The sequence below is a fragment of the Petaurus breviceps genome, unplaced genomic scaffold (genome assembly GCF_028583685.1).
Source record: "Petaurus breviceps papuanus isolate PSGF00001 unplaced genomic scaffold, PetGlider_PUasm1.0 151, whole genome shotgun sequence".
NCBI classification, from domain to species: Eukaryota; Metazoa; Chordata; class Mammalia; order Diprotodontia; family Petauridae; genus Petaurus; species Petaurus breviceps.
Window position 1 is genome coordinate 23,166,423 of NW_027185712.1, and position 61,183 is coordinate 23,227,605.

Sequence of the window (61,183 nt, forward strand, 5' to 3'; positions counted from 1 at the left end):
GGGGAGAAGCGGATTAGAAGAAAAAGACAGAAAGAAAGACGGACAGAGAGAGTGGAAGAAAGGGGGGAAAGGAGAAAGAGCCCCCGGAATCAGGAAAGTGGCTGCGGCTGCGGCTGCGGCTGCTGCTGCTGCATATGGAGCTCTTTCTCAGCCACAACCAGCTCCCCCAGCGCCTGCAAGTCTGTATTTTGGGGGAAGTATAGAGAGTCTGAACTGAAGAGTTGAGGGAAGGAGCGCTCGAGTTTCTGAGGGACATTGGAAAACGGAGCTGTCCGTCACGGCGGCTTATCTGCATATTCAGACGGGCCCGCCCCCCTCCTCCTCCTCTCGCCTTCGCCTCTCACAGACAGGGGAGGGAGGGAAGAGCAGGCTTTTGTAATGCAAGCCACCCTCTCTGTCTGCCAGGGAACACACTGCTGAAGCCAAGGGATGATACTGCTGATCTGCCACTCCGGACTCCTGCGCTCTGTTGCGCGCGCACGCTCTCTCTCTCTCTCTCTCTCTCCCTCTCCCTCCCTCCCTTTCTCGGCGCGCGCGGCCTTATATTGTCACAGTTTAGGATAAAGGGGGGAACAGGGAGTAACTCGGCCTGTCCCTGTGTGTTGACGAAACAGTCAGGGGACTTGTCTTCCCTTTCTCTCCTTTCTCACAGCAGCGGCAGCCCAACTTTCTAATACACTTTAAGGTACAACTGCTGTCCAAACCCCATTCAAATATGGAAGGATTTTCTTAATTAGTCATAAGGAATTCTAGTTTTAAGATTTTTTATTCAGGGCACTTCCGAGTTTATTTGTAGAGCTTTGAAAGGAGGCCCAGGTGACTTGAGAAGTAATTCTGTTTCAGGGAAGATAAATTAAAATATTTAGCACATAATTATTCTTTTACCTGGGGAAAAGGAAAGAGGATAGAAAGGCAAAGAATCTCTGTGTTCTTGACGAACTGTGGTTCGGACATCCCTAGGTTCTAATGTAGAGTAACCTCATAGAGGAGAACTCACGTGTGGGAGTAGGCTGCTGAGAGGAGCTACTTAATTAGGTTTGGACCAGTACTTTATTTTTTTTTTCTGGCTTTGCTTAACATGTGAGATTGACTTCCAGTGTTTTAAATTTAACTTCTCCAGATTGCAGCAAATGCCCCCCACTTTTTCTTTTCACGCTGTGCTCCCACTTCTGACTTTCCGTTTTCCTTTTATTTGAATATTAACCTGATGAATATTAAATGTATTTCTTTCAAAGTTTTACTGTGGTGAAGAATGCATAGCTATGCATTCCACCCTTGCATGGACAAGGCATGGATGTATCTCCGGTTCTCTTCTCTCTTCTTCACACTCCCAAGCCTTCCCTCCTTGTAATGTATTCACCGTTTTCATGGAGGCCCCTAATTTATCACTCTAGGTTCTAAATCCCTAGTTACTGTTCCCAAGTATTTATTTAAACTCTAAGGTTTTAATGAACTGTTTAAGAGTTTTCAAAAAAAAAAAAAAACAAGTAGTCTCATTGCATTTATGCAGAAAATTAAAGTCTGAAATTTGTCCCATGTGTTATTTTAAGTTAGCATTTGCCATGTGTGTTGTTTTTAATGAATCAATAAGTCTCTTCGCTTCTTTGGCTAGGGAGTCTTTTTCTGTATTTTACTGAGCAAAATGTCGTTTAAAAAATAGTGTCCAAACAACATAGGTTTTTGTCTATTTGTGAAAAATACTCTGGATAATTATGATTAGCTTGACAAAAAAATCCTCACAATAAATCAAATCAAGGAACTTTGGGGAATTTATTAGGAGCCGGCAGGAAGTTATGATGGAAACATCTGACAAATTTGTTAGTTAGCAAAGGTAGTTTATTTTTAATCCATTATACACAACTCTAATAAAACGATGCCGGTGGAATGGCAGGGTTTAATGACCTTCCTAATAGAGGGTGTTACTGTTTTAGAACTGGGAGATGTTACAGTTAACCAGATGAGTCTCCACCTAGGTTCAGTTATGGACACGATTGTAGCCCAAATTGATTTTTCTTCTTCATAGAACCACATCCTTCCTCCGCCTATTCCGACCCCACTCCCATATCTTCCTCTCTCCAATCACTTTTCTCAGCAATGGTAAAGAAAGAAATCTGGCTACCAGACAGAGAGTTCATTACTATACAGATCTATCAGATGGCCTGTAGGGGATGCAGTCCTTAGAGGAGGGGTGAGGGTCTCACACCAACAGGTATTCTTTTTCATTTATTCCAAACCTAGATTCTTAAAGGACTCACATATGAAAGTAGGACTAAATGAACGGTCAACACATCCTAGTGGTTTGCAGAAAAAAAGACTTATGCTTTCTTCCTTCATTTTCCCTCTTCCCCTCCCTCACCTCACAATTTGGCTACTCATAGAGATATGTATGTATATTCTGAATGCACAAGAAAACAGGACCCATAAACCCCAGAGCTTTTATAATGCACATTCATATTTAAATAGTAATATGAAATAATCGATATCAGGCAATTGCATCTGAATAGAACATTGCTTTGCTTCTCATACTGACTTTTATGCGTTTTGGTGGTGTGCTTTACAGCTGCAGAAGCTGGGGGTTGGGGAATGCAATATTAATTATCACATCATAAAGTCAGACTTGATTTTTCCCCCTAAGTCAGATTGAACAAGTTGCAAACTGCAGTTTTGCTTTCGCATTCTTTTTTTTTTTTAATTTGGGAAAGGACGTCCTTTTTTTCCCCCCAGCATAGGTGATGTAGGTAAGTATTTGTCTAGGAGAATGGATTGCTTTTAGTGCCTCCTGTTTAATAATTAGTGGTGCAATTCAGTTTGGGAATACAGCGGTCGTTTTGTTTACATTATAACAGGGGATTAATACTATTAAATGAATGCTACAGTTATGACCCGGGGAGAGCGCTTTAAACAAATACCGGGATCCCATGCTTATACGCTGTAATTGAGTTCAGAGAAGACACTTGGGGTAAATTATTACAGATGGAAGGAAAGCATGCCCTGTTTGTCATATACAGCTCACAATTAAAGGGATTTATTCCTTTTTTTTTTTTTTTCATTTTTTGGGGGGGGGGCCAATGACAAAAAGCTGAAAATTAAAAAAAAAAACAGAATGCTTAACAAATGATAGATGAGATTTGTAGCATGTTTTGGTTCATTTCCAAAAATAATACTTTAGGTGCAAAAAAAGGGGGGAGGGGTAATTTTTGCCATAGGAGATTAATGGAGTATGATATTTCCATTTCAAAAGACAAGTTCCTGCTTTGGTTTGATTTGCATGTTTTGTATGGCTTCAGAAAGGCATGATCTCTGCCATTGGAAGAAGAGAGAACCCTGAATTATTATAGAAACACTTCCCGTTTGAATTAAGAGAATATGCTCTGGAAAATAAAAACTGCTCTGACGTCAATTAAAAGTAACAGGACGATTTCACTGGCTCAATACTATTTCTCACTTTAGATTAGAATTTATCTTTATATATCCCTCTTAATTCTCCCTAGTTCGCTGCTTCTGGATTTGAAGATGTTTGCGGGGCATTTCCCCCCCCCCCCCGCAATGTTGCTCCCTCATTGAAATCTAAATTTTCCGTAGTGCTGCTTGTTAATAATAAAAATCGTCTACCTTGCACTATTAAACAGTAGAATAGTACTACATGCACTTTTTATTGGTAATAACTGTAGCAAATTAAAATGCCTACACACAGACATTAAAACTTACATACTGCATTGTTATCTGAATATATAATCACTATTTCAGGACACTACCCCTCGATTAAAGTAGTATTTGCTTTTGAATATTTTTCTTAACCTCAAGTTAACTCTGACTGCAATTAATAATACATCAGATGAAAATAAGATTTAGACTTTTAACCTCATGCCCATTAAGGGTTTGGAAGACAGGTTTTTTACTTGTTTGTTTGTTTGTTCTTTGGGGGGGGGAGGGTAAAAATGCAATTTCTAAGTTGCTAAGTAAGACTTCACATCATGAGAGGAAAAAGTTTGAAGGGAAACAAAGTTAGAAGTCAGATTTGATCTTTCTAGTACTACAAGAATAGGGTACTAATGGGCTGCAATCTGAATTTCTTACTGGCTATGTAAGTGAAATCTGTATAGGCATTTGCATATACACATTTATCGCTCTGAGGATATATAGACATTTTCTTTCAGTTAGATTTCATCAATTCTGAGTCTGAGTCAAACATAATGTACTGTGGTGCAGAGTAGGGATATTTAGTAATTTTTTTTTAAACTATGTCGTTTGAAAGGAAAAAAAAACACGTGGATTTTGAGGTTTTCCTCCTTATTTGCTATGCATTTTTCCTTCTCCTGTTTGAAATACATTAAAAAAAAAAACTAGGGACACTATCATATATTTGAGTTAGTTGTCAAAACACTGGGCAATTCATTTTAAATAACAATGCAAACTTCTCAATTTAAAGTAGCGATCCATCCATCTGCAGCAAAGGTTCTCAGAAACACTTGTAAAACTCACTTGATTGAAGAACCTCTACACCAGAAAGGGGGTGGGGGTGGGGGAAAGTGTTCTGGGTGAAGAAAGTCTAGACTGATTACTTATACCTAGAGGTTTTCTGGGTCATGTGGACGCATAAAGGGGAAACGAGCAACTATCCGAGGAACTATCCACTTCCTCCCCATCTTCTGGATAAAATGTTAGTTCAGTCTGAATGTGGGAGGGGGCGCTGTGGCAATGACTTTTCCCCTAAGCTCTTCAACAGTCGCAGCGTAATTGTTTATGTAAGTCTCTTCCCTTGGGTTCTTTATCATATTTTAGTCATTATTTCTAATAACAATACTACCTAGCGGTAGCCCCTGACATATACATTTAAAAAGAGGATTATTGGACCGAGTTAGAGGCACTCAGCTCCTGGGTCGGTGCTAATTTATTTTTTTAATCCCATTTTAATTCAGTAAAGAAGAAAAACAATATTTTAATACAACAGGACAACACATTACAATTATTTTAAATTTTATTTAAATATCCAAGAGAATTGTTAGATATTAAAGGCTTCTGTGAAACACGACTTTTCATTTTTTGTGGATGAATTCTTTGTGTGTATGTGTATTAATTTAGAAAGAAATGTAGCTATTTGGGCTATATACTTTTGAATGTAGAATATATTCTTTTAAGTGACAACATTGTTTTTTCATATATCATATTTTACTTGAACTTTTTCCCTTATCTGTGTTAGAAAAAGACAAAGAAATGGTCAAAGAAATATTTTAGAAAGCCTAAAATGGAATTTCTATAATTTATGCTATGTTTCGCACAAATTGAATAGTATTTTTTATTTCCTTTCTTACCTTAATGTGTGTACGCATGTATGTGTATACATAAAACACCACATAAGCATTTAAGTTATCTATTGATGCTTAAAATTTTCCACTAAAAATTATGTATGTATATATGCATATATAATAGAATTTGTTCAAAGATAGAAGAATATTTTTTTTTATTAACTTTGAATGCTAAATGAATTTGTAAGTTGTAATTTTTAAAGTGTGATTCAGGAGTCCCAGCAACATTTTAAAATACATATTCTAGGGGAAATTTTCATTTCCTCACAAAATAGCAATGTTTCTATAAGACACATGTAAAGGTACTCTCACACTTCAAAGCCATGCAATTCTGGCTTGCAAAGATGCATGCTTGGCTGTGTTGTGATGTGTGTGCAAACAAGATCAATTTGAACTTTGGTTTTGAATTGTAGGCAGGAGATTGTAAAACTGGATTGACTTGAGGGATTTTGATTGATTGAAGGATTGACTAGCTTATGCCTTCGAAACTCTTAAATGTGCATTCAAAAATTTCCTCTTCAAACCTTCTCATATTCTCAATTTTAATTCATTATACTGAACTCTCTTTTCTGCCAAATAACCTCTAAATGTTTTCTTTAACGGGGGTGGGGGGTGGGAATAAACCTTTCAACACTCCATGGAAAGGTTATAGTAAAACAGCAGTTAATGAAAGTGGCCGCTGCTTTTCCATTTTTGTTCAAGTTTCTTCTAAGATACAGTATATCTCTCTCTCTCTCTCTCTCTCTCTCTCTCTCTCTCTCTCTCTCTCTCTCTCTCTCTCTCTCTCTCTCTCCATTTCCCACCAGACAACTTCCATTCCCCTCATTACTCCCTCCCATTATTGGATCTCTGTGGCCAAGAGACAAATTCCTCTCTCTTTCCCTTTCTCCCTTCCCTGGCTCCCTTCCTCTAATAATGTCTCCTGTTTTTGCTCTCCTCCCCCACTGTGAGCGCCTCTGGAACTAGTCAGTCAATGCCATTTCCTCGCCTCTGGACTGTGTACTCAACCAACATGTATTGGAAAGAACGTTTCATAGTTAGTATGAGATCTAATCCCTTCAGCGCCTGGTAAACTTTGAAAGTGGATGATAGACAGAGTAAAGGAAAAGTGGGCAATTTAATTGAAATGGGCAGTCCTGTTTTATTTTAAGGGATCAGAGTTAAAGGGAGACGCTTCTCAGGAGCAGGCAAAAACTGAACTGCCTTAGTTCTTCATCAAACTTTTCTTTTTAAAGCAGAATCCTTGAAACACTTTAGTTACCATCACCTTTAAACATACACACACACACACACACACACACACACACACACACACACACCTCTCCTTTAGGATAATCGCTTTTCCTCTGTAGCTCTACTGGGCAAGTGCAAACAGATGATTTGTTGTCAGATTTGGAGGGAAAAAGTATTTCTGCAAGACATTTTTGAAAGAACTTAGCCTGTTGCCCCTCCCATTCTCCCTACAGCAGCTGCTACCAACACGTTTTATTCATAGCTTTAAACACTAGAGAGCACCTGTTTTGTTGTGTATTTCAATGTGTATATGTTTGCATGAATTTACGTATTAATGTTCTTGAGCTTCAGGCTCAGTGCCTGTAGGGTTAAGTGTCCCAAGAGATTGAAAGGAAAGGTGGGCAGGTATATTGCAAGGGACTCCAGCTCAGGAAAGGAAATATTGTAGAAAGAAATCAAATCAAAATTATCAGTGCTTCTGTTTGCATCTTTGGGAGAGAGGGAAGACATGAAGAGGGGAGAAGGAAGAGATGGGGAGAAACAAAGAGGGGGAGAGAGAGAGAGAGAGAGAGAGAGAGAGAGAGAGAGAGAGAGAGAGAGAGAGAGAGAGAGAGAGAGAGAGAGAATGAGAAATTCATTTTGTCTATTATTTAAGTCATTTTATAATACTCATAATTTAATTCTGTATGTTCAAGTTGAAATAAAACCATCTATTAACTCTCCATCAGTTATAGATATTATGGTAGACAATTGTTTATACATGGGAACTTAAGAAAAAAAACACTTTTAAACAATTTTACACATCTGAAAATATGATATACATTGGAATAGTGTTGAGTTAAATAGATGTTCCTGCATATAAGAAACTACATTGCCATTCAATTTTCTTAGAATAAATCTTTCCCTTCCACTTTCCTTCTTTCTCCCCCCTGACCTTCCCTTCTTCCCTTCCTCTTCACTCTCTCCTCTTCTCTCACAGAATTGTGGGAAAAATGGTTTGGCATTTTTATTTACAGAACTATGCTGTTTATATGAAGGACAAATCAGGTCATTTCACATCTTTCTATATGACAAAGTTTGTTGTGAGCAGAGAAAATTATTTTAAATTAAGGGCCATTGACTATTCATGTAAGTTTCATTGTTTATAATCAATCAGAACTCTGTTGTGGTTATGCCTACTTCTAGGGGTGGGAAGGAGTGGAAGAGAGAGGGTGGGTGCCTATAGGATGAAGTAGCATTACATTTTAAGGTTTTATGTGGCTACTTGAGTACAATGTTCCTAAGAGCTTGCATAATTTTGTTGATAGTCACTGTTTATTTGTAAATTGACCACATTTCTCTTCAGCCTAAGCACACTGGGGATAGAAAAGAGAGGGGAGGAAAGCAGAAGGGAAAGAGACAAAGTAATGAATGAAAGAAGGGTAAATGAAAGAGAGAAGGGGCAAGTGGAGATCCTCTCTACTGTGTAACTAGTAGTCAGCCTTCCAGCTGAGCCTTCCCCTCCTCTTCTATCTACTCCTCCTCCATTTTCTCCTCCTCCTTTTTCTCATTCTCTTCTTCCTCCATCCCCTTCTTCTCCTAGTCCTCATCTTCCATCCCCTCTTCCTCCTCCTCCTCCTCTGCTATATATATCCCTTGCCATGCATAATATAAAAATTCTGGTCACTATCTTCCTTTTATATCCTTACCTAATTCCTTTGTAAAGTCTATACTTTTACTTGCAAGGAAGGAAAGAACAACAACATGACAAATAGACTTTAGGATCTTCATGACATTGGCTGCCTTGAGTTGTTTTCCTGAAACATAAGCCCTCTTCTGTTCATTTTCCCTTTCTTATAAATAACCCACACCGTACCCTTAATTCTACTTATATAGAAATTGGTATTATGAATAGCCAAGGTTCATTATTCCTCAGTATGTCCCAGTAGGGACATTCTGAAGTTAAATGAATTGTCTTTAAGTTCTTAAAAAAGAACTTTAAAAGCTCTCGAAATCCAAGAAGAATGTGTATTTTTATATTTGGCTTATTTATGTCTGTACTCTAGTCTCCTGCTCCTGAAAATTCATCTGTGACCCCTGGTATTCTGAGCTTTGACTGGTGTGATCACACTTTATCTTGCAGAGACACAGATTCATTTTGTCATTCCTGATGATCTTCACGCCTCACTCCACCACTTTAGGGTCATCTGCAGATCTCTCTCTGTCATACCTTTCTGAGAACAGAAATCAACATCACCATTTTTAGGAAGGATGTGTTTTCAATTGATGTGACTCTTGATCAACAATTCCCTATTTACGTTGTCTTCGCTATTGTGACTGAAGTCCCATGAGGGCAGAGATAGTCTTGTTTGCTTGCGCATGTATCAATAGCTCTTAATACAGTGCCTTGCATATAAATACTTAATAAACATTTTTTCATCCATTCACTTACTCACCTAGATTGTTAACTGCTTGAATGTCTCATTCAACTTTCTCTGCCACTCTCACACTTTACAAATTGCCTAATATCTTACAGCTAAATAAGTTTTTGTTTTTTGTTTTTACTTTTTTGCTTTTCCAAAGCCAATCAATTTACAATTTTTAATTTGCAACAGCATCGACTTAGAACTCTCTCTTCAATATTAACCCAGTGGATAGTATTGAAGAAGTAAAGCATGATTTAATGTAAAAAGCATTGTATTTGAAATCAAAGGAGAACTGACTTTTGTTATCTCTGCCATTTACTAGATATGGGTCCCAGAATGTTTATGCCTCAATTTCCTCATCTGTAGGTTAGCAGTGCTATATTTATAGTGCTTCTACTACAAAGCTGTTGGGAAGATCAGATAAGATAATGTATTTTTTATAAGTTGCTTTATAGCACTTAGAAAAATCTTAAAGTGCTGGATAAACATTACAAAGATTCTTCCTAATACCATGTATGGTAGTGGGATGCCCAATCCTTCCTTCATCACAAGGGCCTGTCTTTTCTTGAACTGCTAAGAACTATGGAAATAAAGACTTGTAGAACTGTAAGGTATAGAGTAGAATCCACCTTGGAAATTACATTAGAGTTTTTGATCAAGCAGTCACATTCTGTAGAGACCACCTCACCCAAGAGGGGAGAGTTGTAGGCCCCTTTTTCCATTGGTTTCTAACTCCATTCATAAAAGGAAGGTAATTAAACAATGTTGAAGGGGTCTCATAACCTTTAGGATACTAAGAAAACTTGCAAAAATAACTCACTTAACTACTGAGGTCATAGTATTTGTAACATAAACTTCTGGGAAAAGAGATTCTACCACAGGCTCTTATTGATTATAAACATGCACAGATAAGAGCACCGGCTCCAGTGTTGAGAAGACCTGGAGATCGAATCCCGGGCTCAGACACTTAGCACCCACCCAGAAACACCTGGCCGTGTAACCTTGAGCAAGTTACTTAACCCCACTTGCTTAGGGGCGGCCAGGTGGCTCAGCGAGTAAGAGCACCGGCTCCAGTGTTGGGATGACCTGGAGATCGAATCCCGGGCTCAGACACTCAGCACCACACCCAGAAATAACTGGCCGTGTAACCTTGAGCAAGTTACTTAACCCCGATTGCTTAAAAAAAAATAAATAAATAAACATGCACAGAGTCATGTATCATCACTGTACTACAATATGGGACATTCTCCAGTACTGTTAGTTGCTGGTAGAAATCTTAAATTACTATTTCATGCCTTCTATCTACTGGCATAGAGTTCCCTGAACACAATGCCTGCTACCTTAGCCATAGAAGAACACCATGGTATCACTTTGCTTGGCCCCTCAGGTGACTAGCTTCAAGTACAAAAAAGACAAGAGGAAGATGACTGAAGACACTGTTTTGATACAGACAACTGTGATGCATCATAGTAACTAGAATACTGGAAGGAGCTGTGGGCTATATCTTATTCTTTAATCTTTGTCAATTCAATGAAATATTTATTGAACACCTACTATGTGCAAGTCACTGGAGTAGTCTCTTGGGAGGGAGATGAAAATTAAATAAGTCATAGTCTCTGTGCTTGTAGGGTTTACAGATTAATGGGGGCAGTATGGGATAATGGAAAGAGACCTGGATTTGTAGGCAAAAGGCCGGGTTCCAAATCGTGCCTCTCTTCCTTTCTATCTATGGTCTTCAGATTCTTCATCCATAAAATGATCAGATGATCTCAAGAACATTTTCACCTCTAAATCTTTTGGTTCTACATTTATACGAGGGAGTACTATATATGTATTTGAATGACTGTTACAATAAAAATAATTCTGGGTAAATTATGAAAAAAAACATGCCAGCAAAGGGCTTTGTGAGATTGCAAGTGTTATGTTTGGAGAGGAGGGAGGTCTGTGATTAATTTAAGGGCATCAGTAAATGCTTCTTGGAGGAAGAAGTATTTCAATTGGACCTTAGGTTGATAAGTATTTAATTATTATGGGAGGCATAGGGGAAGACATGACGCAGAAGTGATTGAGGGCATTGCATGAGCAAAGACACAGAAAGGTGGGACACACACAGGGGTGTGCAAGCAAATGTTTACTGAGTGGCCCTATGGGGGAAAAATGTACATATGATACACTCTTAAGTTTCATTTCCTTTGTTAACATTTTCTCCATTTTCTTTAGTCTAGTCATCAATAAATCAGTAAACCAAACTCTGATCTAGAGCATTTACTGATTTCTCAACTATAAAACTAACAATGAAAATTTTACTATTGGTTCTTGAAAGTTAGTCTGAGCTGTTTTCAGCACATCCCTGGCATACCACGGGAGTATATGGGGCATGTACAGGGAATAGTGACTAATTCCATTTGGATCATAGATTAAAATACAGTAGTAAAAGTAGGGTAGAATAAGGTTGTGAAGGGCTTTGATTGCTAGGTTGAAGAGCAGTGAAAAGAAAGAATAGAGAATAGAATAGTTTTAGGAGAACTGAGTTTGAATCCCAGGTTTGATGCTACTTAGGTATGTGACATTGAACAAGTTGGTTAATCTCTCTGTGCCTCAGTTTCCTCATCTGTCAAAAAAAAGGTTTATACTGTATTAAATGAGACCTAAGGGTTTTTAGCTCTAACAAAATCCTATTTGAATTATTAGTGACAAGAGCGGAACATAGTTTTTAGTCTATCTTAAATGTAAGCGTAATAGGAAACAAACCAAACAAGTCAGCTCTAATTGACTAAGATACTTTCCTTTAAACTACAAAAAGCAATTGACAACTGAAGGATAGCAATCCAGTCTATCGCCTTCTGGGCCAAACTGGTATGCACAATGAAGAAAATTCTAGGTTTCAAAATAAATCTCTTAAAGCCTAAACTTGCTTTTTTTGGTATATATTGAGAAATAAACATTTTTAAAATAGTTTTAAAGTGATAAAATATTATTGAAATAACTTCTTGAGAACTTAATAGAATATGATGGAACAGAGAAAACAAAAGTATGTGAGAACAGTTTAGTTGAGGTCTATAGACTCTCATTAGAACCTTTAGGAGATATTTTTGTTTTGTTTTTGTTTTGGCAGAAGGTAAAGGATTGATGGAACTATCTCTCCCAGGCTGGATATGCAGCCTTGAGTCCCTCACAACTCAATCCCAATACTGATCAACTCAAAAGCTTTAATCTGCTCTAGTTTTCCATCCTGGGTTGGTTCACCCTTGTGCAGGTTGGTGGTGGCCCTATGCTCCTCAGGGGATGATTATATCGATAACAATGTGGAGACCAATTTGAGTTTAACCCTATTTCAACTCTGAACTCCCTAATTCAAGAGATCAGCCAACCTCAGTCACCCCAGAAGCACCAAGCCACCATGGCTGTCAGAAGGAATTTTCAAAGAAAAAAAGTAAATTATTTTTAACTGTACACAGAAACACTTACTCAGTTTGCTACTGGAATCAGATGGTTCTGGAGGAGCGAGTGAGGCTGGTGACTTTACACAGCCCTCCCTCACTCCAATCAAATTCAACTGAAAGTCATGTCATCATCTCCCTGATCTCTTTGTCCTCTTCAAGAATGAAGGACAGGGGCGGCCAGATAGCACAGTGAGTAAGAGCACTGGCCCCAGTGTTGGGATGACCTGGGGGATCGCATCTGGGCTCAGATGCTTAGCACCACACCCAGAAATAACTGGCCGTATAACCTTGAGCAAGTTACTTAACCCAAATTGCTTTAAAAAAAAAAAAAGAATGAAGGACAAACTACACACACAACCTGGACTTCGAAGAAGGCCCGTGTTTCAAAACTTTCTGAACCTTAGTTTCTACATTTGTACAATGAGGATAGTAACAGCTCCTTTGTTCTTGGAGTGTTGGGAGGACACAATGAGCCAATGTATGTAAAATGTTTTGCAAACCTTGAGGTATTATGCAAATATCAGTGATTCCCATTTTCTTTTTCCTCTCTGTTCTCCACTGATCACCCAGATGCACAAGAAAATACAGTAGAATTTACTTCAGCTCCACTTATAGCCACAATTCAATGATATGTCAGTCAATGAATATTTACTAAGTTCCAGGGAAAGAGTTAGCTAAGTGCTAGGGATATATAAAGAGGTAAAAGATAGTCCCTGCCCTCAAGGAAATCACAATCTAATGTGGGGAGACAAGAAACCAATATGTACAAGAAAAACTACTTAAGGATAAATGAAAATGAATTAAAAGAGGGAAGGCCCTAGAATTTAGAGGGGTTAGGAAAGGTATCTTACAGAATATGGGATTTTAGTTGGGGCTTGAAGGAAGCCAAGTAATCCAGTCAACAGAGATGAAAAGGGAGAGTATTTCAGGCCAAGGACAGTCAGAAAAATGCCCGGGGAAGGGGTGGGGAACCTGCAGCCTTGAGGCTCAGTGTGGCCTTCTAGATCCCTTAAGTATAGCCTTTTGACCAAATCCACCCCTGTCCCAGAGCCAAGAGATGAAGTATCTTGTTCCTGTAGCAGCAAGAAGGCCCTGGTTCCTGGACTGAAGAGTAGGGGGAGGGGATTAAGGTCTAAGAAGACTGGAAAGGGGTGGGGAGTGGCATGGAGAGAGAGGTTATGAAGGGCTTTGAACACCAGATGGAAGAAAATTTTGTATTTGATCCTGAAGGCGATAGGGAGCTGCTAGAGGTTTTTGTTTTGTTTTGATTTGATTTGTTGTTTTTTTGTTGAGGGAGCATAAGTGTATGTGACACAGTCAGACCCATTCTTTAGGGGGAAATGTTTGCAGATCAGAGAAAGAGAAGCTTGGGATGAAACTAAGGCTTAGTTATCACCACCTATCAAGGCTTATTTTTATAAAGTCATTCCTACCTCTGTTTTAAAACAGCTTTTAGATGTGTGATTTCATTTTTTAAGATGAAAACCTGAAATACAAAAAAAAAATAGCAGTAGCAAGATATCAATAGGTCATCAACCTATTCTTTGTCATAATATACAAGACTTCCCATTGGCTGATAATATAAAAGGCATTATTTAGGAAAGATAGTTAACTTTATTGTTTTATGATTGCATTCATTCATAAGTATTTACATATTTATTTGCATTGTACATATACTTCTTTTTGGTAACTGCCATTTTCATATATCAAAAAATGGTTTCCAGGGTAGGTTAGGTGGTGCAGTTAATAGAGCACCATCCCTGGAGTCAGGAGGACCTGAGTTCAAATCCAGTCTCAGACACTTAACACTTTTGACCTTGGGCAAGTCACTTAACCCCAATTGCCCTGCCTTCCCCCCTCCAACAAGCCAAAAAAAAAAATGGTTTCCAGTATGAGTTTTTATTCATAGACTAATCTAGCTGATTTTGGAGAGGTTTGTAAGAATGGTATAGTGGATATAACATTGGTCAGGAAGACCTAGCTTTATATCCTACTTTGATGATTACTAGCTATGTGATTCTGGACAAATAACCATAGTATCAGTTTCCTTATATGTAAAATAGTATCTATGTTATTTTGAGGGTCAAATTATATATGTATTAGATATTATATCACATTTATACATACACATATATAAGAGCACTAGGATATTTTTTTCTGGAGGATGGAAGGCAAGGAAATGGGTGTTAAGTGACTTGGCCAAGGCTACACAGCTAGTAAGTGTGTCAAGTGTTTGAGGCCAAATTTGAACTCAGGTCCTCCTGACTCCAGGGACAGTGCTCTATTCACTGCACCACTGCCCCTACCTGTATTTACCTATTCTCTCACCCTCCCCTCTAAAGATCCCTCCCCCTGTTGTCTCCCCGCTCCCTATGCCCCTACCACTTTATTTCTTCTGAATTTAGAAGACTTCTATGCACTTTAAAATATATATTTGACTGATTAAAGTAAGCTTGTTAACCTATTTTGAATTTCTTTCCTTTAACAAAGCAGATCCAAGAACCTGTGTTGGCAGCCACCCTGGGATGCTTGGGGTGCTTGCTGTTGCACCAACCCTCCTCCCCCATCTAATTCCTATGTATCAGTTCTTCCTCTTTCATCTCACTTATATAAAATAATTACTCTTTTTGGTTGTTCCTAAATGTTTTTTTTAATTCATATCATGCCCAGGTTTTGCCCAATCTTTCTTATGAACTACCCAGTTATTAATAAGAATCTTAGACATAAATTTTACACATATAAACAGTAAACTGTCCTTATGGATCCCTTATAATCCATCTTTGTTATGTACCATTGTAGCAGCAAGCACCCCAAGCGTCCTCAGGGTTTGCTGCCACCACAGGTTCTTGGATCTGCTTTGATAAAGGAAAGCAACTCAAAATGGGTTAACAAGCTTACTTTAATCAGTCAGACATATATCATTTACCTTGTTCAGGGGAAAAAGGTCAGCACCCCGAACTTCAAAGCATACAGGCAGAATTATCAAGACAGAAACAGATCAAGTAGACAGATTTCCAAACTGTGCAACCATTACATCCATACCCAGTCAACATCTGGGTTTCCACATCTGGGTTTTTCAAAGCCGGGGGACTCTCAACAACGGCTTCCCAGAATTCAGATCAAATCACAGAACACTTCTCAAAGTGAGTCCCAAAACAAAGCTACACATCAGGGCTTATATAGCCTTCTCCTGGCTCAGAGAATGTAACAACCTTATTGACCCACTGGCCAATCAAAAAGTATCTACTGAAAAACAAGCCTCCCTCCCCAGGCTTCTGGTGCACTTTAGCCTAGGGGCAGGGAAGATCTTCCAAATTTTCATTCCCATTACAACCATATATATATTATTGGTTCTTGTATGTTGAATCATCTATAAAGTTCAGGGTTTTTTTTTTTTTTAATACAGTCTTAAAAATCAGAGAGTTTATCAAATATCCATTTTTTTCCATTCAAGACAATAGTTAAGTTTGTAGGGTATGATATTTTTGGCCAGATCCCCAGTTCTTTTGCTCTTTAATACATTGTGTTCCAAGATCTGCAGTTCTTTAATATTTCTATTACTAGGTCTTGTGTAATTCTATGTGGCACCATCATATTTACATTGTTTTAATATTTATGCTTTCACTAGTTTTTCCTTGAGATGGGGATTTCAGAATTTGACTATGATATTCCTATGAGTTTCCCCCTCTATTTTATTTTTATTGTTGTTAATTTATCTTATTAATTATTACTTTTATTATTAATTAACATTATTTTCCTACTACGTTATTATCATCACTAAAAAGTTGTTGATTTAGGGGTTTGTTTGTTTGTTTGTTTGCACGGGAATATAGAAACTCATACTTTTTTTTGAAGATCCATCCAAGGTGTAGGTGGTAGAGGCAGGGGTAGTGGTGGTGGTGGTGGTGGTGTGTTCTGCATCAGGGAAGGGAGTACACAGAGATTTTTTTAAATGGATCTTCAAAATAAATATCTCACATTTTAAAATTTTGTTTCTCATTCCTTGATTGAAGTTGACTTAGAAATTACAGGGTGGGATAATTCTTATTTCTTCTTCTAGTCCTGTATCCATATAGCCTTACTTCCAGACATCACTATTCACTCTTCTAGTTTCCTATTGACCCCAATTCCCTAGATATCCCATTCTGTTAATATCTTACTCCCAGTTAGCTACCATTATCTCTGGTAGGCAATGTGAACTTATTCATTACTTACTAAGTCTGAGTATGTTTGCCTAAAAGGCTATAAAACCATGCACACCCTTTGATCAAGAAATGTTTTTGTATCTGAAAGAGATACAAAAAAGTGAAAAGAACTTGTTTTTACAAAAATATTTGTAGCAGCTTTTTTTGTGGTGGCAAAGAATTGGAAATTGAGAGGGTGCCCATCAATTGGAGAATGGTTAAAGAAGTTCTGGAATATGATTGTAATGGAATATCATTGTGCTATATGAAATGATGAGCAGGGTGATTTTAGAAAAAGCCTGGAAAGACTTACATGAACTGATGCAAAGTGAAGTGAGCAGAACCAAGAGAACATTGTACACAGTAAGACTATCTCAACAATAACAAAGTTCCCAGACAATCCCATTGGACTCATGATGAAAAATACTCTCCACATCCAGAGAAAGAACTTATGTCATGTGAATACAAATCAAAACTTATTATTTTTCACCTTCTTCCTTCCTTCCTTCCTTCCTTCCTTCTTTCCTTCCTTCCTTCCTTCCTTCCTTCCTTCCTTCCTTTCTTCTTTCCTTCCTTCCTTCTTTCCTTCCTTCCTTCCTTCCTTCCTTCCTTCCTTCCTTCCTTCCTTCCTTCCTTCCTTCCTTCCTTCCTTCCTTCCTTCCTTCCTTCTTTCCTTCCTTCCTTCCTTCCTTCCTTCCTTCCTTCCTTCTTCCTTCCTTCCTTCTTCCTTCCTTTGAGTTTTTTGTACATAATGACTAATATGGAAATGTTTAAATGATTGCACATGTATAACCTATATCATATACTTTATCATTCTGAGGGGGAGGGGAGGAAAGGGAGGGAGAAATAGAATCTGTAACTCAAAACTTAAAAAGATGCAAATGTTAAAAATTATTTTTATATGTAATTGTGGAAGAATAAAATATTGTTTAAAAATTAAAATTAAAAAATAAATTTGAATACAAAAAGGAAATTCTAGGAAACTAGCTCATTTTTCTGTTCCTGAAATTCATAAAGTTATCACCAAGTCAACGGTGGTACCTTTGGTTATGGTAGTATAGATCAAAGAGTCTGCTTAATTATGCTTGTTTGTAAAAGCAGAATTTTTAACTAAATTGGTGAATATATTATGTAACTATTCACCAGCTAGTAACACTAGCATAATGGATTTAAGATTGTCTTTTTTTTTTTTGCTTTCTTAACTCAATTGTTATCAAATGCTGTGTAACAAAGTTCTGCTATTCCTTCCAAGACAAAAATAAGGCACATGTTTATTCCTTGGGTTAGAAGTCTTCTGAGATTATTGTATGTATGTATGCACATATGAATGTGTGTGTATCATGTGTACATGCATATATGTATGCATACACACATACATGTGTATGAATATATGCTATATTATATTTATACACGTATGTAAGATCACTATATTGTTATCATCACTAGAAAGTTGCTGTTTTTAAATGGGAACACAGCAATTCTTGAAGACTGGATATCAAGGTGTAGGAGTGGTGGTCTTCTAGCTTTACAAGCACTCCCAAATTTATGCTTTTGGAAGCCTCAGAGGTATAGATTATTCATACTCACCCTTCCGTCATCAAAAACCTTTAATTAGTAACCTATAGCTTAGCAGAGCATAGATATCAACAATCTCTGTGATATTTCATTTATCTCTAGGTGATTCTTGTTCTACTTATCTTTCTTTTACACAGAGAAAATTTTTGAATCATAGCATTTCTTTAGATGGAAGGGACTTTAGAGACCCTTTCCCTCACTATATTGTAAATGCTATGAGATAAGGAATATGTGTATGTCTTAAGAAAATTTTCTACCATTAACTTTGCTTCTCTGTATCCCCAGTGTCTTGCACTTGAATGAAGCCAAAAGGTTTCATAACATGTGAAGAAAAACATATGTATATGTATATATGTGTATTTATATATGTGTCCAATGTTCCATTGTTGGCAGAGGTGCACCCTTTTAGTTTAATATAATTCTAAGGGTCTACTTTAAATTTATTTTTTTGAATACAGCCTATTCATTAAATTAAAGGAATAATTTTACTTTTGTGTATGAAATATAAAAGGTTCAAAATTATTTTATCTTGAATAAAAAATTTACTATAATATTCAACACAAACATAATCAGTGATTAGATAGAATCTAATTTAACTATCTCTGACTGACTTTGGAACCATAAAACTTGTACTCGATAGGGATTCTTGATGTCCTCGTATTTCCTGCTCCTCAATCATAATTGGACAAAGGAAATTATTATTATATACAACTGAAAATTCTTATTTACCAGATTATCATTTATATTGAGCATCTTTTATGTACAAAGCAATGTTGTTCAATTTAGTTGTTTGTTGAGCTTTAAGAGAGTCAAATAAGGTCAGATTCTTGCTATCCCAATTTATAGGTTGTTTGACCTGGGATAAGTCACTTCATTTATCTAAGTCTGTAATGCCAAGCAAAAGCAACTTCCCAACATTCAAAATACCAGCATAGGTGTTCTCCATTTTATTCAGTGAAAAATTAAGAACAGAGAAGATCAAAATATGACATGATTCAAAATACAGCATTTACCAAGTGTGATTTAATCAAGTACTACCCCACCCCTGGACATTACATTCATTTAATCAATCACAAAGTCCCTCTTCTAAATACTACCCCAACCCTAGGCTATACATTCATTTAGTCCATCACAAAGCCCCTCTTCTCAAATGGAGATTAGTTTCCATTTATAAGTAAAGTACATTCATTTGTTCAATCACAGAGCACAAAAAGGTCAAAAGTTCCCCACCCTTGGATCACAATTGAATCTACCCCAGAGTTACAACAAGCTTAAGCACAGCATTTAATACACAAATGGAGGTCTTTTCTTCATTTTGACAAGAGGCAAGTTCTCAGCAATCTTTGTTCCTGGGGAGACAAAGCTTAGCAAGGCCACAAGATACATTGCCAGTCTCTTCATTAATTCATTCTCTGTCTGCAGAACAGTCCTAGGACCCCTGAAAACATTAACAAAACCCCCTTCCAGGATTTCTGTAAACATACAACAAGAAAATCCTTCTTCAGGGCTTCTGAACCAATAGCAAGGTTCCAAGTCCTCTGTAACAGGACTGTCTTTCACCAGTGGACAAATCTGGCAAAACAACATCAAAACAGATGGACAAAGTACCAGCATAACAGCCATGTCTCCTCAGTCCTTGGCAGCTCTGGGTGGCAGCTCTCAAAAGTCCTGGGCAATTCAAAGTGGCCCTCAGCAATCCTCTCAGTCTCTCTCTGCCTCCAAGGGCATTGCTTCCAAAAAGTTCTTCTGCCTCTCTCCTTTCTTGTGTCTCTCTAAATTTCTGTCACCAGCTCCTCCCAGTTCAGTGCTCTCTTTTCATGTCAACAAGTCCACCCCACAAGTGGGATTCACAAGCTCTGGGTTTTAACACAATCAAACCAAAAACCAAGCCAATACAGGGGGGTCTTTAAATTTCATTAGTATTACAAAGCTTCAGTGTCTTCATCTGAGAAACTGGGGCAGCAAAATTTACAACACTCACCTCACATGGTTTTTGTGAGCAAATCTAAAAGTACTATATTAACTTTTACTATTGAATATAATCTCTTTGTCTCATCTTTTTCTTTTGATGGAGTTCAGATATAAATGGTCTTGAGTGAATTGAGCACATTGTTTCAGCTATTGAATTAACACCTTGTTTCAGTTCAAGTTTCTTTTGAACCTTATATCAAGTCTGTTAAGAAACAGAATCTGTGAACCCTAGAACTCATGAACTTCTGCAACAGGAAGGCAAGGAGGTAATGACCATATATAAGAAGAGGCCCAGGCTAAAGACAACAGAACTGAGAAGAGGACTCTTGTGGTGGCAGAATCAAGAAGGAGAAAACTTGTGGTATCCTGGCACTTTATTTGTCTCCTCTGTCTGTGTTGATATTTGTTTGTGATACTTTGTACAGAAGCCCTGAAACATTACTGGAAGCTCTGAAAGAGGATTTTCTGGTTGTATGTTTACAGATGTCCTGGAGGAGGGTTTTGGAGGTTCTGGGACTTTACTGATGATTTGTGCTGACCTCTTGGACCTTGTTTGTGGGTCTGTGTTGATTTCACAGGCAGATAGTGAATTGATGATGGTGCCAGCAATGTGAATGAATATTATTGTGGCTTTGTCAAGTTTTGTCCTCCCAGAAACAGGAACTGTGAGTTGGACTGGACACTGTGAACTTCAATATAAAATGGGAACTGGATGAAGAACTGGACAAGGAGCTGGACAAGGTACTGGGAGCTTCCTGTCTTTGAACCCAGGTGACAGTTGGAGCAGGGACCATTAAAGAGGAACCATGGAAGCTGGGAGCCAGCCTCCAGTCAAGCTGAAAGAAGACTTTACTTGGATACTATGTACAGACTGAGAAGATTATAATTTATTGTGAGCTGGGGTGGAGAACTTTGACTTTTGCACTTTGTGATTGAATTAAGGATTTTGTAATGGACTTAATGAATGTACTTTGTTTAAAACTATGTGACCACTTTGGTGAAAACTATGTGGCCGTTTTAGTGAAAAGTTGTTGAGTTGTGACATGGTAAATGCTGTATTTTTATTTTCTGTGATAAGTTGTAACATTTTGAATGCTGTATTTTGATTTTCTATAAATGTTTTGCTCTGATTTGTTATTTAATAAATAGAGAGCTCACTATATTATGTCATCAGAACCTTGAAAGCTGTTCACAGAAACAGTAGTCCTCTGGAAAGCTGCTCCTGCATGGCTTCACAATGATAGAGATATGTCTATGTCTATATCCATATTTATATACATATCCATATCTATGTCTATATCTATATCTATAAAATATTTGACAAACTATTACACAGGCAGATAAAATAACTGCTTCTTGTAGTTAAATAAAAGTTCATTTTCTGCAAGTTCATCAAGAGCATCTTTTAAGATAAATCCAGTAGCCAATAAGACAGCAGGAATCATATGGAAATTATCAGGTGCCCTCATGCTTTGGCTATTTTTGTAATTATTATTGATTATTGTTTTTATAATAGCAAGAATTAGCATGATCCTATGCTTGTTTGGACTAGGAGGTAAAACAGAAACTACCACTCTAATAAAGTTACTTTTAACCATTTGACACCAGTTATTCCTACCTAGGTCCACATCATGAAAATCAAATGTGGTTAATTTGATTTGACTTCTTCTGAAGTTCTCCTCAACAAGTAAAGAAAAAAGAGCCTAGCTGTCAGCATTCTTAGGACACTCCATTGGCATTAGGTCACAAAGGCTGGACTCAAATGTCAATTGTCCCCAGCCAAAGTGAATGAATGAATAAACTAATAGGAACAAAGAAAAGAATTATTTAGATTATAGATTGTCAAGCTCAGTGATAAGTACTGGGAATACAAATACTAAAATAATAACAGCCTTTCCATCCAAGGGCCTTCCTTTATAATGGAGGCAGCACACATAAGGAATCGATAATTGTTTCCTGGAGGCATAAACCTAAGTTGTAGGATGCTGCCTGAGAAGTGAGGAAAAATAGCCCCCACTTATAAGTTCCATTTCCTCCCTCCCTCCCTCCCTCCTTTCTTTCTTTCTTTCTTTCTTTCTTTCTTTCTTTCTTTCTTTCTTTCTTTCTTTCTTTCTTTCTTTCTTTCTTTCTTTCTTTCTTTCTTTCTTTCTTTCTTTCTTTCTTTCTTTCTTTCTTCCTTTCTTTCTTGTCAAAAGATGATTAGTTTACCTGAGAAAAAGAAAAAGGAAACCCAGGGTAAAAGAATGAAATGAGAAATGTGACACACTAAGTATTTTTATAGCTCACTTTGGTTTTGTAGAGCTCTTGAGAGTTCTGACTTTTCAGTGGCTTCTTGTGATTGTATCTGAGATAAATATTTGGGATGACCTTTGTCCCCTAGAATAGTCTATAAAGGGATTTGGCCATATACCTCAGGGGGCAAAACTTAACCCAGTGTGTCAGCTTGTGGGACACCCTTTTCTAGATGGTGATAGGATTAAGTTACTCATTCTTTTTTGTCAAGAATTTTTCAATTCACTCATCATCTCTCTATTCCTCTTCACTCTTGCCTCATTTAATCTCTGTGTATTTGAAAGAGAGCATGGGTATAACTTTCTGGGCCCACATCTTTAGTGGTTTTAATAGCTGTACACTATATTTGATTTTTTCCAATGTGGCAGAGAATAAATGTTGCCAGAGTATGGCTGGGAGATGAGTTCTTGTCTTCTTTAGTCTTTACATGAGCTGATATCTGGGACAGAAAAATAATTCTAAACATTGCATCAGGGCTGGTTCCTGTGCTCTCCTGCCCTGCTTTTGGGAGGCCAGTATTAGGACCTGGTAAGGTTATATAGGAGCCATGACTGAAACTTTGCTGTATTAGGGAATGGTGTGGGGGCCAATATGTAGAAAGGAAATGAATAGAGCATTGGACTTGGATTAAGGAAAATCTGGGATTAAATCTTACCCCAAACATTTAATAGTTGTGTCACCTTGGGCAAGTCATTTTATTTCTCTGTGCATCATTTTCCTCATATGCAGAATGTAGGGGAGTCAGATTCAACAGATTCAATAACCTCTAAGGTCCCTTGCAGCTCTAATTCTGTGACCCTATGGGTTTGTAAACAGTATATTCATGTTCAGGCAATGAAGTGGGAAAGGTATCAAATTGTTTGAGGAAGCAGAAGGTGGTGGTCAATGTCATGATATCTGAAACTGAAAGTGTTGCCTATGATAGTATGAATCTGAAATGGAAGACAAGGATAGTGTCTAGATTTATTGTTTGAGAAGTATCTGAAATTGAATTCAAATCCAAATTAGGAGCACAGGAAGTCCTAGAGAGTTTCCACAAAGTGAAGTCTGAGGACCCAGGCTTATACTTGTATGGTCCAGGATAAGTCCCATGACACTGACATAAAAAAGGAATATTCTTTGTTGCTATTCTGTGAGTAAATGTCAGTCTTCAAGCCCACATACATGAAGCTGGGTTTCTGAATTCCCTTCAACTAGAAAGTTGTCACCACCACTGTTGCTCTCACTTTTTTCTATGGCAATCATGTATATACTCTACCCTGGAGCTGACATTTTACCTCCTTAGTCATGCTCTTTTATTCCATTTGGTCACCATTCTCCCTGAAGTGTTCTCATGCTAAGCAATGACTTAGTCATAGTGCCTTTTCTTCTGACCAATGCTCACCTTCTTTTTCTCTATAAATATCTAGCTATTGCATTGGAAAGGATAGATGAACCAAATCACACAAATACATGAATGACTATTGTGGCCCTTGAGGGCAGCCCTTTAACTGACAAAGTGTGCCTCCTAGACATGGCTTCTTTAAGTTAAAAATACTCTGTGTATCCATATCCTCACAAAAATATAACTCATGAGACTGACTGATGTATTTTAACTTTGTTAGTCAGCTAGAGAATGAAATTACTTCAAAGCAAACACATCTAGTGAGATAGTATAGTAAAAAAAAAAATAGCAATAAAACATTTTCCCCTATAAACCTGGAGTATATTCTCCTACAAATACATGTACCATCAGTAGGAAGACTACACCTGTAGAGAGCATGTGTGATGAGTGAATGCAGGTGAAAGGACACACATGTGAAGAAAACATGTGGCCAGTGTACATTTATAGCGGAGCATGGATGAAGGGAATGTGAGCAGCTGCACACATGTGGAGGGGCAGTTCATTCTTCTAACATTGTAGGGCTGGTGATTCTTCTGGTGATATCATTGTATTGCTTCCTTGCTGTTTACTGATGTTCTCTACCAGATGGGTTGTCTCTGATGGACACTTTGTGCTAGATGGCAGGCCATTTGTTGTATTGTCATTCTTGAATGTCACTCTGTTGTATTTTTTTTTCCCTGACAACTTGCCAGTCACGGCTCCACTGGGAATGTGGTTGTAGAGTTTCTCTTTGGTTCCAGCTTCCACTTCAGTTAGAATTTTTGCTATTTTGCTAGCTCTTCTTTATGAGAAGACTGGGTTCTGCCATGCTTTCTAGTTTAAAGTCCTAAAGCAATTTGCTATTTTTCCCAAATAGCCATCTTCAGAAATTTGGACAACCCTAAGGGAGAAAAAAAGAGTCTTCTTGGTTTTCTTTAATCAACAAGTGATTTATCTGTTCTTTCAGAGTTTTGGGGTAGAACAGGTTTTTTATTTCCAGAAAATTATTGTTTCCCCCAATCTCTTTAGAAAATAGAGTGGAGGGGCAGCTAGGTGGTGTAGTGAATAGAGCACCAGCCCTGGAGTCAAGAGGACCTGAGTTTAAATCCAGCCTCAGACACTTAAGATTTACTAGCTGTGTGACCTTGGGCAAGTCACTTAACGCCAATTGCCCAGCCTTCCCCCTTCCAAAAAAAAAAAAATAAGAAAAGAAAACATAGTGGAGTTACTCCTAGTTAAGTAGCTAGTGTTTTAAGGGTGAGATTTACTTTTGAAGTCACCATTTTGGTCATCAGACTTTGGTTCTCTCTGATATTTCACTATAACTTAGAGTTAGCACTCACTATGCCATCCTATTTTTCTGCATATTACATGTAATAAGACTTTGTTCATGCAGTTGCCCTCAGCAAATTGTAACTTTTTTTTCTGGGTCTCCCAGTTTCTAAATTTCAAAACCCCTTCTCTTCCTTGATGATGAGTGGGCAAAGAAGAGGTACTTGTCTTCACACTCCTGTCTAATCCAAGGGGCAATGTGTTCACCTTGCCTAGCCACATTCCTGTTTTTACTATGTTCATGAAGCCAACAAGGTCAGAAAAAAAACTTTGAGTTTCTCTTATATTAAAGTGAAATAAAAATCCTTACTTTTTCACTCATCTCAGGGATATTTGCATTTTAACAAGGACAAGAAGCTCCTGGGTGGATAAATCTGTGATTTCAATGTTGCAGGAGCACTTTCTACTTGTCCAGAATATGTCTGTTTTCTTAATTTGTGAGATGCTTGTCCCTAGCTCTTTCAATTAATCCTACATAGAGGATCTACCCACTGTGCCAGAATTTTCTACATATCATCCAGTCAAATTTTCTCCTACTCTTCTATTCTGGGTACAAGTCATTGGTCTTTGCTAGCACCTGTTTATGATATATGTAACGAGGTTCCAAGACACTGGACAACTGTATGCCATAACCTGTGTGCAACATCCCTTTTGTTGTTGTTCAGTTGTTTCAGTTGTGTCTGACTCTTCATGACCCCATTTGGGGGTATTCTTCTCAAAGATACTGGACTGATTTGCCATTTCCTTCTCTGGCTCATTTTGCAGATGATGAAACTGAGGCAAACAGGGTTAAGTGGATTGCCCAGGGTCCCACAGTTAGCATCTGAGCCCAGAACTAAATTCACAAAGAGGAATCTTCCTGACTCCAGCCCCAGCACTCCATCCACTGCACCACCTAACTACCCCAACATCCCCTTTACTTTGGAGGCAAGAGGGGACAAAGACATTGCCTACTCAGATAAAGCCTGCTCTGGTGTTGTAGCTACTATACTGTGATGAGCTTAGTGGTGGCCTTGTGGGCTTGGGCAAGGGAAAAAAAAAAACAGTTCACACAAGCAACAATGGAGCTGGAATGGTCTGGAGGTGTAGCCAGAGCAGAGAAGAGAGCATCAAGAAAATGTATCAGAGGAAGAGTCAGATCTAAATTTAGGTTGCTAGTGGCTACCCTTTTCGAGGTTCAGTCACTTTGGTCCCTTGGTTTTCCAGCCAACTTGACTATAACCTCTGATATTCCATCAAAGGAAAAGTTCTGGAGACATTAGCTACATACAATGATTTGGGATGCTTGAAGCTCTTTGTGGGACTGTTTAGCCTGGATATCTGAACTATGTTGGAAAACTCTGGTGTTTGGGGTGTGCCTATAGATTGACTGTGGGTGGCTTTCATTCCAAAGTTATTGTGACATGTCTTATGTTATGAGTAAGACTATTTACAACTAATACATGCTTTTGGAAGGCTCTGTTATACCATATTCTCATGATTAGGGTTTATCAAAATAAAACAGACCAAGGAAGAGAGAAGGGTTATTTTAGTGCATTGGGACTTAGACCAAAATTCAAATACATGCCAACCAGAGCATCTAGATTAATGAGGGGAACAGATTCCACTCAGCAAATATAGACCTGGGAAATAGAGGTAACACCTCTTTTGGAACCACAGAGAGAATGGCATTATCCCTGATCATCCTTTCATATTGGGTGGAGGGCACAACTTTCACATTAAGTGTGGGATTTTGATTGTCAGCACTTCATTGAAAATGATAATCTAACTAGGTAGCAATGCTCTTTGGTGGTTAAATATGGGGGCTCATTAAGATTGATTTTTTTTAACATTGAGATTGATTTTTTTTAAAGAAATCTACAGATTTGCTGCTTTGCTCTAGTCATATCCACTCTCCCTTGCCACCTCAACCTCAGTGGCTTCCTCATCAGTTTTCTTTGGGAAAAATATATGCCCATGCTTGCCATTTTTACCTTTTTTCCATTTTTTTTTTTTACCATTTTTACCAGATCATTTCTACCTTTTTTCCAATTTTAAAAATACTATCTCTCCATTATGAGTATGCTCTCTCCTTGCAAAGCTTTATGAGTGGAGTTGACTTAAAATATTGCACCTGTTTTGGAGCCTGGGTAATACTGCTAGCAGTGGCAACTTCCCACCAATCTTGAGGTCTATTTGCTTTACAAACCTGTAGAGACTAGAGAGAAGACATTAGCATTTATGGTGCTCTTAGACCTCTTCCTTCCTCCCCTCCTTTCCCTGCTTTTCTTTCCCCTGCCCCAAGAAATGCTCTATCCACAATCTGCATTTTAAACCAGTTTTTTTGCTTTTGTTCATCTCTTTTGAGTGATATGGATTTCATTGAATTAGACTTTGTAGTATTTCTGGGCTCAATGCAATTAGTACAACAATGAGCATTTCGAAGACTTTGCCATGTGTATGAAGTGCACTTCTATTTTGACTCTGCCCAGAATGTCCTCCCTGAGACTGACAAACACCCTAAGTGAGCATATGTCTCCCTGTTTTATGCCTTTCTCGATATTCCCTTTCATTGTTTTTTTTTTTAATCTGTTACCTCCATGGCTACATCTGTCAACAAATCTTATCTTTGAACTAACTCGTGGGAGATAGGTCATTGGAGGAAAGCCCTTAAGGCTACATTTTGTCCTACTGAGTCAGTTAAAAAAAAATAAACAAGGAAGAATGAACACAACTGGATCTTGTATTCTCCATATCTCTTGGTCACTTGTGTGACTGTGAACATGTAGCCAGCTATTGCTTGTGCTAGCTTTCCTGTCCCCTTCATGTTTTCATCAATATATCCAAGGTGTGCATTTCATTGTCATAAAGATTTCTATGGGGGCAGCTAGGTGGCAAGTGAGTAGAACAGCACCCCTGAAGTCGAGAACCTCAGTTCAAATCTGGCCTCACACACTTGACACTTAGCTAACTGTGTGACCTTGAGCAAGTCACTTAACCCCAATTGCCTTGCCTTCCCCTCTCCAAAAACAAAAACAAACAAACAAACAAACAAACAAAAAGATTTCTATGATGATGGAGATGTAGGCACACAGTTGTGTAGCTGCTGATGTCTTCTCAGTTGTCTTGTGCATCCTTCCTTAGGCTGAAAGTTCCCTGAGGGCAGGGATTGTCTTTTGCCTCTTTGGCTAATCCCAGAATTTAGCACCATGCCTGGCACATTAGTCAGGGCCTAATAAATGTTTATTTATTTACTGATTGATCTTTAGAAGTTTCACCCTAAAGTGGATATGAAGTGGTTACTGTAAGTCAGGTCTCCCAAGTAGAATACTCCCATTTGGTTGCAGTAAGCAAGGGGAATGCTGAGTTTTGCAGCTGCTTGCAGGATCTGAGTAGGAGACATCCCATGAAATGATTTTGTTGTTATTGTTGCCTTTAAGTGTCAGATGAAACCAACTCTGCCAACTCTTTTCCTTTTTTTTAATCTCTCAGGAAAATCTGCAATCCATCCTTCCATTTAGCTGCAAGTTATTTATGTCTTCTGGTTTCATTTATATTAAGAATGTCAATAGGGATGTGGTTCAGTTCCTCCAGTAATCTATCAACTTACTAGTGGTTATACAATGATTGAACATTAAAAGTAGCAAGAGTGAAACTAATATTTGGAAATTGTCTAATAACCCTCAGTCCTCGTTTCTACTACTCTCTCTGCATCATTACAGAAAAGGAAGGGAGTCATATGAGACTAAGAGGTGCTTGGTTCCCTTTATTTTTCTCTCTAGTGACTTGGCAGGAAAGCAATGGGAAGAGAGCTAGCCTCAGAGGCAGAGAGTCCTGCTTCTCATAGGTACTGACTGAGTGACCATGAACAAGTCATTTGGCTTGTAAGTCATCTAGGCAATTCTCTCTATCAATTGCAGAAAAGGTACCAAACAAAATTGGTTGAGAGAGTTTCTTCACTCTTAGTTCCATTATTTAAAAAATTAAATCTTATTTATTTTATTCTGAAGTTAAGAAATAAAGCATGCATTTCTGTAACATAGTAGAATTAAAAAAAAAAGATGATTGCACATGAAACTGCAAATCTATTATATACAACTTACTATTCCTTTTAAATATATACTAAAGTTTTCAAGTATATTTCTTTTTTCCCCTTTTCTTCCCTCCCCCACCACCCTAGAGATGACTACCATTAGATACAAATATGTATATGTACATAAATGTGTGTGTGTAAAACCATTATATATATATACATATATATACATACATACATACATATATATATATATACTTCTTTCTATTCATCAGTTCTTTCTCTGGATTCAGATAGCATCTTCCTTCACATATCCTTAGCAGTTGAAATCATAATTCTAGTAACTATCTTTATCACTTCCATCAGTTGCTATAAAAAAATGCTTTGGCTAGTGGCCAGCCTTTTCATGAGAGGCCTTACTATACTTTGGCTGTTTTTCTAGTAGATGTAGCCTCAAACCCTTTCAGCCTTGGTTGAGTATTCTTGAGTTTGTTCTCTCCTGTTATAGCCCTTAAAAACCTAGGGTCATCTCCATCCTATGAGCGAGCATCCAAGTGGGATTTTTGTGGAGAAATGAAAGCCTAATAATGGAAATGTAAACATCAGTGACACTCCACTTAAGGATATATTTTGAGATACGTGAGGAGAATGTGTTTTCCTGCCACATCTCAGTCAAGCCTCCTTCTAGTCTACTCTAGCTGCATATTAGAAATAACTTTCTAATAGCTGTTACTATTCTTAATAGATAATACCTATTTAAGGCCCTGCCAGGAAGCTCATTTACTTAGTAAAAAGTCTTAGATGGAAAGCCTGTTATTTTTTTTCCCCTGAATAATGTGAGAGTGAATAAGCAAGTATTTTCCTTTTTTCATCTCTCTTTTTCTCTCAGGAAAGCATTCTGTATCTGGAATCAGAAGACCTGGCTTCAGCTCTCACCTCTGTGCTTACCTCCTGTGTGATTTTGGATAAGTCACTTAACTTCCCTAGGCCACAGCTATTTCATCTGTAATATGAAGAGGTTAGACTAAATGACCCCTGAGTTCTCTTGATAAGTTTCCCTCCATGGATTTCTATATATACATAAATGTTCATTAAAACACAGAAAGTAGGTGGCAGACATATCTCTTTAATGGCTATTGAGTTATCAAGAAGGCAGAAACTAGGGCCTCTTTCCAACTAATCTTATGGACTCCATGGCTTTGGAAAACTCCTGTAACTCCCATCTGTAAATTGGGATTAATAATACTTTTCCCTACATATTTTTGGCAGCATTATAGGTAGGAATTGCCCAGTATCTATCTATTTTGTGACCTCTTCTGAGAAAGAATTCTGTACAAAATATTTGTTTTATAGCAAGTTCTACTGCAGTCAAAGAAGAGAAGATTCCATTTTGAATTCATTTGAGAATGATCACCTTGGTCCATTTGCAGTGAGAATGAGTAGCCTCAGAGCCACTTTTTTCGGGAGAATAATTTTTTCCTCCTTTCTCTACAACCAAAATCCTTCTTGCTCACTGTTGATGAAAAACCACCAGACCCTCCAGTTGTGGAGCAGATGCATGGCTGGATGTGTGTCACCACTAAGCCATGCAGAATATGTGCTTCATGCCAGCTGGGTTATTTATGGAGAATAATTCAGAGAGAACTACTAGAAAAAGTTCATAGAGCTGTTGGGTAATGACTTATCTTTTAAACTGTTCCTTTTTATATAACTCCTAATTAACAGGGCAGAATCACAGAATTTCCAAGATGGAAGGGGCCATCAGAAGCAGTCATCTGGTCCAACCCATCTATAAAATAAATCCTCTTGATAACATCTCCAACAGGCCTCCATTTAGCCTTTGCTCAAAGACATTCAGTGAGGGGAATACTCTCTACCTCCTGATGCATCCTATTCTACTTTTAGATATCAGTAATGGTTGGGAATTCTTTTTTCCTGATACCAGGTTTAAATTCCCCCCAATCCCCATCCCATTTGCAACTTTTATCCATTGCTCCTATTTCTTTCCGCTGTAACTCACAGAACAGGTCCAGTCCATTTCACTTAACAGTCTCTTCAGGTCTTTGAAGACATGAAGCTATCATGTCCACTCTAAATATTCTTTTCTACAGGCTAAATATCCTTAGTTCTTTCAACTGATTGGTGTGTGGTATAAACTGGAGGCTCATTTATATTGTGCTCCTCTAGACATTTCCAGTTTATCAGCCTCTTTCTTAGATTATGTTTCCTAGAACTGAACGCTATGATACTGCAGATATGATTTGACAAGGATAGGGTATCATGAGACCATCATTCAAGGGTATTCTGGAGCCAGTGTGTATGGGCTGGTGAGAGTTGATTGTTAAGTTTTCAGTGTGACTTTTTATTCCTTGGAAATTGGCAAATGCTAAAAATTGGGCAGCTAGGTGGTACAGTGGGTAGAGTACAGGGCTAGGAATCAGGAAGTTGCATCTTCCTGAATTCAAATATGATCTCAGACACTTACTAGCTGTGTGACCCTGGACAAGTCATTTAACCCTGTTTGTACAATTTCTTCAACTGTAAAATGAACTAGAGAAGGAAGTTCCAAAGCACTCCAGCATCTCCACCAAGAAAACCCCAAATGGGGTCGTAAACAATCAGAAACAACTGAAAATGACAGAACAACAACAACAAATTAGGGTTTGATTTCTTATTTTGTTAGTTGTCTTGATTTAAGAAAGTGATGAAAAAGTGTTAATAATAAAAATTAAGCTTAAAAGTATGTCATGGGTATGTGTCTTTTTGAAGAGTTGGTTTTTAAACATTTGTCAGCATGTCACTGCTATTACATTCATATTCCAAGAAGCTATCCCTCTCAGTGAACCACAAGAATGCATTAGAACCTTTTCTAAACAAACTGCCATCCATTCATGCCTCCCCTATCTTGTACTTATGGAGTTGATTAAAACTAAAAACAAAAAAAAATATATGTATCCCTATCAAATTCCATATTATTACCTTCAATCCCATGGTTTTAGAATAAAGCAGCATCAAAGAAAAGTTTAAACAAAGCTTAGTAAACTTGGTTAATGTGATAATGAAGTGTTGCTGACCTGTTTCAATTTTTTAGGAAAGTTCTCTGGACATCTCTTGCCTGACTTAGCACCTGTGGTGTTTGGTGGGAAGGGAGAACACTGAATTATTATAAACAGAACAAATTTTCCTTTAACTATATCTACTTTATATTCATAAGGGCCTTAACATGACTTCTGATTCAAATATAAATTATAATATTTTTGGAAGATGTCTTTTTGACTAGACAGACAGAAACTTGTGGTTACTGGTTGGAAATAGCAATGGGCTTTGGGACCATTATGGAAAGATTAAATTTAGGATGAGTATGAAGACAAATTGATAAGTTTATCTATCCCCATTTCCTTCCCTCTCAATCTATTGTCCAAGGGAGAGAGAATTAAGAACATGTGAAAATTAAAAGGAATTATGAGGGGCAGTCAGGTGGCTCACTAGGGGCAGCCAGGGGCTCAGTGAGCAAGAGCACCGGCCCCAGAGTTGTGATGACCTGGGATTGAATCTGGGCTCTGATACTTAGCACCACACCCAGAAATTACTGGCCATGTAACCTTGAGCAAGTTACTTAACCCTAATTGCTTTAAAAAAAAAAAAGGAATTATTAATTAATTATAAGAACAATTGGTTAGATCAGGTAGAGAATTAAAGGAAATTTGCCAAATACTTCAATGAAATTTTGACAGGGTAGTATCAAAGAAAAGTTTAAGTAAAATTTAGAATTCTGACTTTTGGGACAATACAAGGACAGGAGAAGACCTTTATTAGTACATATTTAAAATAAAAGAACATTTTATTTTTTGTTATATGAGATGGCTCACTGAGGAGAAGTATGGAGGGGTAAAATATATTCAGAAATGAAAAAATACAATAAAAATGAAAACATGTCAATGATTTTTTTTAGTTAAAAGAAAATTAAAAGGAGGATTTTGGAAAGAAGTATTCAAGAAGCAGTTGGAAATTCTAAATGTCACTGGGTTTACAATGACCATCTGGGAGTGAGTTCCAGACCAGAATGAAACTAAGAAATTATGAGTCAGGGTGACATTTTTTGTGAAGGTCTACAGATTGGCTCTTCCTTCTTGGACCATTTTCATGGACTTTGCCCAGAGAGAGATACCTCATTCAGTCATTCCATTCCTTGTGGTTGACAGTGGAGAGAAAAAAAAAGGACATAGGCTATTGGGCTGAGCTGGTCATAGAGAGATGATGTCTACAACTGAGAGTGGTACTTTGAGCAAGGACACTGTATCAACAGCTGCCAATTACTCTATCTGTTGTGAACAAGACCAGCCTGAGCTGAGAGCAGACCTGTAACTAAAATTAAAGCTGTTTACCTGGACTACCAGGGTGAATTGGGTCTGAGGCAGAAGTAGGTTCTAAGGACCTTGTATTATAGTTTTTGAAAGTACTAACTGTTGGTGACATGAAGGGAAGACAAACTTTCCCTTCTACAATGCTCCTTAGCCCCGGTTTATTGAAGAATCTGACCTCAGACAGTAGTCCCAGATGCCTAACTCCTATGATTAGTCCTTTGAATTTGACTACTTAGGGTAAAGAGAAATTCCATTGGGAAGGGGTAGTGGAATAGAGGGGGAGACTATCTAGTGAAACTTGTTTTAATATAGTTTTGCTAATATGGCAATTATTTACTTTGCTATCTTTTAGTAAATCACATAAATAAAACGTTTATTATCTAAGTCTTATAAAGGAAACTGCTTAGCAAGAACACATTTTGCAGATGGAACTTCAGTGCAATGGCAAGGGATACTTCTTTTGCTAATTCCATAATATTTTTTTAAATTATATGCTTAGTTGTATATTAAACCTGAAGCTACAGTGCCACAACATGAGTCCTAGGGAATTTGGGGCAGTTAGAGGGGACATATTCTAATATCTCATAGACCTTGCATCCTTATGATCTAGGTGTGGAGGGAGTCTTGTGCTCTTTGGCAACACCAGTGCATGCACACTAACACTGAATATTCTCTGAGGTAGTTATTTCACTGGGAATCTAAGAGTAGCACCACCTAATGGCTAGAACACATATTTCACTTGCTAGTTGGTTAATTGATGACCTACTTCTCTGCAGATTGCAAAAAGGAGGAGGAGGGTTATAGGTTTTATAGCACCACCAAGTGTACACCTAGTTCATACTTTCTGTCAAATAAATTGACATTTAATTATGTTGTGTCAGAGACTAGTCAGAGGGCAAAGGGAAGTGAGGGCTTAAGTTGAATGGCAACTGACCCATAGAGGACAGCTGGGTGCTAGCTCAATGTGATCCTCTTTGAGCAATTAAGAAGGACATCTGGGATTAGTGCTAAAGCCAAAGAGGAAACAAGTTTTTCTATTTGTGATTGTTGCCAAGATATCTGGCTGAATGCATGAGAAATAGAAGTCAAACCATGAGAAATGAGAAGTCGAGAAGAACATATTCAAATATGACAGTCCTAACCAACTTAAACAAAATTTTTATGAGTTGACCAATATGCCAGTGGGACAATGGAAAGGGAAATTAGAACCAAAGGCACTTTGGCTCAAGAATGTGGTGAAATTAAATGGAAACATTAAAGGTAGGACACTAGTAGGACAAGTTGAATGACAAGGTCAAGCTGTTTGAGAGTTTTCTTGGCACAGTCCTGCCTGTCCCATAATCAATTTTCCTTATTATTTTATTAATTTGCTGTATTTTTACACTTCAATTGTTTTTCATTGGGAAACTTCTACAATAAGTAGAAAAAACTTTTTAAACAGCCTTAATCATCAGAAGCTATGTATAATAAAGCCAATCATTAAATCAGCAAACATTATTAAGTAGTTACTTTATTACAAATACTATGCCAGGCATCTGAGATACAAAGATAAAAATAAAATGGATCCTGCCTTTCAGGAGCTTACCTCCTATTAGGAAAGACAACCTGTATACAAATAAATAAAGATGCAAATAAGCAAATAAATGAATTAATGAATAAATAAATAAATGTGCATTTGTGCATGTGTATACACACATACATACACACATATACACATATATAACCTAGGGGGAGAGAACCAGGGGCCTCATATTGAAGGTGGCATTTGAGCTGAGTGTTGAAGGAAAGTAAGTGCTCTAAGAGGCAAATGGGAGGAAAAAGTAATTCTGGACATAGGGAAGAATGGAAAGGCAGCTTGGAACCATCTTGTGAAGGGCTTGAAATGCCAAACAAAGAAGTTTGTAAGTGATCCAGAAGTAATAGGGAGACAATAAATTGTATCAATCAGGACAATGACATGGTAAGACCTGTGTTTTAGTAGTGCCACTTTGCAGAAATGTGGATGATGGATGCAGAGGAAAGTGATTTCGGAGGATATCCTTGTAGTCTAGGAAAGAAATCATGAGGAGCTTAACCATAGTGGCAGCTATATGAGTAGAAAGAAAGGGATGAATGTGAAATATATTGTGGGGACAAAATTCACCCTTGGCAACTGGTTAGATATTGTGGGGAAAAGAAGAGTAAGGAGCCTGAAGAATTCCTTACCTATGGTTTATCACATCTCTACTTAGAGGAAAGAAATATATTTCAATAAAACAACAGATATTTATTAAGCCCTACTATGTGGCAAGACAGCTAGGTGCCAGTGGCTAGGCATGAAGTCAAGAGGACCTGAATTCAAATCTGGTCTGAGACTTACTAGTTGTGTGACTCTAGGCAAGTCACTTAACCATCTTTTACCTTAATCCACTGGAGAAGGAAATGATAAACCACTACAATATCTTTTCCAAGAAAATTCGTAGGGATCATGAAAAGCTAGACATGATTGAATGACTGGATGATGACAACAACAACTTGTGCCAAGCAATATATTTGGCTCTGGGGATATGAATACAAAATATGAAAAATCTTCATTCACAAGGAACTTAATTTCTAATGGGAGACAAGTATGCATGTATGTATATATACATGAATGTCTATGTATATCTCCATAGCATGTTGTGTAGTGAATAAGAAGAAACATATACAAAGGAATTCAACATCAAGCAGTGTGAGAGGGAGGATACCAGCAGATGAAGGGAAAGACTTCATACAGAGGATGGTGGAGAAATTGTTTCATTCTTTGGACTTTTTCCTCCAGTACCTTGTATAGTGCTTGACATTTATATTCAGTACTTTAATAAATATTTTTGATAGCTAGGAAAGTACTTCTTTCTTTGCATTTGCTCTAATTTTGATTGTCCTCTATTGTAGTCTCCACTTTTATTATCAGTCTTTGAGCTTTTAGCCTTTTGTTTTTGTCCTCAACTTTATTTGGCTATCAATTGTTGAGGATCTTGGGAACAAGGGGAGGGTTTTTTCCTCCTCAAGCAGTTCCTGGTTTTGGGTTTTTTTTGGGGGGGGGTCCCTAGAATGGGTTTTCTAAATTACTCTCTTTATGATACAAAAATACATTACATTTGTAGCAATTATGTATTTAGCAGTCATTAATAGGAATTAGACATTAGATACCTTCATCAGATAGTTGTTTGGACTAACGATCTTGAAGTGATAAAAAAAAATTATATATAAACAGTGGACTTTATCTTAGCCTGGGATAATCTGCCATTTTTTTTTTTGTCAATTTCATGGTTTAATGTGATATCTCATAGCCTTTGACTTTGCGCAAAAGAGTTGTAACTCTCAGGGAGAGGCTTTCTAGCCATTGCTCCCTAATACATGGGAGCAGAGAACAGCAGATGTCCCAGAAGAAGCTAAACAGCTGAAACCAACACATGGTATCAAAGAACTGTCTGACGGGCATGAGACCAAGAGAGATATTGAGAAAAAAGAATGTAAATTCAACTGAGAGAAGACGAGAACAGCATGATGGTATCACGGGAGAAAGTCAGAAGTTTAACAACACCTGAGTTAACCTGGCCATCTGTGCACCCTAGTCATACATGTTTCTTTGCATGTGTCTTAGATACATGTGCTCCTATCATGTATTACATACCAATGTGTTCTCTGTGAGTGTTCCCTAGTCTCACATGTTCTCTATGTGTTCTCCCACATAGATGGAGTGGTAACCCATATGAGATCATACCTCATGTATCTATAGAGGTACCATTTCTTATCATTTTAATTACTATGCCATTTGATTAAACAGTCTTTGCATTGCATGAATGCCTTGTTTAACTGACTATATTAGGTTCATGAGTTATGGTTTTAGAAACTTCAAATGTTGGATAGCTTTTCTAGGGAGTCCATGAGTGAGGGAAAGTCCAGTTGCCACATATTCCTATACTGCAGTTTGTTTGTTCTTTCACCCATCAATGGACCAATTTATTTTTAAACTGGCTTTTAATTAGTACAAAAGAATCAACTTTTAACTAGCAAAAAAGGGTTCTATAAATGTTTTTTTTAAGCAATCGGGGTTAAGTAACTTGCTCAAGGTTGCACAGCCAGTTATTTCTGGGTGTGGTGCTAAATATCCGAGTCCAGATTCAATCCCAGGTCATCCCGACACTGGAGCTGATGATCTTTACTTGCTGAGCCACCTGGCAGCCCCTAAGCAATTGGGGTTAAGTAACTTGCTCGAGGTTATACTGCCAGGTGTTTCTGGGTGGGTGCTAAGTGTCTGAGCCCGGATTCGATCCCCAGGTCATCCCGACACTGGAGCCAGTGCTCTTGCTCTCTGTGCTACCTGGCTGCCCCTATAAATATGTTGATATATAATACACCTTTTCTGTCTTTGACCTACCTGGGAAATGTGCCACATGTGCATATTTTAAGTATATTGTAGTTCTAATTCTAGAGATAGCATGATATAGTGGAAATGATCCTAGACTTGAAGTTAGGAGAGACATAGATTACAATCCTTCCTCTGACACTTATAATTTCTATGACTGTGGGCAAGATCCCTAATCTCTGAATTTCATTCTTCTTGTCTGTAAATGGAGATAATAATACCTTTAGTATTTGCCTCACAGGATTATTATAAGGCTTAAATGAGATAATATATGTAAACCTTACATGGTTTGCATATTAACTATTATCATTATTATTCTTTTGATAGAGTGTTTAGTTATTAATGCTATGAACTACCACTTAGAGGTGGCCATATACTTCAGAGTAATAATGCCCTATATGTTGACCTGAAACTTATTTGGAGGAAGGTAGGACTGGACTCTCATGGCCAGATATAAAAATTACATTTGTGCTTAGAAAATTCTGAGTGCCGCAATTTATCTTTAACTTACTGATAAAATTAGGACCTCTGTATTTTCCATTGTTTACTCCATGTTAATCGCTTCATTTTTTTTCTTATATCCAGTCTTCTCCTTAACTCTACCTTGCTATACTACATCAAAATTTGAAAAGTTCTAATGTCAGACATTTATGCCTCTTAATTTTTACATTGCATCAAAATGGCACTTCAGTGATGAGATCTTTTCTAAAAAAAAAAAAAAAACTGAGTGAACTTGCAATTTTATCAGTGTAGGGATCTCCTACTAAGAAACTCCCGCTACCAATGCTGATCAGTACTTGACTTGAAATTTAGGGTTTTACCACTTTACTTGAGTCACTAATGGATTAAGTGATTAATCCAGGATCCCATGGTCAGTATGTAGTCAGAGGCAGGGCTTGAAGCAAGGTCTTTCTGAGTGGAAGCACAGTTATCTATCCACTTCCCTATTACTACCTTTCCTAATGCATTAGATGGAAGTGGGGGGGGGAATAAGGAAAGATGCCAAAAAGCAATACATTATACATAAAATGTATTTATATACATTTTCTTTTACTGATGGAGATTTGAAGGTGCATACAGTGACTGTCCCCTTTTCTGGTTGAAGTGGGGAGGATGAATCCTAATTGCAGATGAACAAAAGAGGGACTCTGATCAAAAAGAGGCTCTTCCATCATGAAGGCAGATAGATGACCATCCTTTATTTTTTTTTTGATTGCATAATAAACTTTATAACAAATATGTCTGTAAGAAATGATGAGCAGGTGGATTTCAGAAAAACCTGGAAAAACTTATATGAACTGATGTTGAGTAAAGTGAGAATGAGGAGAACATTGTACACAGTAAGAGCAAATTGTGCAAGGATCATCTTTGATAGACTTACCTCTCTCAGCAATACAATGATTTAAGACAGGCCCACACAACCTGCAAGCTGTGAAGGGATTTGGGGCAGCCTGTGAATAATGTAGTGGATGTAAAACAAGCCTGAACAACATACTGTCCTCAGGCTGTTTGGGGGGCTGTAAGTGGCTGGCGGGCCATATATTGTGTAGTCCTGATCTAAGACAATTCCAAATGACTCATGATGGAAAATGTTATCCACATCCAGAGAAAGAACTATGAAGTCTTAATGCAGATGAAAGGATACTATATTCTCTCTCTCTTTTTTTTGTCTTCTCTTTGTTGTGGTTTTTCATTTTTGTTCTGATTCTTCTTTTACAACATGCGTAATGTGGAGACACACTTGATATGATTGTGCATGTATAGACCATGTCAGCGTGCATGCTGTCTTGGGGATGGGGCAGCAGAGAGGGGGAGTATTTGGAATTAAAAATCTTATAAAAGTAAATGTTGAAAACTAAAACTAAATTAAAAAAATAACAATCATCAAAAATTGAATATACAAAAAGAATGGAAAAGGGGGCATGTGTATGTCACCACACATCTCTTTATCACGATATTATGTTTTTAAATTGTATGTCAAATTTACCATGATAATATTAACATTGTCCTATTTATCTGTGTTTTTCTCTCAACTTCTTTCTATATTCTTCTGTTGTTTAATTCTTTAATTCTTATTTCCTTTTTCTCATCACTATCACCACCTTCCCTTAATCAAAATCAAATAAAATTTTCCTTTCTAAAGGGTTGAGCATAAACAAATTTATACCTTGGCCATGTCTGAAAAGGTATAATTCTTTCTCTACCTCTAGCTCATCACTTCTCTGTCAAGATGTAGGAGGCATGCTTCATTATCAGTCTTTGGAGTCATGATTGGTCATATTATTAATCAGAGTTCTTAAATCTTTCAAGACTTTATGTTACTGTAGTAATCATATAAATTGTTCCCAAGGTTCTTCTCAGTTCACTCTGAATCAGTTCATACAAATCTCTTAAGGTTTCTCTGAATTTCCACTTTTATTATTTATTATGGCTCAATAATTCACTATATTCACATCACAATTGTTCATCCATTCCTCAAATGAGGAGTACACATTTTTGTTCCAATTTTTTTCAACAACAACAAAATATTGCTATAAATAAATAATATTTTGTACATAGGAACACTTTTTCCCTCTGTCTTTGCTCTCTCTGGGGGTATATATTTAGTACTGGCATTGCTGGATCAAAGGGTATGCAGAGTTTATTGACTTTCTGAATATATTTCCAAGGTATTTTCCAGATTGAATGGATTAATTCAGAGTTTGTCCAACAGTACATCAGTGTTGCTGTATGACAACAGCTAATCCAACAATTGTCATTTTCCTCTTTTGTAATATTGTAATTTGCTGGGTGTCTTAAAAGGTTTTTAATTGAAATTCCTCTTATTATAAATAATTGGGAATATTTTTTCATTTATTTGTTAGTAGCTTCCATCTCTACATTTGAAGCTACTTGTTCATTACATTTGACCATTTATCTAGTAGGATATGGCTATGGTATTTAGATGTTTGTATCAATTACCTATATATCTTCAATATCAGTTCTATATGCAGATGTTCCAAGTAATTATGAGATTCTAGGACATCTATGTTTCTGTCATATTCCTGAATTTAAATTTGGTTCAGCTGTATGACCCTGGGCAAGTCATTTAACCCTGTTTGCGTCAGTTTCATCTGTAATGAACTAGAGAAAGAAATAATAAATCAAGCTAGTATCTCTGCCAAGAAAACCCTAAATGAGGTCATGAAGAGTTATAATGGTAGTAGCAATGGAGAAGTATGGATGAAGAGAGGGCTGGAGAGAGGGAGAAAATGTGTTCTGTAAATGTTTATTGAATTATCTGATTAAATTAGCCTCTAAAAAGCATCCTTATTTCCCCAAGAGCTTGCTCCTGTACACTGTACTTCAGTCATATCATGGTAGGACTGCTCAGATGAGATCTATCTGACAATCAGGTAGTTGAGGGGCTAAGTTGGTGTGTTTGATAAAAGAAGGTCAAGAAAACATGAATAGGGACTGCAGCCAAAGAATCCAGACATGGAGGAGTCAGGCACAGTGGTAATCAGGGCACCAGCAATGCCAGTGGCTCAAGTTGCATGCTCAGAGTTCCATGGTCTGTGGGCCATCTCTACGCACAAGTGCTACATGTGTTTGCTGGCACGCCTAATCCTGCCACTACCGTGTATCTAAGCTGGTGTGTGTGTGGGAGCGACTGAACATATACTTTCAGTTTCCATGTAACATGAGGGTCATACCACAGTTCTGACTGGGGGTCCTGAACATAAGCTTATTTCTAACCTTTTAGAGTGGCAAGGTAGAGAGATGTGGGCCATGGTCTCACCATTCCTTGTGTATCCTCATCATTTCTCTATTTCTCAAATGAGTTGGGGCTTGACCTGAAACTTCAGCTGCAGGAGGTTTGCCCCTAGAAGATTTGGGGAGCAGAAAAGCACGTTTACTGTGATCATCTTTCCTTTCAATAAATAAATACAAATAAAATCCAATGATCCCTTTTGTCTTTACATTACAATGCTTTCAAACCCCACTTCCCTCTAGTCTGAATTCTCCTTTAGGACAAAGAAAAACAATTAAGTGAACATAGAAAATACAGCGACTACATCTGATGATGAACATTCATTTTTGTCCCAGGTATTCCCCACCTCTTTGCCACAGGGTTTTGAGGATGCTTCATTATGTCTTTTTCAGAATATTATCTTTTCCTAAGCCGTAAGACTTGCCCTGCTACAGAATGTCTTCTCAGCATGTTCTTTTCTTCAAGATCTTCCTTCATTCTGCATTCTGGCTTTCCTGTCTGAGTCTACTTGTGTCCTTCTTATGTCCTCTACCTTTGAACATCCACCCCCACATGTCAGGGAATGACGTGGTGAAAGGAGTATTTTAGGAAGAGTAGCCTAGCATTGGTATGCTTAAGAAACTGGAGAGGAGAGAGCAGCATGGTTTGATGGAAGCCATGAGGCAGCTGAGGCAGTCAGAAAGGAGTACATTAACTGACCAGAGAGAAGGTAGTTAGAAAAGATTTAAAGTGGAGAGTAGTCATTTAGGGAGCTTCATCTAGGCAGATAAGAAAAGGAGAAGTTAGAAAGGAGAGACTTATTTAAAAGATTCTAGGTAGAATAAGGGAAAGGATAAAATATATGAACAAAGATTCAGCTTTCTTTAGGGAGAGAAATTTTGACTTGGATCTGAGGAATTGAGGAACAAAGAGTGTTATGATAGCAGCTGAGATTTTTCACATCTGTCACCTTCCTAGAAGAGACAACTTGAGGTTCAGAACGTGTCTTAGAGCAAAATGCCAGTAACCCTACACAATTCAGACTGGAGTCGTGCTCACATATTAGCAGCTATAGGAGGCAAAGATAATAGCTGGAAGAAATCACAGACACACACACATCCCTTTAGATACCAGTTAGCTACCCTTTATACATGGAGTTGGCCAGGGTACTCTTTCAACCATTGTCAAGAGGTCTGGTGCTGGTGATATGACACTCTCTCTCTCTCTCTCTCAATCCTCCCTCATCTAGTTTTATGGAAAGATTTATAGTAGAATGGAAACTCTATGATGCTATGAAGCTTAGAATGCTCAAGCAAGACCTTGAACCTCAAAGAATTTGGGGTCCAATTTTAAGAGAGTAGTTTGTGTGTCATCTTCTCCAGTATAAAGGAAACATATTGAGTCCTTACATCCTCAGGAGAAAGTGCTAGTTTGTGTGTATCTGAGGTTTAATGTAAAAAAAGAGCTGGGGACTCAGAAAGTTGGTTTGAGTTATTTAAATTGCAGAAGGATAGTGACAAATGATTTGAATTTGCCCTCAGATTAAGCTGATTAGACTCTGAAATAAGGGCTCCAAACCTTTCTGCTTTCCTTACTATTGGGAAAGATCACCCAGGGAAGAAGATAATATTCTCTCAGATCAAGGTTGACAGACTGAGACCAAATCATGCTGCAACAATACCATTTAAGTAACTTCAGTGTAAATTAGCAAACTGTACAGAGTTGTATCCTTAGTTCTCCTCTTTTTGGTGAATGAAGGGACCGTTAGATGGCACAGTGAATAGAGTGCTGAGCCTGAAGTCAAAAAGACCTGAGTTCAAATTTGTCCTCAGACGCTTACTATGTGACCATGGACAATTTCTTAACCCTATTTGCCTCAGTTTCCTCATGTGTAAAATGAGCTGGAGAAGGAAATGTCAAACTTCTCTGGTATCTTTGCCAAGAAAACTCCAGATGAAGTCATGAAGAGGAAAACATAACTGAAAATGGCTGAACAGAATTTGACTGGAGGTCTCATAGAGGGAGGGTGCCAGAGAGAAGTAAAAGGATCAAAGCTGTATTTCCAAAGGCAAAAATCTTTAGTAGAGCTACACAAGAACTACACCAGTGGCATAATGGTATCCAGGGATGTAAAACCTGTGGCCTCGAGGCCACATGTGGCCTTCTAGGTCCTTGGGTGCCTCAGTCGAAATTTTGACTGAGTTCAAGTTTTACAGAACAAATCCTTTTATCAAAGGGATTTGTTCTGTGAAGTTTGACTTCAGTCAAAAGGAAGAACCCAAGGACCTAGAAGGCCACTGTAACCTTGAGGCGCACAGGTTCCCCACCTCTGCAATAACAGATCACTTTGTTTGGCGATTGTCCAGGGCACTAAGAATATCTTGTATTCTTGGGGTTTTATATGTTTCTTTTTCCCTCAACTACATTGTTAGAAAATACTTTATATTTAAAGAGTACCTTAAGATTTTTTAAAGTTTTTCCTCAATAAAACCCTGTGATCTCAATAAAGCAAATGTTACTCTATTCTATAGGTTAGAAACCTAGGTACAGAGAAGCTCCGTGATCTGCTCAAAGTCACACAGCAAGGTAAGAGTCTGAGCTGAGATTGTATGCCAGATCTCCTGAATCAAAGACTAGAATTCTTTATTATAATGTGCTGGCTCCCATTTAGAGATGAGTCCCTCTTAAATATGAAGTGCTGTTCAGGATTTAAAAAATCAGTTCAGATAAATTACCTTTCCAGATTTTCCAGGAGAAGCATGTCTTCATGTTTAACCCTAAGAGTCTTTTATAAATGAGACATTTTGACATAAACAAAGATTAAAACAAGCAGTTTGAGTTTTATTTGGCATTTATTCGACTGTAAATGCAGCAGTATGGATTTTACCGCTCCCACCCATCTCTGCCTCTACCTCCCAGGTAAGGCCTCAGGAATTGCACTGATTTATTGTACCCAAAGGAAAGTTTTTACTGTAGATAGAAGACTCTGCAGTCATATATATGGAAAGATCAGGAGAACAAACATAAGAAAACAGCAAGATTCTTAGGCAATTATCTTTCCCAAGCAGGAAGCTTTTTATATGCTTTCTATTGACTCAGGGACCAATCTCAGGTGCTTTTTCTGCCATATAGCAATTTGCCTTACCTGGAAGATGTGATACAAGGTTGCTATAATTCCTGAACTTGCCCCATCTGGCACATATTGACAGTTAGACCCTCTGGCTGGGTCTAAACAATCACCCAGACTGACCCATTATATGTCAACACAGAGCAATCAATTAATTGCCAAAGGGTCTACCCAATTTGGTGTCTTAATGGCCAGTCTGGATTGAACCTTTAGTGACGGATCGACTGTTCACTGATCTGCTGTTATCATGGTCAAAATGACTGATTCAACTGCAAAATGGTGACTAGGTAGTTCTGTGATGACTTAGAAACAGTGTTTTGTTCAAGCAAACTATAATATTTAAGTTCAAGATTTAGAATACTTTTCTAAATTTGGTAGCTGGAAAGCAAAGACCCTTTTGGTAAGTATGCTTTCTATTTTTTAGCAGACCGAACACCACTGTTTTCATGGTCATGTATCATACCACCAGAAAAATCTGTTTTCTGGACAGGTTGATACTGCCTTTATATAGTAGCATTTGGTGGAATACTGATGAGTTTCATTTTTGAGTAGGGCCAATAATTCCTTGAAATACCAGTTAATCATTGTTTAGAGTTCAAGTTCTAGTTCTGAGGCTATGTCATTTACAATATGACAGCCCCTGCATAAGAAATGGTCGACCATGTTGCAACTAGTTCGAGAAGAAGGCACAGCTGGCAGTTGTGTGGATGAGCAAACACACTGAGCAGGGACATTTTTCAAGCACTGGTTGGGGAGAAGAAAGAAAAATATGCAGAACATTTCTTTGGCACCATTTTCTTTTTCTCTCTTTTTTGAGCCAAGCTATTGTTATTGTCATTATCTTCAACATGCCACAGATGTGGGGACTGTAGCAACCTGTAATAAAAAGGTTCATTCTGACAAGCATTTGGGCATATCATGCACCAAATCTCATCCTCCAATCTTAACAATAGCTAAAGAAGCCTGATGTAGCACACGTATAGTACTTCAACATTTGCAAAATTCTTTACATGTGTTACCCCATCTGATCCCTACAGCAACCTTGAAAATAGATGTTTATTTTACAGATGAAGAAACTGAGGCTGAGAAATGTTAACTATCTAAGGTCATACACATTAAGTATATATCAGGATTTGAACTCCGGGTCTAATATTCTTTGCAAGGTTCCTATGAACTGCCTCTTAATAAGGTAAGTTATAAGGTGAGTGTCAATGTTCTATTTGAATTGTGTGCATGGACAAATATGATCACCTGAAATCATCTGAATTCCTTCTATCTGAGATGCACAGTTAAAGATAAAACTGAGAAAATTCCAACAAAGTCAATTCCATGCCTCTCTGATTTTAAGTGGAGCAAGCTCATTCTGACAAGCAAAGAAAAAAAAAAGAAGGGGGGAAGGAGAAATATCAAATAGTGTTGCATAAAAAAATCTAAGAGAGGCAAGGCAGAAAGTCTGTGATCCCCTCTATTATGTTGGCTTACCTTCAAGTTCTGGAAACTTGAATCCCCTATTATGTAATAGATTCATGTCCTGGACCTAGAGAAAATTGTTTACCACCTACACCCCTCTTTACCAATTGATGTCAGCTCAGCAGAGTAGCATGAAATGGTTGGCAGGGTCATGAACTTCTTCCTTTTAAGCCCCATTTTCCAAAGTAAGGCTCTCAGAAGTTTGGCTGCTGGAAGCTTGGCGGCCCTCCCTTTGGGAATAGAAGACAAGGTAAAATTTTGAGGTAGGTGTAATTGGCCATTAAAATTCTCTTGTCTCCTTTTCTGTGGCCCTTTCCTATTTCTGGTGTTCTTAAAAACTTATATTAATATCTTTTATTTTTATGTCACAATAATTTCCCTAGCTTGAACCCTTCTCCCTGCCCCTCTACCCACACTCCTGCTTCAGTTGAGACTACCTTTTTAACAAGAAAAAAAAATATTAAGAAAACCTACCATATCATCAATTTTTCCAGACAGTATATGTATAGTCCCAACCTGGCGCCCTTTCTCCAGGATTCCCAGGTACCAATTGCTAATCCTTTAGTATAAACATTTTTCTTTGCATAAACTTCCTTTCTCTCTCCAGCTTGTATTCCTCCTTCATCCCTTCCAAAAGTCATCTTCTTCTCAAAGAATTCTGAAATACATTAGCATTTTAGCTAGACTGTAGGAGAAAGTAATCTGATTAGTAAAACACACCATGATTTGAATGATAGTTTCTACATTAATCTTCCTATAGATATTATCACTTTAAAAGAAGATGCTTGTTAGCACAAATGAATTGATAGCTTCAGACAGGGAAGAGAATGCATCTTTGTGTGTCAGTTTACAGTGCTTCCTGGTGCTCCCTAAATTACATTTTTAGGGGGGTCAACTTCCTACTCTACTAACCCTGAGAGGTTGAGGAAAGGAGTTTTTATGGTCATTCAATCCTGTCTCCTGCTTGAGGTAAGAACTGTTCCCTTTCCCTTGTCTGTCCACCTCCAGTAGCAGAGTTCTCTCCATGGTGAAGGCTGCATGACCACCCACAAAAGCCCTTGTACTCCCTACTATGTACAGCTGACTAATCCCAGGCATGGTCCTGTGAAGTTTGTCAATATCCTCTGGGAGCCAAGCTATTTCTGGGCATGTGAGGAGGAAAGAGCTGTTTCCCAGGTAGAATTCATCAGCAGGTATAGGGGAGGAGATTGGAGAGGCTTTCCATTTATTGTTTTATACTATCCATCCACTTAATTCTCGTGTGCGCCCTTTTCAATCCATATCAGCTAAGTGAAACAGAGAATCAGTTAAAAATATTTTGAATTTATGTAACATGTTTCATGTGAGAATCTTGAAGAAGTTTACCAATACAATAAGTTCTCTGTTATCAGTAATTCTTTTAAGTGGCTTTTTGACACATTTAAAGTCTGATGATGACTGATGTTCATAATGATGACCCTAAAGGCCCTATAAGATCATGATGTCCTTTTTGAATAATATCACAGATGAAATTGTATTCAGTATAGTTTTATTTTAAGTATCTTTAATTAATTCTCAAAATTTTTGTGAATTCACCTATGGCGAATATATATGGTAACTATTAGCCAGGAAATTTGATTCATCAGAAGAAACCCTTCTTTCCCAACTAGACCAGATATCAGGGAGTTTACTGTATGCTCAGGGTTTTATAAAGACCTTAGGGGAGTAAATATTTATTGTACCATATACAATATTAAATTCTCTTAATGAATAAATATGACACAGCACATAGGCATTCATCTGATTAAATTTCAATGCATAAACTGAAATAAATAATAATCATAAGACAGAATATGACCTTATTTATTCCATGTTCTGTGATCAAAAGCCTGGTAATAAATTAGACTACTCATGCATTGCGCTTCTAGAAAGAAAGGACCAATATCTTTGAAAATATGTGATCTCTATTTATAAAAGTCACTCTTTCCTCTCTTGACAGATCTCAAAGTCCAGCCTGCCAAGAAAAAATAATAATATATCTGATGTAGATGAAGATTTTCAAACTTTAAGTACCAGTTTCTTAGCAACCACAGAGGTTTAAAGAGTTCACTTTTTCTATACACATTGAGAAGTGTGTCAATGATTAAATGTTTCCTAAAATAAAAATATTTAGCTCCATAGGCATGGAAGGTTCAAGTAGAAAGCTAATATGATTTATGATACCAGTCCAAAATGATAACACTTTGGGACAGAACCATAATATATGGTCTACCTTTACAGCCGTCTTTATAAGAAAAAAAGCTATAGTGTGAGGCTCTTGGAAAGCATCCAATAGATTTTCAAAAGTAACTCATTGAGTGAGTTCCATTTGTAACTCTTTTGATGATTTGATATAGTATTATGTGCAAGCAAATGTAATTTTTCCTGAGAATTGATAATACAATCCTTCACATTCCAAGAATGCAGGGGATGGTTTTTCAACACAGGCAGTCACTTGCATGAGAGCTTGGTTAGCTATTTTTGTATAAGAAGAAAAAATATTCAAGGAATGAAATTATTTTAGAAATAGCATTAATTAGTATGAGTAAATACATAATCTAGGGAAATACTCTGAATGGGAATTATGATTGTTAATATTTGATGAAAGTTATCAAATGAACTTCAAGATAACCCTCGTCAAAAACTATTCTATAATGAATATATATTATTTTATCAAATCTGTCCATGTGCAATTTATAGTTTCTCTTTCAAATCAGTATTGTGATTTATTTAAACAGATATAAATAGGTGGAGTGTGCATGACTATCTGAATTTTCAGGCAATGAATAGGCCATGATTAACTTAAAGAGAAAAGTTGTGGTTGGGTTTGCTTGAAGTTGGGAGAATTTGTCTCCTTTCTTCCCTTCCCTGATAACAACAGCTTAAGCACTAGCCCAAGAGGAGTTGCAGGGCTTAAGATGGAGTCTGTCCTGATGTACTCCATGCTGAGACTGGTTCAGACTCTCATTTGTTGAAAGACACAAGCTGCCTTTAATCTCATGGTTATTAATGGAGTCTTATAGCTCCAAATTTCAGGGGGAAAGCAAGCAAATAATCACAAAATAAGAACTGGATCATTAAGACACTGCTGCCCAATACATGCCCAGATTGTCTTTTTTTTTAAAAATAAAAATAAAAAAATAATTCTCTGCCTCTTTCTATCTAGGTCCATTGTTAGATCAATGGATGACCTACATGCAGATTTTACTTAGAAACAACTATTCCTCATTAATATAGTCCTCGTTGGTTTTCTCATTGCCATTGATTCCCACCAATCCATAGCCATGTGATATTATGATCCAAAATGTACCAAGGTATGAAAAAAAAAACAAACCAAAAATATAATTTCCCCCTTCCTCCTCCTCTCTCTCCTCTACCTCTTCCCCATGCTTAGCATATTCACACAATCACACATTTTTCATCTCTTCTCCTAATCAAATCCTTTCCCAATCCCCTTTCATTCCAGTGTTTTCCTCTATTGATTATTTTCAGTTTATCCTGTATATATATTTGTACAGAGCTGTTTGCATGTTCTATTCTCCAGGATACCATGTCCTCTTTGAGAGCTGGTTTTGGCCTTTCATTATATCCCTAGCACTTAGCAGTGTCTGGAACATAGCAAGCCCTTAATAAATGTGTGTTGATTTGACTAAATCTGAAAGTTCTTAGCTTGGCACCAGCAATAAGCCCTTACAAATTTGTGCCTCAACACTCTACCACTCTCTAAGTCAGAGCACAGTTTTTATTGATGATAGACTTGATACTAATGAAGACAAGAGAGCAAGAGAAATTATGAAAACCATTCTAGAGCAGTTTTCATAAGAAATGAAATTAGACTAAATTCGTTCAAAATAACTGAAATATTCTTTCTCTAAACTCTTGCTCATTCTTCACCTCAAACTGACACAATGTACTTACTAAAAAATAGAAATTACTCTCTGTCCTTTTTAGCTCCTTTCTATTTCTTCAGTAATGGTGGCAGAGTAACAGAAAATAGGGCAGAGGGTTCTAATAATCACAAATTTTTTAGATGTTCTAATAACGTGAATTTAACTGTTAGTTCTATAAATCTGAGATGCTTGTCCAGAGCAGACATACCACTCACTAGAGGCACTGAATCATATAAGTTTTGACATTCTAGAAGACAAAAAAATCACTTGCATCTCAATAGAAAGATATTTAAATCAATAAGAAATTGCATTTTATGGAACACTTAGTCTTGGTGTGTTGTAGTGTTTATCATGAGATTTGTGAAAATGTCATCCTAAAAATAAATGCAGTTTCTGCACCAATATCTGCTGTAGGTACTGAAGAGGAGGAGAATTTCAATAAAATAATCCATAAAAACTTTTCCTCTCTCATATTAAAGCAATATGTGCTTCAATACTTAGTGTCTTAAATGTAAAAGTGGACATTAAGAGAGGAGAGCAAAAAGGTACTGGAAATTACAGCTCAGGAGTAAAAAGTGGAAAAGGTCAATGGCTTAAAGACTATGCAGAAGTCATATATTATCAGCACTTTCTTCATGAAGTTATGTGCTCAATCAGATTTGTTAGAGCAAAGATCAAAATCAACTCTAGATTGAGGGAAAGAATAAAAATGAAAAGTTTTGTTATGCAATTGAAACAATCCTAACCTGACCTATTTAAATAAGCTTTGGACTTTCCACAATGGGAAATAGATACAAGAAGACACATTAACACAGACTACCACTATTTCCTAAGGAAGATTAACTGATGTAAATCAGTCACCACAGCACAGAGACCAAAAGAGGCTAAAAGCCCTCTAAGTAAGCAAACACTTGATCTTGCTAAGTGGAGAGAAATGGCAGCAGAGGACAAACCATTTTAGAATATAAACCCCTTTGTAAAAATCTCATTGAAGAAGATGATGGAAGCTTGTGAGCAATAGTGACTTGTAAAACTCCAAAAAGCATTAAAGAGAAAGTCAAGTTTATGGAAAATTTATCGAGAGAAACAATTATCACAAGAGAATTTGATGGATGAATTGATGCCCAGAGTTAGATCAATGGATTACCTACATGAAGATTTTACTAAGAAACAACTATTGCTCATTAATATATGCCCAGGTGGTTTTCCCATTGCTGTGGTTTCCACTAATCCATAGCCATATCATATTATGATCCAATATGTACTAAGGTATCAATAATGAAGAGAATTGATGATGAAATTGAGAGAAGGCCAGTAAATAAATGAACAATAGAAAGGATCTCTAAGGATTTCTACAGAAAACTTTTCCCCCTACCAACAATAGCTACAACATTGAGACTCTAATATCATAGTGCGAAATGTGTTGAATGTAAAAATAGTGGTAACATCTAATAAAACAGAGAAAACTACCGAACTAGACCAAATTTTCCCAGAGCTATCCCCAGATGAAAGTGATGATTTTGGGGGTGTTGTAGGATTCATTTCCAGACTATTAGAAGAGGAAAACATATACAACTCTTGAGGGAAAAAAATCAAGAACATTGTTACCCTAAAAAGGTGGTCGAAAACTATCAGTAACTATTGACCCATTTGCCAGCTTACCCATCTCTTGAAAAATCTTTATAAGAATAATTTCTATACAAATTGAGGGCACTCTTTTTTTTTTTTGCTTTTTGAAGGGGGGTAGATAGAGCAATTGGGGTTAAGTGACTTGCCCAAGGTCACTCGGTGGTTAAATGTTAAGTGTCTGAGGCTAGATTTGAATTCAAGTCCTCCTGACTCCAGGGCTGGTACTCTATTCACTGAGCCACCTAGTCACCCCTGCAGATATACTTTTGATGGAGCTATAAATTAGTCTAACCATTCTGAGGAACCACTTGGAATAATCAGGAAAAAATTACCTAAGCTGTTCAAAAGATCATAAACTCAGAGTTGAAGGGGTTCTTATAGGTCTAGTGCAACCTCCTCTTCTTACAGATGGGAAATGGAGAGAGGCCTAGAGAAGTGAAGTTGCTGTGCAAAATCCCACGGGCAAGAAGTAGAAGGTATTGAATAACTACTTACTATGCAAGCAATAGAAGACATTTAATAAGACCTTACTATATGTCAAGAACTATGTTATATACTGGGGATACAAATCCAAAAACAAAGAGAACACATACCCTCAAAGAACTTATATTCTAACACAGGGAAGGCAAGCTCACAAAGAGAAATTGGTGGTTTGGGAGGACCATTCCAATCCTGAAAATTACAGAGATGACAAGTGTGGTCATAAAAGAATGTATTTATATAATACATCCAGCAAATATTGGTAGAATTGAATTAACATGCTTCCAGAACTGGAAGTGAAAGGAGGAAAGGATAATATGTATGTGGTAAGACAGCTGTAGAGACTGACCAGGAGATGGCTGGAGAGTAGGAGTGAAGTGAAGTATAATTGGGTCTTTCAATAAATAGTGAGCCAGGGGTGGCCAGGTGGTGCAGTGAGTAAGAGAACCAGCCCCAGAGTCAGGAGACCTGGGATCAAATCTGGGCTCAGATACTTAGCACCCACCCAGAAACACCTGGCCATGTAATCTTGAGCAAATTACTTAGCCCCAATTGCTTAAAAAAATAGTGAGCCAGCAGATGCAGTCAAGAATTAAGAGGGGACCCAAGATGCAATTTGGGGAGATAAAAGAGTCCAAAGTGGTAAATGGGGAAGGGAGGGAGAAGTTATATGTAACCTGAATAGAACAGGAAACATATCCATATAAAATAGTTCTAAAGCACTAATCATTAGAGAAAGGAAAAATTAAATCAATTGTTAAGCTCTACTTAACAGCCCATCACACTGACAAAGTTGAAAAAGAAGGGAAATGATAATATTGGAGGGGTTATGGGAAAATAGGCACATTAACACATTTTTGGTAGAGTTGTGAATTTGTGAATTAGTACAGCCTTTTTAGAAAGCATTCTGGAACTATGTCCATCTTTATTCTAAATTATGTAGTGGAAAATCTAGTAGAACCTTATTATAACACAATTCTGTATTATATGGCTCTGACTATATGATGGGTCAGGTCTTGTCTCAGCCAGCATAATGGAAACATACAGAGAAAGTCTGATATAACATTGTTAATTAATGAACTTTAAATTTAGTTCCCTTATTCAACACTATAGTATAAAGGAATATCACACTATACTTAAAATCAGTTGCAAGAGTCTTTAGATATATTTTTCACATTACATTTCTATGAAAATAAATTGGAATGAAGGGTACATGAGATGTTGTGCTTGAGCCTGATAATTCTAAAAGTTCAGTCAATGCTGAATAATTATCTGATTCCTATAAAAAACAAAAAAATAATGATTATTTTTCTTATATAGTTGAGCCAAAACATTGATTAACATTGGTCATAGATAGAGACTACATGGCTTACTGGATAGTGAACTGTTCTCAGAGTCAGGATGGCCTATATTCAAGCTCCCATTTACTGAATCTGTGATTCACATGTGCAGTGTGACCCAGGGCAAGTCACTCAATCTCTCATTGGCAGTCCTCTCTAGGAAAATCTCTAAGACTGTAAATTGCTGAGAAGGTGCCAGCCTATATTGGCAGAGGGAGTTTCCACGTCTAGGAGTCTGCTATATAAAGGAAATCACATTTCTCTTTCATATTCCTCCCCCACCCCCATAGTTTATATAATATGAAGTGTATATTAAAAAATTGGTACCGCACAAAATTTTTTTTTCTCTATGGAAAACCAAAATTCAGCATGGAGGCAGCCTGTTTCTGAACTTATTCAAAAAGATTATTCACTGGAATATCACTATAGTCTCTATATTAAGAAAATAGACTTTATTTATTTATTTATTTGCTTTTTGGAGGGCAGTTGGGGTTAAGTGACTTGCCCAAGGTCACACAGCTAGTTTTTGTGTTAAGTGTCTGAGGCCAGATTTGAACTCAGGTCCTCCTGACTCCAGGGCTGGTGCTCTATTCACTGCACCACCTAGCCACCCCCATGAAAGTAGGCTTTAAAAGAGGTTAATCTCATGGTAAGGATTTTGGAAAGAGTGTTATTATAAGCATGATATGGTATGGAATGATAAATTATGATATGATGTGGAACAATACAGTTTAACATAGTAAAATATAGCATAGTAAAATGTAATATTTTATGTTTATATATTTATAATGGTATACTACATAGCTTGCTATTATATAATATAGCATAGACTAATATAGTGTAGTATGGTATCGTGTGGTATGGTGTGTGTGGCATAGTGTGGCCTGGAGTGGTATAGCATGGCATAGTGTAGTAGAGAGTAGCATGTTATAGCATAAGCATGGCATGGCATGATATGATGTGGTATGATATCATTTGGTATGGCATATAGAATATATATAAATGGGACATCAGGATAATTACTACCACAACTATATTTTAGGGATGTAGTCCTGACATTCTTGGAAAGTAATAAGTTCATATTTTGCTAAAGGGGCTATGTTTTTCTAGCACTTAATTACAGGCCAATTATATAAAAAAAAAAAAATAACCCCATGTCTTTTCCAGAAGTTGAAGGTAAAAGCTCCCCCAAGACCAAATGCAACATTTTGCTACCTAGAAATAAAAAAAAACAAAAACAGATGTTACATTTGAAAGTGACCAGGCCTTCCCCACGTCAAAGTACTGGGTTTCTGTAAGGTCTTATGCCACATTTTGCTTTCTAGTAGTCGTCTATTTTAAGGCCATCTTCTTGCACTGGATGCCCTTTTCTTGGAGTGTGGGATGAATATGGCTTCTGGCTCCACTCCTGTCAAGTCTGGAGTATTCTAGAATTAGTCAATATGAAAGCTCCCCTCGCTATTAGGGCTAGTACAAACACATAGGCTCCCTTCTATCCCTGTGTAATGGACTCCTCAGTGATTTAAGCAAGTGTTCCCTGATTTAGAATTACAGCTATTCTACTCGGGCAGCTGTGATCTGGCAACTGCTTGTCAAAACTTTTAGTAGACGTCTTGGGGGAAAATGCGACATGTGACAATGATGTGAATATGTGATGGATTCTCCAGTCTGGAGGGATGATGACTGTGTTTTAGAGTCTGAGAACCACGAGGCTGTGAAGAAAGAGTGAGAAGAGGAGGAGAAGGAGGAAGAAAAGTAGCTAAAGCCATTTGCAGGAACTGTGTAAAGCTATCATTAGTATTTTGATTTTACAATGCCGGTAATTGTTTCCTTTTGTTACCACATGACGATGATAGATTGTTTTTGCATAACTATTTAATTTAAGCACAGTGACTGTACACTATGCCTCCATAGTGTACTTTTAAGGAAATCCAGCTGTCAATCCCCATTAAACAGGTCTGAGTTTTATATTGTTAATTCAGTTGTCTTTCACACTCTGGCTGCTAAACTCGAAGAACTCTTTACAAAGGCAGATTTATGATGGATGCCATCTGGCCTGATAGAAGGAAACAGATATTGATTTTTAATATTTTCTCCAAACTTGTTTACTCTAGGATAATACAGCAGCTGTGTGGCTGCTTGTCTCCGAGTGGAAAGGATTATTACTAGGGCCTTTTGATGAGATAAATTACCTGAAATGACTTGAATGGCTAAAGGGTATACTTTGATGTTATGTCGCTTCATTTACCCTTATGACTAAATGATTATTGATTTTATATTTTTAAGCTCTTGAAACGTGAAAATAAGTTGGTAGAGAAGCCTGGGCTGTGTTAGTTTTATTAATTTATTTCTGCAGGGCATAATTCACTTTGGACCAGGTTGTGAAGGTTTTGGGTTCATGACCGACTCCAGATACAGTTGCAAAGAAATGGCTTATTTATATAGTCATTGCAAGTAGTCCCAAAATCAATACAGTCTGGGATTGGATGATTAAACTCAGTCCCTTTGTGGGATTCATTCCTGTAGCTACCTCTGAAATGATCTTGACTGAAGCAGATTCATGTGATCAAGTCTACAAATAGCAAGTTTGTTCAAGTTGAAATATTATTTTTTTTGCTCATCATTTTTTTATCTGCTGTGTTCACTCAATGACATTTTAACAGCCCAGGAAAAAAAAAAAAACAGTTGATTGACTACTTCAATGAAATCACTAATCTGCATTCAAAGAGTTGCCTCCAAAGACTACTTAGATTTTCCATGGATAGATTTAACTGCTACTTTGATCATCTAGTCCCAGTATGCACTGGATTTAGTTCTCTGTACTTATGTAGGCAGCAGGAATCCAAGGTGTACACTAAACCTTTAAATAGTCTTTACAGTTCAAAACAGCTATTTGCCTTTTGTGTATGGCAGACACCTACATATTTCTGTGAAGAGTTGCCTTTTCTATCATCATTTAACATGTTGGTGCTATTTAATGTTTGCCTGAAACATGCTTCTGTCACTCTGTTTCAATTTCTTTTTATACCATGCTGAAAGTGTTGTGAAGAAAATGGGCTGTTCTAATACTGTGGCTCTTATTTCTCTTATTTCCCATTATTTCTTGACAAACATTTTTTTATGTATTGTGACACCTTTTCCCATTCTTCATAGTTGAAACTGTAATTCACATAGTTAACTTAAAAACCTTCAAAACTCTTTAGTCTTCTATTTTAAAAGTTTGAATAAAATTAGTGAAATGTTCCAGTTTGAGCCCTTTGGTAGTCTTAATTACTTTATTTACCTAAATGTAAAAAGAAAGAGAGAGCCTTATGAAATGGAGGAAACTTTTTTGGGCAGGAGACATGTGCTGTTCTCAGCAAACTTCACATATATTTACTCAATCTGCCAACCTACTGGGAATAATCTTTGAACAGATGACTGGAACGTCAACACTCTTTGTGACTTTGGAGAGTCTCCATTCTGAGAAACCTACGTCTCTTCCGGAAGATTCAAAGCAGTCAAGGTTTTCCGAGATTACTTCACAACATTTAGCAATTGGCTGGGCTTCTAGAATCACACCTTTAAAAAGAAACAAAAATTCCTATCTGTTCAATTGGGGAGCATTATTGGACATTTGAAAGATTATTTCCACCAAAGTCACATATTTCTAAACTTATGACTATTTCTGAAGTTATATTCTGCTGAGATAAAAAGGATGTTATATTCAGGTAGGTTTCTTTAATGGATAAACATTTCTTCTTTTGAGAGAGAGAGAGAGAGACAGAGACAGAGAGAGAGAAAGACACAGAGAGAGACAGAGAGACAGAGAGAGAGAACTTTTCATTATTATAAGCAACAGTGACATATAAAAGGTGTAAAACACTTTCTTACTTTAGTCACTCTATATGTATAATTAATGTATAGTAAATTATCTGGCCCAGTTTAAAGCTTGTTTAAATGCATAGAATTTGAAGTCTAATGCAGAAATAAAATAACTTTTAGATCAGTGTAATGTAATATGTTGATCAATTTTACAGGGGAGTGGTGAATATTTAATTAATCACCTTTTGACAATTATTCACACTGGTCCAAATCAAGGTCTCCATTAAAGCCAAAGAATAGCTTCATTACAAATGACCCATAAAAGTGTCAAGTGTTGGCAGTGAAGACAAGTAATTTCCTTTCCCTTTAAAACCATTCGATCGAATGATGGGGGTGGGGAAGGTGATGAAGTGCATAATAGTGTGATTACAAAGAAAAGCTTAAACAGTAAATTTGACAGGCTACGTTAGAGAGCAGAGAGGATAAGGGTTATCAAGTGTGGGCTCTATACCTTCAAAAAGCTTTTAATTTTAAAAGAGGACAGGAAGGAGAGGATTCTATTTTTGTCAAACTATTTTTTCCTCTTGGGGTGTTAGTTTATGAATTGTGTTTTCAATAGCTTCTAGTGTTGGAGGTATGTAAATAGAAGAGTAACATTCAATTTCTTTCCAAATACCACTCCAGATCACTTTTAAGAAAGAGAGCAAAGTTTAAATACATACAAACACACATCCCACTTTTTTTATAGCCTACACTAGTTATTTTAAAGTTTTCTATTTGTATTTTTCTTCATGTATTTGGTGGAAATAAGTAGCTAGATTTCAATGAGGGACTTGTGCATCAGTTTAATTATTCCATATATTTTAGTGCTTTACTCTCAGGGCTAGGAACACATTTATCATGAAGGCCCCTTTTACACTTGAGAAAATTCTCCAAGTTAAATATAAGCCACTCACAGCCTACTGAAAACATGTCTTAATTTACCAAAATGTCCCAGGAAAATCTTGACTTTTGTCAGTCTCTGAGTGTCAAGGTGAAGCTTCCTTTTGGGAATATTGAAAGTTTTACTATCTGTGTGGCCCTGGGCAAGTCACTAAATCCTGTTTGCCTCAATTTTTTCATCTGTAAAATGAGCTGGGCCTCTTCCTCATGATAAGTCATGGGGAAGACCACCCTCTTCACCCGGGGAAGAGAATAAATTTCTGTTCTTAACCTTAAAAAAAAAAAAAAGAGCTGGAGAAGGAAATGGCAAACTATTTTCCTGCAAAGACCCCAAATGGGGTCATGAAGAGTTAGGTAGGACTGAAATGACTGAAAAACACCTAAATATAAAATGCCCCCTATTCAAAAAGAACACATCACTTAACTACAGGAATGCCAAGAGACTTTTATATCAGAAAATAGTACAAGATGTTCCTTATTTCTCTGATCTTGGGTTATAGTTAGTATGGCAGTCTTTATAATCCCTTTCTTTCTTCCCTTCCCCCTCCCCAATGCCTTCCCTTTCTCTCCTTTCCTGAGTTTACATAGCTTAAATGCCAAAGCTTAGTTTGAGGTAACACTATCAGACCCCAAACACAAATGACTTAATTCTGTTAATGTAGTAACAAGTATCTTTGACACTTGATTTCAATTATACTTGCAAACAGACCTTTGGTAGCTAATGGCTTTTGAAAATCCAGCTAATTTCAAAGGGCCATTTTCATTTATTGCCGAAAAAGAATCCACAGATACTTATATTTTCAAAAGTTCAGCAACTGTTGACCACTGCTGCCACATGCTTCTTAAAACTACTTCTTATTCTGTCTTTGATCTTCATTTATTTTAAGATTGGGCATACTGGTTATAGGGCGAAAACAATTCAAGTACCTACTTCTAAAAACTAATGGCTATTGACTTTCATTAGGATTTCTGTGATGTTATCTAACCCTGTAAAGACATTTGCAGTATGCAGTTTACATTGTATCTAGTGATTGTATAATCATTATTGATTTTGCGTGTGTGTAGTACCTATGTCAAACAACCTAATATATTTAAATGGTGATTATTTCAGCAATATATCTATTATTAGATAAGATCAAAGGTAGTTAAATGTGTAGCAGATAGAGTGAAGCGATAACAGAAGGCAAACTTGTGCCAGTACCTCTGCCCTATTATACAATACAAGAGCAATTCATAGTCTTTAATGATTAACTTCCTAAATCATGTTGAGATTTTGGGCTTGCAAAAGAATGAAGTATGACAGATGGATTAAAAGAATGTTGGTTTAGAAGCCAGAAGCACAGGACTTATGTAAATGCAATACAATTAGATGAATGGCTTTTCAAAGATCATGGGAAATCATTCTGTATTCTTAATTTACTTCTTGTTTTCCAACAAATACTTCTGAAGAAAACGAGCAGTACAGATGCATGATTTCCCAGAGGACAGAATCACTGGGAATCCTGAGAGTGTGGATTAACAGAATATCTCACCTCGATAGCAAGTTCCTTTTTAGCCTAATCTCAGAAGCAGCCTGATTAGTGTATTTTTATTAATGATCAAACGGTATCCTATTCATGTGACAGGGCAGTCTAGCTAATCGAAGGCATACATTGGATATCAAAGCAAGCTGCATATTTTTTTTTGCAGGATTTTCCTGTTTTAGTTAATATCATTTGCTCATGAGAGCATTTCTGCTCTGAAAATAAACTTTAATATAATAACATAAATACATGACAATTTCACATCTGGCAAAGTTGCATAGCAATAAATACACTGAGCACATTCAGTGGAAGGCTGTTCAGTACTTTGGAGACAAAAGAAATATGACGTCCAAATTATTGTACCCCTTGAATGAAAATTGAGTATCTCTAGAAAAATTTTCTTTAAAAAAAACACCTTCTCCCTTTCCACTTTGCACATCCTCTCATGAAAATATTTTTAATATTTTCACATTATATTTCAAATAATATTTTAAACAGTTTCATATTTTAAAAAATTCATTATTTAGACATGGTAGGGTGATTGAGGGATTTGAGTGTGGCTAAGAAGAAGTCATTTGAGTACTAGTCTACAGGTACTCAGATAAGGAAATTCATTGTTCTTTTATTCACAATTCACTTTTCCTCTCATTCCCCCAGGCCAAATTGTTTCCTTTTTTATTATTTATTTAGTTGTCAGGCATGCCTAGCCTGATCATTGATTTCTATAGAGCACAATCAAAAGGGAGTAAAAGGTGGAACAATTTCCAGGTGATTTTGATTCATTAAACAATTGCTTTGGAGAAATATTGGAGGTGTTATGCAAAGGAATGGATAAGGGAAATGGGATGGTATATACAGGAAACCATAAGCAGACCAGTTTAGCTGAATTATAGAGTGTGTAAAGGAGAGTAATTTACAAGAAGTCAGAAAAGGAAGTCTGATCAAGATCATGAAGAACTCGAAACATCATTCTAGAGGCAGAAGGAGTCACTGGAATTTCTTGAGCAGAGGAATGACTTGATCAGGAAAATGCTTGAGGAATATCAATTTGCCACATATCCAGGTGTCTTGGAGGCTTAGACCATTGACTTCTAAGTGATAAATAATAGTGCCTATTGAGTTTGTCAAAAAGAGATAGGTAAGTGGAAGAAGAACTGGTCTTTTTTGCTCTTTTCCCTGGATTTTCTTCAGGTTCACACTGTGGATTTATTTTAAGTAGGAAGGAAAGAAAGAAGGGTAGGAGAGAAGGAAAGAAAGAAGGAAGGAAGGAAGGAAGGAAGGAAGGAAGGAAGGAAGGAAGGAAGGAAGGAAGGAAGGAAGGAAGGAAGGAAGGAAGGGAGGGAGGGAGGGAGGGAGG

At 37.2% G+C, this 61,183-nt stretch overlaps 1 long non-coding RNA gene across 1 annotated transcript; it reads left to right on the forward strand.

Moving 5' to 3' along the window:
* The first annotated feature begins 2,133 nt into the window (after positions 1 to 2,133).
* On the forward strand, positions 2,134 to 46,624 carry LOC138152702 (uncharacterized). The gene is made up of 3 exons (XR_011166177.1): positions 2,134 to 2,209; positions 44,135 to 44,189; positions 45,798 to 46,624. It is a non-coding gene; the product is annotated as an uncharacterized lncRNA (long non-coding RNA).
* Positions 46,625 to 61,183: the final 14,559 nt, after the last annotated feature.